At 44.8% G+C, this 54,752-nt stretch overlaps 5 protein-coding genes and 1 long non-coding RNA gene across 6 annotated transcripts in view; all 6 read right to left on the bottom strand.

The window, feature by feature from the left end:
• LOC129529769 (G antigen 2D-like) overlaps positions 1-5,718 on the bottom strand; it is a 7,350-nt gene extending 1,632 nt beyond the window's left edge. The window contains exons 1-4 of the mRNA XM_055375770.2: positions 5,583-5,718; positions 4,456-4,544; positions 3,871-3,991; positions 916-1,041 (exon numbers count right to left, since the gene is read on the bottom strand). Of these exons, the coding sequence (XP_055231745.1) occupies positions 916-1,041; positions 3,871-3,991; positions 4,456-4,536 (328 nt within the window). The 5' untranslated portion in view covers positions 4,537-4,544; positions 5,583-5,718. The remainder of the gene's footprint in view (positions 1-915; positions 1,042-3,870; positions 3,992-4,455; positions 4,545-5,582) is intronic.
• A 2,179-nt stretch (positions 5,719-7,897) lies between these two features.
• Positions 7,898-15,258, bottom strand: LOC129529768 (G antigen 2D-like). The gene is made up of 5 exons (XM_055375769.1): positions 15,118-15,258; positions 13,991-14,079; positions 13,406-13,526; positions 10,445-10,570; positions 7,898-7,997 (listed from the first exon to the last, which is right to left on the bottom strand). Exons 2-5 carry the CDS (start codon positions 14,069-14,071, stop codon positions 7,975-7,977), a joined length of 351 nt encoding a protein of 116 aa, XP_055231744.1. The 5' UTR covers positions 14,072-14,079; positions 15,118-15,258; the 3' UTR covers positions 7,898-7,974.
• A 2,174-nt stretch (positions 15,259-17,432) lies between these two features.
• LOC129529767 (G antigen 2D-like) lies at positions 17,433-24,785 on the bottom strand. Its single transcript, XM_055375768.1, has 5 exons — positions 24,645-24,785; positions 23,518-23,606; positions 22,933-23,053; positions 19,980-20,105; positions 17,433-17,532 (listed from the first exon to the last, which is right to left on the bottom strand). The coding sequence occupies exons 2-5, from the start codon at positions 23,596-23,598 to the stop codon at positions 17,510-17,512; spliced, it is 351 nt and encodes a 116-aa protein (XP_055231743.1). The 5' UTR covers positions 23,599-23,606; positions 24,645-24,785; the 3' UTR covers positions 17,433-17,509.
• A 2,174-nt stretch (positions 24,786-26,959) lies between these two features.
• Positions 26,960-34,308, bottom strand: LOC129529765 (G antigen 2D-like). Its single transcript, XM_055375767.1, has 5 exons — positions 34,168-34,308; positions 33,041-33,129; positions 32,456-32,576; positions 29,507-29,632; positions 26,960-27,059 (listed from the first exon to the last, which is right to left on the bottom strand). Exons 2-5 carry the CDS (start codon positions 33,119-33,121, stop codon positions 27,037-27,039), a joined length of 351 nt encoding a protein of 116 aa, XP_055231742.1. The 5' UTR covers positions 33,122-33,129; positions 34,168-34,308; the 3' UTR covers positions 26,960-27,036.
• Positions 34,309-36,377: 2,069 nt separating this feature from the next.
• On the bottom strand, positions 36,378-51,563 carry LOC101132076 (G antigen 10). Its single transcript, XM_055375766.2, has 4 exons — positions 51,365-51,563; positions 50,776-50,899; positions 39,021-39,146; positions 36,378-36,582 (listed from the first exon to the last, which is right to left on the bottom strand). The coding sequence occupies exons 1-4, from the start codon at positions 51,380-51,382 to the stop codon at positions 36,560-36,562; spliced, it is 291 nt and encodes a 96-aa protein (XP_055231741.1). The 5' UTR covers positions 51,383-51,563; the 3' UTR covers positions 36,378-36,559.
• Positions 40,401-48,542, bottom strand: LOC134757934 (uncharacterized). Its single transcript, XR_010132588.1, has 3 exons — positions 47,818-48,542; positions 42,317-42,614; positions 40,401-40,646 (listed from the first exon to the last, which is right to left on the bottom strand). It is a non-coding gene; the product is annotated as an uncharacterized lncRNA (long non-coding RNA).
• Positions 51,564-54,752: the final 3,189 nt, after the last annotated feature.

Raw genomic sequence — 54,752 nt, 5'->3', positions numbered from 1 at the left:
CTGACAATGAAATCTCAATTCAGAGATTTTCAGATGACTCGGGCCAGGGTTTCATGATTTGTGATTAACAAACCATGCGAAGCAGATGATCTCTGTGTCCCACGCATTCTATGCAACAGGATCAGAGTATGAAAGAACCGGAATGGAAAATGGTTTTAAAATCTCTGACTTAAACTCACTATTTTCGTAAGAACCAAAGATAGGTTTAGAAGTGAAAGGACTCACTCAGAATCTCGCCAAGGCTGTAAGAGCTGGTATTAGAACCCGCATGAGTGCTTCAGCATTTTTCACACCAAGTGATGGGTGTTACAAACGTGTTATGTATTGATTAAAAGCAGACCTTTACAAAAGCATCTGAAAATTGTGAGCTACTGGTTTAAGGATTTATACTCAAAAGTTTTAATTCAACATAGCTTTGACTCAGTTTGTTTCCCTATCTGACAGTCTATCAGTCGGGTGCTGGGGCCTGAACTACGTTTCGAATAACCTTTATATAAGAACTCTGTTACTAAAGAGGCAGTATTGTTACCTCTCTGTTATTAAAAATATAATGCTGGGTCGGGCACGGTGGCTCTCGCCTGTAATCCCGGCAATTTCCATGGTCGAGGCAGGTGGATCACCTGAGGTCAGGAGTTCGGGAACAACCTGTGCAACATAACGAAACCCTGTCTCTACTAAAAATACAAAAATTAGCTGGGCGCGGCGGAGCATGCCTGTAAGCCCGGCTCCGCCAGAGGCTCAGGCAGGAGAATCACTTGAACCCTGGAGACAGAATTTCCAGTGAGCCGAGATGGCACCACTGCACTCCAGCCTGGTCTTCAGAGCGAGACTCCGTCTCAAAAACATAGTAAGAATTACAATATGATACCGTGGAAACAGACACCCTACAGTGTGCATGCCTAATGGATTGCCTACCTTCTTCAGGCGTTTTCACCTCCTCTGGATTTGGCGGGTCCATCTCCTGCCCATCAGGACCATCTTCACACTCACCCCCAGTCTGTGGGTGACCCTGTTCCTGACTATCAGCTTCAGGCTTCGGCCCTTAAAAATAAAAAATACGTATCAATTTAAGCAGTAAAACATAAAGTATGAATAAGAAAATAATATTCATGCTCTCGGTATTATTATACAAAAGCTTTAGCTAACGTAATAATAAATGTGTTGATAAGAATCCCAGGAACATTATTTCAGGAGTCTGTTAGCAGAAAACAGGAAAACAAGGTGTTCCAAATAATACCCTCTTCCTTTCCGAAGACTGCCCTCAGACAACTTTGCTGCCTCCTTTGCACTTCTCTGTTATTCTACTTCTGATTGTCCTTCTCGTATTAAATGACTCAAGGCTCAAATCCCGTCTCTCACAGCACTTACACTCCTAGCGCTTAGACTCTTACATGGCATGAGTAGCCACCAATAAACGCTGAGTGAGAAAACTCTTTTAAAAATACATGAAAAAGCCCAAACTGCAGAATATTCTGCAAACCAACTGGTCTATCCTCTCCAAAAATGTCCGTATCGTGAATGACAAGAAAAATTAAGGAAACATTACAGGTTAAAGGAAACTAAAAACACCTGAAAAGCACATGCAAGGTGTGATTCTGAACTGGACTCTGGATCAGAAAAAGAAATCCTATCAATAAAATTAGCTGGGCCGGGCGTGGGGTCTCACGCCTGCAATCCAAACATTTTGGGATGCCAAGGTGGGCAGAGCAGGTGAGGCCAGAAGTTCAAGACCGCAGTGGCCGGCGCCTGTAGTCCCAGCTACACGGGAGGCTGAGGCATGAGAATCCCTAGAACCTGGGAGGTGTAGATTGCAGTGAGCCGAGGTCGCACTACTGCACTCCAACCTGGCCCACAGAGAGAGACTCCGTCTCAACAAAGAAAAGAAAAAGGAAAAAAGAAATTTTCTGGGGAACTGGCAAAATTTCAGTATGCACTCTGTATTAAATGACTCCGTTTTCTCATTGTTAAATTTCCTGATTTTGATCTTTGTGCAGTGATGATCCAAGAAATGACTTTCTCTTTGTTCTGACGATATACACACCCTCAAGTACATAGGGTAAAGGACCATAATACCTGAAACTTTATCGAAACAATTCAGCATTAATAACAGTAAACACATATCCGTGTGTGTGTGTGTGTGTGTGTGTGTGAGTGTGTGGGCAGCACGGTAAGAGAGGGAGGGAAGAGATGTGAAACCTATGAAGCGAAAGCTATTAACAATTGGTGAATCCAGATGAACAGTATATGAGTTCATTGTACTATTCTTGCAAATTTTCTATAAATGTTATGTCTTGGAGATACATACAGTAAAAATTTAAAAGAATATATGATAACTGCACTGAACTTCAGGAAGAAAGGAACTTTTAATTGTGGTAAAAAATACACATATCCTAAAATTTACCATCTTAACTATTTTTAAGTGGTACAGTTCACTGAGGAGTTACGTTTGCAACATTACCAGCCACTAGGCACAAAAACTTTGCATCTGTGTTTTCCTATACCTTGAAACCTTTCTTTATTTAATGAATTTATTTATGTATTTATTTATTCATTCATTTATTTATTAGCGATGAGGTCTCACTGTGTTTCCCAGGCTGGGCTTGAACTCCAGGGCTCAAGCAATCCTCTCACCTCAGCCTCCCAAGTAGCTGGGACTATGAGTGCATGGCATTCAGCCCAGCTTTACACCTTTCTCCTAAATGACAATCTAAGGATAAACCACAGGACATGTAGAATGCTTATATTCAGCCGTAGAGTACCAACAGCAGTGTGCGTCAGCTGAGAAATCTGAAGTCTACCACGTGGATAGGATTTCAGTTACAATTACAATGTCAGTTTCTGAAGGATTGATTAGCTGGATGGATTTGAGGACTATGGAAAATCTTACAGTCACGACACCCATTACCTACTGGGGTAAAGAGAAACTTCACTTTGTTCAAATAAAGTTATATTTAGGTCCGAAGGTCCTAAAGGTAATATTCCATAAATGAACCCCGTGAAGAACAAAACACCAAATACAACATTGTTTGTGAATCACAGAAAATATACTGTCCCGCACTGAGAATAAGGGAGTGGGCGGACAGCAATTAATGGGCATTGTTGTCAGTCAGATTCTAGGAACTTTTAACAGTGCATCCCTGGAATAATCCATGACCTCCGTTACATAGATGCTTCCTTTCAAAACATTTTATCTCGGAGAAATTATTTCCATCTCACGTTAATCTCAGGATAATTCCGTTTTTGCTTTTCTAACCATAAAAGGATTTAATCACCTCCTAAAAGCCGCCGAGAAAAATCACTAAACCAGCTACCTGTATGGCAGTATCCTCATTTATCCAGCTTTTATCAAACGTACCATATAAAAATATCAATCAAAGGAAACGGGGGCCAACATTCAGCGACTCGGTTTTTGGAGCTGCTCCTGCTCCTCTGAACTGGGTCTATTCTTGGGTCAGTACTAAGCTACCTTACAGTAAAGCCTTTTGAGTTTTAAGCATTTTCAGCAAAATCACTTCCTTCTTTACAGCAACATACATGATAGGAAGACACAAACCTTGGAACACAGTACAAATGTTGTATTCACCAGTCAAGGGTTCTTGGATAACACACAATCCTGGCACCTCCATTCTCTCATTCATAAAGTCGAGAACTTTTATCATAGTGAGGGATTTGCCTAAGCTAAGCTGCAAACTACATAGCCTCCTCGCTTTTCCAGTCAATTTCAGGCATTCTTTCCGTTGTTTTCTTTCCTCCTGTTCCTCCTATGTGACAATGCCTAACACACACACACACACACACACACGTGCAAACACACACACGAACACACACACACGCACACACCAGCAGACGTTCTTCTTCCCTTTCCCTCACCTTGACCTGCAGATGCTCCCTCATCCTCTCCCTCCTGAGCAGCTGCAGGATCCTGACGTTGAGTTGCTGGTTCCCCTTCTTCAGGTGTTGGTGGTTCCACTTCATCACTGAACTGCTCGGGCTGGGGAATATGTGTGGGTGTGCAAATAAAAAATAAGTTTCGTTATTGATACAAAATTTTACATATATACACAGAATACATAGCTATTTCTGGTCATAACTAAGCCTAAAGACATTTCTCCAACTCTATGCTCTATGCCCAATAAGGTTACTCCACCCACAGGGAGGTTACTGTGAGAAAAGTGACGCACGAGGACTTTGGAGGCTGTTATACTCTGTGTTGGAATACATGTGTACAATCTGTCATTAACAAACAAAGCCTGAGAAAGAAGTCATGGGCAAAAGCTGGAGAACACGAGAGGAAAAAAAAAATCCTCCAGAATCAACGTTTCCTTCATGAGATGCCATCATCATCTTTTATGAGCAGGAAAGACTTTATCAGCATTTCCACACTAATGCAACAACGCTATCACAAAAATTAATTTCTACTAATAGAAAACATCGAATTAACGTTTAAGCACTCACCCGCATAGGCCCAATCATTTCAGGAGGCTGTACATAGCGTCTTGGTCTAGGCCGATAGGTCGATCTTCCTCGCCAACTCATATTTCACACTGAAAACAGACAACCGTGATTGGGAACGTGCGCTCCAGAGGGCTGCTATATTCGATCACTTCCATGGATAAATGTTAACTTGCCGTTTTACTTTTGAAAATACTCTCAAAATGAGTCCCAGAGTTAAGCATACGTGTGTACGCTGTCTGAGTGCCTACAAAGCCACTTATGCTGGCCAGGCTGGCAGAGCAATCATCTTAAGGCGTGTGGCAAAAGGCAGAGGACATTTTTTTCTAAATTTCTTTTGGACACGCGGTCTCGCTGTGTTGCTCAGGCTGGAGTGCAGCGGCGTGATCACAGCTCACTGCAGCCTCGACCTCCCGCTCAGGGGATCCTCCCACCTCAGTGTCCCGAGTAACTGGGACTACGTAGGCGAGCGCCACTGCGCCCCGCAGACAGAGGTCATTTCTGATGAGGTTTAGTTTCACAAGTGCACTCCCCACGAAAACCCTAGTGAATCACAATTCTCGTGATTGCTGCTTTGGGCACACTCCCACTTCCTAGAGCCATTCACCCCCCCACAGCAAGTTTGGTTGGACCGCACTGCCTCGCCCACTCCTTCCCACTGTTTTCGGACCTTCCATGGCGGAGGTGAGACCTTGCAGTGCTTCTCACTCGGGCGCTCCGCACTCCACACCGCTGGGGGGGCGCTCACCAGGCCGCAGCCTTCCCAGGTGCCAGGCCCCTTCTTCACCGCCCGCCTCGCCCCCGCCGGGGGCCCCATTCAGGGAATCTGCCCTGTGTCGTCGGGGGTTCCCGGCACCTCGGGACTTCCATCCCCCCAACAGCACTCACCCCATCTTCACCTGAGCCCCTGACCGCCTCCCCTCCACGGCCCACCTTCCTCCCCGTCCAGGCCCCTTCACGACCACGAAGCCGCTGGTGGCCTCGCAGCCTGTGAAGGGAAGGAGGACGACCTCGTGGCCCTTCTCCCTCAGAGGCCACAGACCAGGAAGCGGGACCCGCCTGACCCACCCGAGGCCCTCTCCACCCTCACTCACACTTCAGTCCCCGGGATGACTGGCCTGCAGACCTACCAGATGAATCTCAGTAGAGGAAAAAGAGTCCGGACGGCAGGAACCAGACAGCACTGCCTCACAGCTCCCTGGCGTTCTTCACGCGGGCGAAGGGGCCGGGCAGAAGACGCCCAGTGAACATGCGCACTGAGGCGGGAGCCCAGGGAGCATGCGCGGCTGTGGGCTGGGGAGGGCTGCCGTTCCCAGCGCCACGCCCCAAACCCTCGATGCCCATCCTCATTGAGGATAAGGGAATCCCACCTCCCTCTGCTGTTTCCTATGCCTCTGGGACTCAAGTAGTGCTCCCCTCAAAACTCACCCCATCTTCAACTGAACCCCACCCCCAACCCAGGGCCCTCTCTTGCCCCGGCCCCACCATGGGGACAAGGACCACTGTGACCGGCTGGGAAGACAGGTAAACCACCTGCGAAAACAGAAATAGCAGCCTATCCCAAAAGGAAATTGTTCAATGTGAACAAGTCAGAGAAAGAGACTGAAAGAAAAATGAATAGAATCGCTAGGACCCGTAAGAAAATGCTAAAACGATATCTATCATTTGTAGCATCAGAATCGCAGAGGGTGAAGTGACAGTATTAGGGAAACAGGACAGCCAGAGTGACACCACGTGAAAATAAACTCCGTCTTGAAAGTAGCAAGATACATAGTCCTGCCAGTCACAACCCATGGTCCTAAGATGTTTGGAGTTGAGAAAACAGATGAAAGGTACCTCCAAGGACATGCTCCCACAGCAGCGGAAAGTGCACGGTTCCCAACACCCATTAACGATATATGCTTTCAACAGAATTATGCTTTCATGGACTTACACACTGGTAAGTCAAGGATAGTTTTCTTTAAATCAATAGAATGATAAAAGTCATCATGCTCTTAGCCCACCCGCACAAAGGCACAGATTAAGTTTAGTCTTTATATAGATAAGACCCCTATATAAGAAAAACCAGACCAGGCCAAGGCTCACGCCTGTAATCCTAGTATTTTGGGAGGCTGAGCTGGCCAGATCACCTGAGCTCAGGACTTCGAGACCAGCCTAAGCAACATCAGAAAATCTCATCGCTACAAAAAAACAAACAAAAAACCGTCGAAAAATTAGCTGGGCATGGTGGCATGTACCTATACTCACAGCTACTCAGGAGGCTGAGGTGGGAGGAGCGCTTGAGCCCAGGAGGTCAAGGCTGCAGCGAGCTCTGATAACACCACCGCACTCCAGCCTCGGTGACAGAGTGAGACCCTGTCTCAAGTTTTAATAATCGAACCTAAAAACGTACAAATTTATCAATCGAATTCACTATATCAACACATGAATGGGAAAAAATGCTGTGGTAATCGAAATAGATGCACTGTTTGATGAAAATCAACATATATTCAAATGAATACTCTCAGCAAATTTGGAACAGAATGGAATGATTCACTCTGATAAAGTCCGTCTACAAAAAAGGAGAGTAAATAGGATGGTGAAATGTTGAAATTTTTCGGTTTCTCATCAGGGATGAGACAAGGATGTCCACTGTCACCACTGTAACGGGTGGGTCTGCACAATGCCATAAAATCAGAAAAGGAAATAAAACTCTTTACAACGGCAACGACGGGCCCGCCACGGTGGCCCACGCCAGTAATCCCAGCACTGTGGGAGGTGAGATGGGTGCATCACTTGCACTCAAAAGTTCAACAACAGCCCGGGAAACATGGCAAAACCCCGTCTCTACAAAAAATACAAAAGGAAAAAGAAAAAAAAATGGCGGAAACAAAACTCCTCTTATTCAAGGATGATATGTTTCTGTATATTGAAGACGGAAAACGACCTAGAAGTAAACTTTGGAATTCACAAGCATATTTCACAAGGCCGCTGGATAGAAAACCAATATGTAAGAATTATGTCTCCACCGGGCGCGGTTCCTCATGCCTGTAATCCCAGCACTTTGGGAGGCCAAGGCAGGTGAATCATGAGGTCAGGAGTTCAAGAGCACCCCGGCCAAGATGGCGAAAGCCCATCTCTAGTAAAAACACAAAACTTAGCCAGGCGTGCCGGTGGGTGCCTATAATCCCAGCTACTCGGGAGGCTAAGGCAGACAATTGCTTGAATCCGGGAGGCAGGGTTGCAGCGAGCAGAGATCGCGCCACTGCACTCCAGCCTGGGTGACAGAGCAAGACTCCGTCTCAAAAGAGAACAAAGAAAGAAAGAAAAAAAAAAGAACGATGTCCTACATACCAGCTCAGAGAGTTACAATACACGATTTCAAAGAATGATACATATTTCACAGCATCAAAAAGCTAGAAATAAAATTCACAAAAGATGCGCAAGACTTCTTTGCAGAAGGCTGTAAAGCTTTACTGGGAGAATTTTAATGAACAAATTTCCAACATAGGAGCAGCCTGCATCATTTCAACGTGTCTTCTTTTAACACTGTGATTGCTTTTCACCTGTAACAGAAACACAACAATTGGGAACATGACTTAGCAACAGATTATTCAGATGACCCTAAAGGCATACAAAGCACACTACAGTTTGGGTTTTATTAAATGGACTAAAAACAGAACCCTATGGGTGATCCCGTGTCTTACACGCAATTGAACCTCTGCATAAACTTTGAGCGTAGACCTGCAGAATTTAAAAGTAATTTCCTCCCTGAACATCAAGCGCTTCCTTTCAAGTCACAAGCACTTACAATTAACAGTCAGCAATTTGGAAAACACATGTGTAAAGCATACTTCAGTTGATTACTCAGGAAGTACTAGAGTCATGGTCTTTCAACTTTAAATCTTATCAATTCATGTCTCTAAAGCTGAAACTTACATGTAACATTTGATATGATTAGAGATGACTATATCGTATGTGTGTCTACAGTCTTATTAGAAATAGTGGCTCATGAAGACTGACAGTGGGGCAGGGAGCATGCATAGCACAGGCATCTTACTCACACCCATGCTGAGCATCACTGACCTACATGCCACAGATGATAGGAACTAAACGGTCTCTCGCCATTTGATATTTATTTCAGTCACTCAAGGTTTCCGTGGGGAAAGATTTAAGAAGCAATTGTACCATTTGACCCAGCCATCCCATTACTGGGTATATACCCAAAGGACTATAAATCATGCTGCTATAAAGACACATGCACACGTATGTTTAGTGCGGCATTATTCACGATAGCAAAGACTTGGAACCAACCCAAATGTCCAACAACGATAGACTGGATTAAGAAAATGTGGCACATATACACCATGGAATACTATGCAGCCCTAAAAAATGATGAGTTCCTGTCCTTTGTAGGGACATGGATGAAACTGGAAATCATCATTCTCAGTAAACTATCGCAAGAACAAAAAACCAAACACCGCATATTCTCACTCATAGGTGGGAACTGAACAATGAGATCACATGGACAGAGGAAGGGGAATATCACACTCTGGGGACTGTTGTGGGGTGGGGGGAGGGGGGAGGGATAGCACTGGGAGATGTACCTAATGCTAGATGATGAGATAGTGGGTGCAGCGCACCAGCATGGCACGTGTATACATATGTAACTAACCTGCACAATGTGCACATGTACCCTAAAACTTAAAGTATAATAATAAATAAATAAATAAAAGAAAAAAAAAGAAGCAATTGTTCATTAAAAGCCAGAGAAACCCTGCCTGGGCAACACAGTGAGACCTCATCTCTACAAAAATGAAAACAAAAAAATGTAGTCAGGCACGGTGGCTTGTGCATGTAGTTCCAGCCACTCAGGAGGCTGAGGTGGGAGGACGGCTTTAGCCTGGGAGCCAGAGGTTGCAGTGAGCTGAAATTGCATCACTGCACTCCAGCCTGGGTGACACACTGAGACTCTGTCGCAAACAAACAAACAAACCAAGAAGAGGGAGAATTCACAATTTCACAAGATCTTACACTACGTATTCAGCTCTCCACACGGAAAACCTAGGATGAAGCAGAGTGCCCGCTCACTTTCTTACTGACAATGAAATCTCAATTCAGAGATTTTCAGATGACTCGGGCCAGGGTTTCATGATTTGTGATTAACAAACCATGCGAAGCAGATGATCTCTGTGTCCCACGCATTCTATGCAACAGGATCAGAGTATGAAAGAACCGGAATGGAAAATGGTTTTAAAATCTCTGACTTAAACTCACTATTTTCGTAAGAACCAAAGATAGGTTTAGAAGTGAAAGGACTCACTCAGAATCTCGCCAAGGCTGTAAGAGCTGGTATTAGAACCCGCATGAGTGCTTCAGCATTTTTCACACCAAGTGATGGGTGTTACAAACGTGTTATGTATTGATTAAAAGCAGACCTTTACAAAAGCATCTGAAAATTGTGAGCTACTGGTTTAAGGATTTATACTCAAAAGTTTTAATTCAACATAGCTTTGACTCAGTTTGTTTCCCTATCTGACAGTCTATCAGTCGGGTGCTGGGGCCTGAACTACGTTTCAAATAACCTTTATATAAGAACTCTGTTACTAAAGAGGCAGTACTGTTACCTCTCTGTTATTAAAAATATAATGCTGGGTCGGGCACGGTGGCTCTCGCCTGTAATCCCGGCAATTTCCATGGTCGAGGCAGGTGGATCACCTGAGGTCAGGAGTTCGGGAACAACCTGTGCAACATAACGAAACCCTGTCTCTACTAAAAATACAAAAATTAGCTGGGCGCGGCGGAGCATGCCTGTAAGCCCAGCTCCGCCAGAGGCTCAGGCAGGAGAATCACTTGAACCCTGGAGACAGAATTTCCAGTGAGCCGAGATGGCACCACTGCACTCCAGCCTGGTCTTCAGAGCGAGACTCCGTCTCAAAAACATAGTAAGAATTACAACATGATACCGTGGAAACAGACACCCTACAGTGTGCATGCCTAATGGATTGCCTACCTTCTTCAGGCGTTTTCACCTCCTCTGGATTTGGCGGGTCCATCTCCTGCCCATCAGGACCATCTTCACACTCACCCCCAGTCTGTGGGTGACCCTGTTCCTGACTATCAGCTTCAGGCTTCGGCCCTTAAAAATAAAAAATACGTATCAATTTAAGCAGTAAAACATAAAGTATGAATAAGAAAATAATATTCATGCTCTCGGTATTATTATATAAAAGCTTTAGCTAACGTAATAATAAATGTGTTGATAAGAATCCCAGGAACATTATTTCAGGAGTCTGTTAGCAGAAAACAGGAAAACAAGGTGTTCCAAATAATACCCTCTTCCTTTCCGAAGACTGCCCTCAGACAACTTTGCTGCCTCCTTTGCACTTCTCTGTTATTCTACTTCTGATTGTCCTTCTCGTATTAAATGACTCAAGGCTCAAATCCCGTCTCTCACAGCACTTACACTCCTAGCGCTTAGACTCTTACATGGCATGAGTAGCCACCAATAAACGCTGAGTGAGAAAACTCTTTTAAAAATACATGAAAAAGCCCAAACTGCAGAATATTCTGCAAACCAACTGGTCTATCCTCTCCAAAAATGTCCGTATCGTGAATGACAAGAAAAATTAAGGAAACATTACAGGTTAAAGGAAACTAAAAACACCTGAAAAGCACATGCAAGGTGTGATTCTGAACTGGACTCTGGATCAGAAAAAGAAATCCTATCAATAAAATTAGCTGGGCCGGGCGTGGGGTCTCACGCCTGCAATCCAAACATTTTGGGATGCCAAGGTGGGCAGAGCAGGTGAGGCCAGAAGTTCAAGACCGCAGTGGCCGGCGCCTGTAGTCCCAGCTACACGGGAGGCTGAGGCATGAGAATCCCTAGAACCTGGGAGGTGTAGATTGCAGTGAGCCGAGGTCGCACTACTGCACTCCAACCTGGCCCACAGAGAGAGACTCCGTCTCAACAAAGAAAAGAAAAAGGAAAAAAGAAATTTTCTGGGGAACTGGCAAAATTTCAGTATGCACTCTGTATTAAATGACTCCGTTTTCTCATTGTTAAATATCCTGATTTTGATCTTTGTGCAGTGATGATCCAAGAAATGACTTTCTCTTTGTTCTGACGATATACACACCCTCAAGTACATAGGGTAAAGGACCATAATACCTGAAACTTTATCGAAACAATTCAGCATTAATAACAGTAAACACATGTCCGTATGTGTGTGTGTGTGTGTGTGTGTGTGTGTGTGAGTGTGTGGGCAGCACGGTAAGAGAGGGAGGGAAGAGATGTGAAACCTATGAAGCGAAAGCTATTAACAATTGGTGAATCCAGATGAACAGTATATGAGTTCATTGTACTATTCTTGCAAATTTTCTATAAATGTTATGTCTTGGAGATACATACAGTAAAAATTTAAAAGAATATATGATAACTGCACTGAACTTCAGGAAGAAAGGAACTTTTAATTGTGGTAAAAAATACACATATCCTAAAATTTACCATCTTAACTATTTTTAAGTGGTACAGTTCACTGAGGAGTTACGTTTGCAACATTACCAGCCACTAGGCACAAAAACTTTGCATCTGTGTTTTCCTATACCTTGAAACCTTTCTTTATTTAATGAATTTATTTATGTATTTATTTATTCATTCATTTATTTATTAGCGATGAGGTCTCACTGTGTTTCCCAGGCTGGGCTTGAACTCCAGGGCTCAAGCAATCCTCTCACCTCAGCCTCCCAAGTAGCTGGGACTATGAGTGCATGGCATTCAGCCCAGCTTTAGACCTTTCTCCTAAATGACAATCTAAGGATAAACCACAGGACATGTAGAATGCTTATATTCAGCCGTAGAGTACCAACAGCAGTGTGCGTCAGCTGAGAAATCTGAAGTCTACCACGTGGATAGGATTTCAGTTACAATTACAATGTCAGTTTCTGAAGGATTGATTAGCTGGATGGATTTGAGGACTATGGAAAATCTTACAGTCACGACACCCATTACCTATTGGGGTAAAGAGAAACTTCACTTTGTTCAAATAAAGTTATATTTAGGTCCGAAGGTCCTAAAGGTAATATTCCATAAATGAACCCCGTGAAGAACAAAACACCAAATACAACATTGTTTGTGAATCACAGAAAATATACTGTCCCGCACTGAGAATAAGGGAGTGGGCGGACAGCAATTAATGGGCATTGTTGTCAGTCAGATTCTAGGAACTTTTAACAGTGCATCCCTGGAAGAATCCATGACCTCCGTTACATAGATGCTTCCTTTCAAAACATTTTATCTCGGAGAAATTATTTCCATCTCACGTTAATCTCAGGATAATTCCGTTTTTGCTTTTCTAACCATAAAAGGATTTAATCACCTCCTAAAAGCCGCCGAGAAAAATCACTAAACCAGCTACCTGTATGGCAGTATCCTCATTTATCCAGCTTTTATCAAACGTACCATATAAAAATATCAATCAAAGGAAACGGGGGCCAACATTCAGCGACTCGGTTTTTGGAGCTGCTCCTGCTCCTCTGAACTGGGTCTATTCTTGGGTCAGTACTAAGCTACCTTACAGTAAAGCCTTTTGAGTTTTAAGCATTTTCAGCAAAATCACTTCCTTCTTTACAGCAACATACATGATAGGAAGACACAAACCTTGGAACACAGTACAAATGTTGTATTCACCAGTCAAGGGTTCTTGGATAACACACAATCCTGGCACCTCCATTCTCTCATTCATAAAGTCGAGAACTTTTATCATAGTGAGGGATTTGCCTAAGCTAAGCTGCAAACTACATAGCCTCCTCGCTTTCCCAGTCAATTTCAGGCATTCTTTCCGTTGTTTTCTTTCCTCCTGTTCCTCCTATGTGACAATGCCTAACACACACACACACACACACACGTGCAAACACACACACGAACACACACACACGCACACACCAGCAGACGTTCTTCTTCCCTTTCCCTCACCTTGACCTGCAGATGCTCCCTCATCCTCTCCCTCCTGAGCAGCTGCAGGATCCTGACGTTGAGTTGCTGGTTCCCCTTCTTCAGGTGTTGGTGGTTCCACTTCATCACTGAACTGCTCGGGCTGGGGAATATGTGTGGGTGTGCAAATAAAAAATAAGTTTCGTTATTGATACAAAATTTTACATATATACACAGAATACATAGCTATTTCTGGTCATAACTAAGCCTAAAGACATTTCTCCAACTCTATGCTCTATGCCCAATAAGGTTACTCCACCCACAGGGAGGTTACTGTGAGAAAAGTGACGCACGAGGACTTTGGAGGCTGTTATACTCTGTGTTGGAATACATGTGTACAATCTGTCATTAACAAACAAAGCCTGAGAAAGAAGTCATGGGCAAAAGCTGGAGAACACGAGAGGAAAAAAAAAATCCTCCAGAATCAACGTTTCCTTCATGAGATGCCATCATCATCTTTTATGAGCAGGAAAGACTTTATCAGCATTTCCACACTAATGCAACAACGCTATCACAAAAATTAATTTCTACTAATAGAAAACATCGAATTAACGTTTAAGCACTCACCCGCATAGGCCCAATCATTTCAGGAGGCTGTACATAGCGTCTTGGTCTAGGCCGATAGGTCGATCTTCCTCGCCAACTCATATTTCACACTGAAAACAGACAACCGTGATTGGGAACGTGCGCTCCAGAGGGCTGCTATATTCGATCACTTCCATGGATAAATGTTAACTTGCCGTTTTACTTTTGAAAATACTCTCAAAATGAGTCCCAGAGTTAAGCATACGTGTGTACGCTGTCTGAGTGCCTACAAAGCCACTTATGCTGGCCAGGCTGGCAGAGCAATCATCTTAAGGCGTGTGGCAAAAGGCAGAGGACATTTTTTTCTAAATTTCTTTTGGACACGCGGTCTCGCTGTGTTGCTCAGGCTGGAGTGCAGCGGCGTGATCACAGCTCACTGCAGCCTCGACCTCCCGCTCAGGGGATCCTCCCACCTCAGTGTCCCGAGTAACTGGGACTACGTAGGCGAGCGCCACTGCGCCCCGCAGACAGAGGTCATTTCTGATGAGGTTTAGTTTCACAAGTGCACTCCCCACGAAAACCCTAGTGAATCACAATTCTCGTGATTGCTGCTTTGGGCACACTCCCACTTCCTAGAGCCATTCACCCCCCCACAGCAAGTTTGGTTGGACCGCACTGCCTCGCCCACTCCTTCCCACTGTTTTCGGACCTTCCATGGCGGAGGTGAGACCTTGCAGTGCTTCTCACTCGGGCGCTCCGCACTCCACACCGCTGGGGGGGCGCTCACCAGGCCGCAGCCTTCCCAGGTGCCAGGCCCCTTCTTCACCGCCCGCCTCGCCCCCGCCGGGGGCCCCATTCAGGGAATCTGCCCTGTGTCGTCGGGGGTTCCCGGCACCTCGGGACTTCCATCCCCCCAACAGCACTCACCCCATCTTCACCTGAGCCCCTGACCGCCTCCCCTCCACGGCCCACCTTCCTCCCCGTCCAGGCCCCTTCACGACCACGAAGCCGCTGGTGGCCTCGCAGCCTGTGAAGGGAAGGAGGACGACCTCGTGGCCCTTCTCCCTCAGAGGCCACAGACCAGGAAGCGGGACCCGCCTGACCCACCCGAGGCCCTCTCCACCCTCACTCACACTTCAGTCCCCGGGATGACTGGCCTGCAGACCTACCAGATGAATCTCAGTAGAGGAAAAAGAGTCCGGACGGCAGGAACCAGACAGCACTGCCTCACAGCTCCCTGGCGTTCTTCACGCGGGCGAAGGGGCCGGGCAGAAGACGCCCAGTGAACATGCGCACTGAGGCGGGAGCCCAGGGAGCATGCGCGGCTGTGGGCTGGGGAGGGCTGCCGTTCCCAGCGCCACGCCCCAAACCCTCGATGCCCATCCTCATTGAGGATAAGGGAATCCCACCTCCCTCTGCTGTTTCCTATGCCTCTGGGACTCAAGTAGTGCTCCCCTCAAAACTCACCCCATCTTCAACTGAACCCCACCCCCAACCCAGGGCCCTCTCTTGCCCCGGCCCCACCATGGGGACAAGGACCACTGTGACCGGCTGGGAAGACAGGTAAACCACCTGCGAAAACAGAAATAGCAGCCTATCCCAAAAGGAAATTGTTCAATGTGAACAAGTCAGAGAAAGAGACTGAAAGAAAAATGAATAGAATCGCTAGGACCCGTAAGAAAATGCTAAAACGATATCTATCATTTGTAGCATCAGAATCGCAGAGGGTGAAGTGACAGTATTAGGGAAACAGGACAGCCAGAGTGACACCACGTGAAAATAAACTCCGTCTTGAAAGTAGCAAGATACATAGTCCTGCCAGTCACAACCCATGGTCCTAAGATGTTTGGAGTTGAGAAAACAGATGAAAGGTACCTCCAAGGACATGCTCCCACAGCAGCGGAAAGTGCACGGTTCCCAACACCCATTAACGATATATGCTTTCAACAGAATTATGCTTTCATGGACTTACACACTGGTAAGTCAAGGATAGTTTTCTTTAAATCAATAGAATGATAAAAGTCATCATGCTCTTAGCCCACCCGCACAAAGGCACAGATTAAGTTTAGTCTTTATATAGATAAGACCCCTATATAAGAAAAACCAGACCAGGCCAAGGCTCACGCCTGTAATCCTAGTATTTTGGGAGGCTGAGCTGGCCAGATCACCTGAGCTCAGGACTTCGAGACCAGCCTAAGCAACATCAGAAAATCTCATCGCTACAAAAAAACAAACAAAAAACCGTCGAAAAATTAGCTGGGCATGGTGGCATGTACCTATACTCACAGCTACTCAGGAGGCTGAGGTGGGAGGAGCGCTTGAGCCCAGGAGGTCAAGGCTGCAGCGAGCTCTGATAACACCACCGCACTCCAGCCTCGGTGACAGAGTGAGACCCTGTCTCAAGTTTTAATAATCGAACCTAAAAACGTACAAATTTATCAATCGAATTCACTATATCAACACATGAATGGGAAAAAATGCTGTGGTAATCGAAATAGATGCACTGTTTGATGAAAATCAACATATATTCAAATGAATACTCTCAGCAAATTTGGAACAGAATGGAATGATTCACTCTGATAAAGTCCGTCTACAAAAAAGGAGAGTAAATAGGATGGTGAAATGTTGAAATTTTTCGGTTTCTCATCAGGGATGAGACAAGGATGTCCACTGTCACCACTGTAACGGGTGGGTCTGCACAATGCCATAAAATCAGAAAAGGAAATAAAACTCTTTACAACGGCAACGACGGGCCCGCCACGGTGGCCCACGCCAGTAATCCCAGCACTGTGGGAGGTGAGATGGGTGCATCACTTGCACTCAAAAGTTCAACAACAGCCCGGGAAACATGGCAAAACCCCGTCTCTACAAAAAATACAAAAGGAAAAAGAAAAAAAAATGGCGGAAACAAAACTCCTCTTATTCAAGGATGATATGTTTCTGTATATTGAAGACGGAAAACGACCTAGAAGTAAACTTTGGAATTCACAAGCATATTTCACAAGGCCGCTGGATAGAAAACCAATATGTAAGAATTATGTCTCCACCGGGCGCGGTTCCTCATGCCTGTAATCCCAGCACTTTGGGAGGCCAAGGCAGGTGAATCATGAGGTCAGGAGTTCAAGAGCACCCCGGCCAAGATGGCGAAAGCCCATCTCTAGTAAAAACACAAAACTTAGCCAGGCGTGCCGGTGGGTGCCTATAATCCCAGCTACTCGGGAGGCTAAGGCAGACAATTGCTTGAATCCGGGAGGCAGGGTTGCAGCGAGCAGAGATCGCGCCACTGCACTCCAGCCTGGGTGACAGAGCAAGACTCCGTCTCAAAAGAGAACAAAGAAAGAAAGAAAAAAAAAAGAACGATGTCCTACATACCAGCTCAGAGAGTTACAATACACGATTTCAAAGAATGATACATATTTCACAGCATCAAAAAGCTAGAAATAAAATTCACAAAAGATGCGCAAGACTTCTTTGCAGAAGGCTGTAAAGCTTTACTGGGAGAATTTTAATGAACAAATTTCCAACATAGGAGCAGCCTGCATCATTTCAACGTGTCTTCTTTTAACACTGTGATTGCTTTTCACCTGTAACAGAAACACAACAATTGGGAACATGACTTAGCAACAGATTATTCAGATGACCCTAAAGGCATACAAAGCACACTACAGTTTGGGTTTTATTAAATGGACTAAAAACAGAACCCTATGGGTGATCCCGTGTCTTACACGCAATTGAACCTCTGCATAAACTTTGAGCGTAGACCTGCAGAATTTAAAAGTAATTTCCTCCCTGAACATCAAGCGCTTCCTTTCAAGTCACAAGCACTTACAATTAACAGTCAGCAATTTGGAAAACACATGTGTAAAGCATACTTCAGTTGATTACTCAGGAAGTACTAGAGTCATGGTCTTTCAACTTTAAATCTTATCAATTCATGTCTCTAAAGCTGAAACTTACATGTAACATTTGATATGATTAGAGATGACTATATCGTATGTGTGTCTACAGTCTTATTAGAAATAGTGGCTCATGAAGACTGACAGTGGGGCAGGGAGCATGCATAGCACAGGCATCTTACTCACACCCATGCTGAGCATCACTGACCTACATGCCACAGATGATAGGAACTAAACGGTCTCTCGCCATTTGATATTTATTTCAGTCACTCAAGGTTTCCGTGGGGAAAGATTTAAGAAGCAATTGTACCATTTGACCCAGCCATCCCATTACTGGGTATATACCCAAAGGACTATAAATCATGCTGCTATAAAGACACATGCACACGTATGTTTAGTGCGGCATTATTCACGATAGCAAAGACTTGGAACCAACCCAAATGTCCAACAACGATAGACTGGATTAAGAAAATGTGGCACATATACACCATGGAATACTATGCAGCCCTAAAAAATGATGAGTTCCTGTCCTTTGTAGGGACATGGATGAAACTGGAAATCATCATTCTCAGTAAACTATCGCAAGAACAAAAAACCAAACACCGCATATTCTCACTCATAGGTGGGAACTGAACAATGAGATCACATGGACAGAGGAAGGGGAATATCACACTCTGGGGACTGTTGTGGGGTGGGGGGAGGGGGGAGGGATAGCACTGGGAGATGTACCTAATGCTAGATGATGAGATAGTGGGTGCAGCGCACCAGCATGGCACGTGTATACATATGTAACTAACCTGCACAATGTGCACATGTACCCTAAAACTTAAAGTATAATAATAAATAAATAAATAAAAGAAAAAAAAAGAAGCAATTGTTCATTAAAAGCCAGAGAAACCCTGCCTGGGCAACACAGTGAGACCTCATCTCTACAAAAATGAAAACAAAAAAATGTAGTCAGGCACGGTGGCTTGTGCATGTAGTTCCAGCCACTCAGGAGGCTGAGGTGGGAGGACGGCTTTAGCCTGGGAGCCAGAGGTTGCAGTGAGCTGAAATTGCATCACTGCACTCCAGCCTGGGTGACACACTGAGACTCTGTCGCAAACAAACAAACAAACCAAGAAGAGGGAGAATTCACAATTTCACAAGATCTTACACTACGTATTCAGCTCTCCACACGGAAAAACTAGGATGAAGCAGAGTGCCCGCTCACTTTCTTACTGACAATGAAATCTCAATTCAGAGATTTTCAGATGACTCGGGCCAGGGTTTCATGATTTGTGATTAACAAACCATGCGAAGCAGATGATCTCTGTGTCCCACGCATTCTATGCAACAGGATCAGAGTATGAAAGAACCGGAATGGAAAATGGTTTTAAAATCTCTGACTTAAACTCACTATTTTCGTAAGAACCAAAGATAGGTTTAGAAGTGAAAGGACTCACTCAGAATCTCGCCAAGGCTGTAAGAGCTGGTATTAGAACCCGCATGAGTGCTTCAGCATTTTTCACACCAAGTGATGGGTGTTACAAACGTGTTATGTATTGATTAAAAGCAGACCTTTACAAAAGCATCTGAAAATTGTGAGCTACTGGTTTAAGGATTTATACTCAAAAGTTTTAATTCAACATAGCTTTGACTCAGTTTGTTTCCCTATCTGACAGTCTATCAGTCGGGTGCTGGGGCCTGAACTACGTTTCAAATAACCTTTATATAAGAACTCTGTTACTAAAGAGGCAGTACTGTTACCTCTCTGTTATTAAAAATATAATGCTGGGTCGGGCACGGTGGCTCTCGCCTGTAATCCCGGCAATTTCCATGGTCGAGGCAGGTGGATCACCTGAGGTCAGGAGTTCGGGAACAACCTGTGCAACATAACGAAACCCTGTCTCTACTAAAAATACAAAAATTAGCTGGGCGCGGCGGAGCATGCCTGTAAGCCCGGCTCCGCCAGAGGCTCAGGCAGGAGAATCACTTGAACCCTGGAGACAGAATTTCCAGTGAGCCGAGATGGCACCACTGCACTCCAGCCTGGTCTTCAGAGCGAGACTCCGTCTCAAAAACATAGTAAGAATTACAACATGATACCGTGGAAACAGACACCCTACAGTGTGCATGCCTAATGGATTGCCTACCTTCTTCAGGCGTTTTCACCTCCTCTGGATTTGGCGGGTCCATCTCCTGCCCATCAGGACCATCTTCACACTCACCCCCAGTCTGTGGGTGACCCTGTTCCTGACTATCAGCTTCAGGCTTCGGCCCTTAAAAATAAAAAATACGTATCAATTTAAGCAGTAAAACATAAAGTATGAATAAGAAAATAATATTCATGCTCTCGGTATTATTATATAAAAGCTTTAGCTAACGTAATAATAAATGTGTTGATAAGAATCCCAGGAACATTATTTCAGGAGTCTGTTAGCAGAAAACAGGAAAACAAGGTGTTCCAAATAATACCCTCTTCCTTTCCGAAGACTGCCCTCAGACAACTTTGCTGCCTCCTTTGCACTTCTCTGTTATTCTACTTCTGATTGTCCTTCTCGTATTAAATGACTCAAGGCTCAAATCCCGTCTCTCACAGCACTTACACTCCTAGCGCTTAGACTCTTACATGGCATGAGTAGCCACCAATAAACGCTGAGTGAGAAAACTCTTTTAAAAATACATGAAAAAGCCCAAACTGCAGAATATTCTGCAAACCAACTGGTCTATCCTCTCCAAAAATGTCCGTATCGTGAATGACAAGAAAAATTAAGGAAACATTACAGGTTAAAGGAAACTAAAAACACCTGAAAAGCACATGCAAGGTGTGATTCTGAACTGGACTCTGGATCAGAAAAAGAAATCCTATCAATAAAATTAGCTGGGCCGGGCGTGGGGTCTCACGCCTGCAATCCAAACATTTTGGGATGCCAAGGTGGGCAGAGCAGGTGAGGCCAGAAGTTCAAGACCGCAGTGGCCGGCGCCTGTAGTCCCAGCTACACGGGAGGCTGAGGCATGAGAATCCCTAGAACCTGGGAGGTGTAGATTGCAGTGAGCCGAGGTCGCACTTCTGCACTCCAACCTGGCCCACAGAGAGAGACTCCGTCTCAACAAAGAAAAGAAAAAGGAAAAAAGAAATTTTCTGGGGAACTGGCAAAATTTGAGTATGCACTCTGTATTAAATGACTCCGTTTTCTCATTGTTAAATTTCCTGATTTTGATCTTTGTGCAGTGATGATCCAAGAAATGACTTTCTCTTTGTTCTGACGATATACACACCCTCAAGTACATACGGTAAAGGACCATAATACCTGAAACTTTATCGAAACAATTCAGCATTAATAACAGTAAACACATATCCGTGTGTGTGTGTGTGTGTGTGTGTGTGAGTGTCTGGGCAGCACGGTAAGAGAGGGAGGGAAGAGATGTGAAACCTATGAAGCGAAAGCTATTAACAATTGGTGAATCCAGATGAACAGTATATGAGTTCATTATACTATTCTTGCAAATTTTCTATAAATGTTATGTCTTGGAGATACATACAGTAAAAATTTAAAAGAATATATGATAACTGCACTGAACTTCAGGAAGAAAGGAACTTTTAATTGTGGTAAAAAATACACATATCCTAAAATTTACCATCTTAACTATTTTTAAGTGGTACAGTTCACTGAGGAGTTACGTTTGCAACATTACCAGCCACTAGGCACAAAAACTTTGCATCTGTGTTTTCCTATACCTTGAAACCTTTCTTTATTTAATGAATTTATTTATGTATTTATTTATTCATTCATTTATTTATTAGCGATGAGGTCTCACTGTGTTTCCCAGGCTGGGCTTGAACTCCAGGGCTCAAGCAATCCTCTCACCTCAGCCTCCCAAGTAGCTGGGACTATGAGTGCATGGCATTCAGCCCAGCTTTAGACCTTTCTCCTAAATGACAATCTAAGGATAAACCACAGGACATGTAGAATGCTTATATTCAGCCGTAGAGTACCAACAGCAGTGTGCGTCAGCTGAGAAATCTGAAGTCTACCACGTGGATAGGATTTCAGTTACAATTACAATGTCAGTTTCTGAAGGATTGATTAGCTGGATGGATTTGAGGACTATGGAAAATCTTACAGTCACGACACCCATTACCTATTGGGGTAAAGAGAAACTTCACTTTGTTCAAATAAAGTTATATTTAGGTCCGAAGGTCCTAAAGGTAATATTCCATAAATGAACCCCGTGAAGAACAAAACACCAAATACAACATTGTTTGTGAATCACAGAAAATATACTGTCCCGCACTGAGAATAAGGGAGTGGGCGGACAGCAATTAATGGGCATTGTTGTCAGTCAGATTCTAGGAACTTTTAACAGTGCATCCCTGGAAGAATCCATGACCTCCGTTACATAGATGCTTCCTTTCAAAACATTTTATCTCGGAGAAATTATTTCCATCTCACGTTAATCTCAGGATAATTCCGTTTTTGCTTTTCTAACCATAAAAGGATTTAATCACCTCCTAAAAGCCGCCGAGAAAAATCACTAAACCAGCTACCTGTATGGCAGTATCCTCATTTATCCAGCTTTTATCAAACGTACCATATAAAAATATCAATCAAAGGAAACGGGGGCCAACATTCAGCGACTCGGTTTTTGGAGCTGCTCCTGCTCCTCTGAACTGGGTCTATTCTTGGGTCAGTACTAAGCTACCTTACAGTAAAGCCTTTTGAGTTTTAAGCATTTTCAGCAAAATCACTTCCTTCTTTACAGCAACATACATGATAGGAAGACACAAACCTTGGAACACAGTACAAATGTTGTATTCACCAGTCAAGGGTTCTTGGATAACACACAATCCTGGCACCTCCATTCTCTCATTCATAAAGTCGAGAACTTTTATCATAGTGAGGGATTTGCCTAAGCTAAGCTGCAAACTACATAGCCTCCTCGCTTTCCCAGTCAATTTCAGGCATTCTTTCCGTTGTTTTCTTTCCTCCTGTTCCTCCTATGTGACAATGCCTAACACACACACACACACACACACGTGCAAACACACACACGAACACACACACACGCACACACCAGCAGACGTTCTTCTTCCCTTTCCCTCACCTTGACCTGCAGATGCTCCCTCATCCTCTCCCTCCTGAGCAGCTGCAGGATCCTGACGTTGAGTTGCTGGTTCCCCTTCTTCAGGTGTTGGTGGTTCCACTTCATCACTGAACTGCTCGGGCTGGGGAATATGTGTGGGTGTGCAAATAAAAAATAAGTTTCGTTATTGATACAAAATTTTACATATATACACAGAATACATAGCTATTTCTGGTCATAACTAAGCCTAAAGACATTTCTCCAACTCTATGCTCTATGCCCAATAAGGTTACTCCACCCACAGGGAGGTTACTGTGAGAAAAGTGACGCACGAGGACTTTGGAGGCTGTTATACTCTGTGTTGGAATACATGTGTACAATCTGTCATTAACAAACAAAGCCTGAGAAAGAAGTCATGGGCAAAAGCTGGAGAACACGAGAGGAAAAAAAAAATCCTCCAGAATCAACGTTTCCTTCATGAGATGCCATCATCATCTTTTATGAGCAGGAAAGACTTTATCAGCATTTCCACACTAATGCAACAACGCTATCACAAAAATTAATTTCTACTAATAGAAAACATCGAATTAACGTTTAAGCACTCACCCGCATAGGCCCAATCATTTCAGGAGGCTGTACATAGCGTCTTGGTCTAGGCCGATAGGTCGATCTTCCTCGCCAACTCATATTTCACACTGAAAACAGACAACCGTGATTGGGAACGTGCGCTCCAGAGGGCTGCTATATTCGATCACTTCCATGGATAAATGTTAACTTGCCGTTTTACTTTTGAAAATACTCTCAAAATGAGTCCCAGAGTTAAGCATACGTGTGTACGCTGTCTGAGTGCCTACAAAGCCACTTATGCTGGCCAGGCTGGCAGAGCAATCATCTTAAGGCGTGTGGCAAAAGGCAGAGGACATTTTTTTCTAAATTTCTTTTGGACACGCGGTCTCGCTGTGTTGCTCAGGCTGGAGTGCAGCGGCGTGATCACAGCTCACTGCAGCCTCGACCTCCCGCTCAGGGGATCCTCCCACCTCAGTGTCCCGAGTAACTGGGACTACGTAGGCGAGCGCCACTGCGCCCCGCAGACAGAGGTCATTTCTGATGAGGTTTAGTTTCACAAGTGCACTCCCCACGAAAACCCTAGTGAATCACAATTCTCGTGATTGCTGCTTTGGGCACACTCCCACTTCCTAGAGCCATTCACCCCCCCACAGCAAGTTTGGTTGGACCGCACTGCCTCGCCCACTCCTTCCCACTGTTTTCGGACCTTCCATGGCGGAGGTGAGACCTTGCAGTGCTTCTCACTCGGGCGCTCCGCACTCCACACCGCTGGGGGGGCGCTCACCAGGCCGCAGCCTTCCCAGGTGCCAGGCCCCTTCTTCACCGCCCGCCTCGCCCCCGCCGGGGGCCCCATTCAGGGAATCTGCCCTGTGTCGTCGGGGGTTCCCGGCACCTCGGGACTTCCATCCCCCCAACAGCACTCACCCCATCTTCACCTGAGCCCCTGACCGCCTCCCCTCCACGGCCCACCTTCCTCCCCGTCCAGGCCCCTTCACGACCACGAAGCCGCTGGTGGCCTCGCAGCCTGTGAAGGGAAGGAGGACGACCTCGTGGCCCTTCTCCCTCAGAGGCCACAGACCAGGAAGCGGGACCCGCCTGACCCACCCGAGGCCCTCTCCACCCTCACTCACACTTCAGTCCCCGGGATGACTGGCCTGCAGACCTACCAGATGAATCTCAGTAGAGGAAAAAGAGTCCGGACGGCAGGAACCAGACAGCACTGCCTCACAGCTCCCTGGCGTTCTTCACGCGGGCGAAGGGGCCGGGCAGAAGACGCCCAGTGAACATGCGCACTGAGGCGGGAGCCCAGGGAGCATGCGCGGCTGTGGGCTGGGGAGGGCTGCCGTTCCCAGCGCCACGCCCCAAACCCTCGATGCCCATCCTCATTGAGGATAAGGGAATCCCACCTCCCTCTGCTGTTTCCTATGCCTCTGGGACTCAAGTAGTGCTCCCCTCAAAACTCACCCCATCTTCAACTGAACCCCACCCCCAACCCAGGGCCCTCTCTTGCCCCGGCCCCACCATGGGGACAAGGACCACTGTGACCGGCTGGGAAGACAGGTAAACCACCTGCGAAAACAGAAATAGCAGCCTATCCCAAAAGGAAATTGTTCAATGTGAACAAGTCAGAGAAAGAGACTGAAAGAAAAATGAATAGAATCGCTAGGACCCGTAAGAAAATGCTAAAACGATATCTATCATTTGTAGCATCAGAATCGCAGAGGGTGAAGTGACAGTATTAGGGAAACAGGACAGCCAGAGTGACACCACGTGAAAATAAACTCCGTCTTGAAAGTAGCAAGATACATAGTCCTGCCAGTCACAACCCATGGTCCTAAGATGTTTGGAGTTGAGAAAACAGATGAAAGGTACCTCCAAGGACATGCTCCCACAGCAGCGGAAAGTGCACGGTTCCCAACACCCATTAACGATATATGCTTTCAACAGAATTATGCTTTCATGGACTTACACACTGGTAAGTCAAGGATAGTTTTCTTTAAATCAATAGAATGATAAAAGTCATCATGCTCTTAGCCCACCCGCACAAAGGCACAGATTAAGTTTAGTCTTTATATAGATAAGACCCCTATATAAGAAAAACCAGACCAGGCCAAGGCTCACGCCTGTAATCCTAGTATTTTGGGAGGCTGAGCTGGCCAGATCACCTGAGCTCAGGACTTCGAGACCAGCCTAAGCAACATCAGAAAATCTCATCGCTACAAAAAAACAAACAAAAAACCGTCGAAAAATTAGCTGGGCATGGTGGCATGTACCTATACTCACAGCTACTCAGGAGGCTGAGGTGGGAGGAGCGCTTGAGCCCAGGAGGTCAAGGCTGCAGCGAGCTCTGATAACACCACCGCACTCCAGCCTCGGTGACAGAGTGAGACCCTGTCTCAAGTTTTAATAATCGAACCTAAAAACGTACAAATTTATCAATCGAATTCACTATATCAACACATGAATGGGAAAAAATGCTGTGGTAATCGAAATAGATGCACTGTTTGATGAAAATCAACATATATTCAAATGAATACTCTCAGCAAATTTGGAACAGAATGGAATGATTCACTCTGATAAAGTCCGTCTACAAAAAAGGAGAGTAAATAGGATGGTGAAATGTTGAAATTTTTCGGTTTCTCATCAGGGATGAGACAAGGATGTCCACTGTCACCACTGTAACGGGTGGGTCTGCACAATGCCATAAAATCAGAAAAGGAAATAAAACTCTTTACAACGGCAACGACGGGCCCGCCACGGTGGCCCACGCCAGTAATCCCAGCACTGTGGGAGGTGAGATGGGTGCATCACTTGCACTCAAAAGTTCAACAACAGCCCGGGAAACATGGCAAAACCCCGTCTCTACAAAAAATACAAAAGGAAAAAGAAAAAAAAATGGCGGAAACAAAACTCCTCTTATTCAAGGATGATATGTTTCTGTATATTGAAGACGGAAAACGACCTAGAAGTAAACTTTGGAATTCACAAGCATATTTCACAAGGCCGCTGGATAGAAAACCAATATGTAAGAATTATGTCTCCACCGGGCGCGGTTCCTCATGCCTGTAATCCCAGCACTTTGGGAGGCCAAGGCAGGTGAATCATGAGGTCAGGAGTTCAAGAGCACCCCGGCCAAGATGGCGAAAGCCCATCTCTAGTAAAAACACAAAACTTAGCCAGGCGTGCCGGTGGGTGCCTATAATCCCAGCTACTCGGGAGGCTAAGGCAGACAATTGCTTGAATCCGGGAGGCAGGGTTGCAGCGAGCAGAGATCGCGCCACTGCACTCCAGCCTGGGTGACAGAGCAAGACTCCGTCTCAAAAGAGAACAAAGAAAGAAAGAAAAAAAAAAGAACGATGTCCTACATACCAGCTCAGAGAGTTACAATACACGATTTCAAAGAATGATACATATTTCACAGCATCAAAAAGCTAGAAATAAAATTCACAAAAGATGCGCAAGACTTCTTTGCAGAAGGCTGTAAAGCTTTACTGGGAGAATTTTAATGAACAAATTTCCAACATAGGAGCAGCCTGCATCATTTCAACGTGTCTTCTTTTAACACTGTGATTGCTTTTCACCTGTAACAGAAACACAACAATTGGGAACATGACTTAGCAACAGATTATTCAGATGACCCTAAAGGCATACAAAGCACACTACAGTTTGGGTTTTATTAAATGGACTAAAAACAGAACCCTATGGGTGATCCCGTGTCTTACACGCAATTGAACCTCTGCATAAACTTTGAGCGTAGACCTGCAGAATTTAAAAGTAATTTCCTCCCTGAACATCAAGCGCTTCCTTTCAAGTCACAAGCACTTACAATTAACAGTCAGCAATTTGGAAAACACATGTGTAAAGCATACTTCAGTTGATTACTCAGGAAGTACTAGAGTCATGGTCTTTCAACTTTAAATCTTATCAATTCATGTCTCTAAAGCTGAAACTTACATGTAACATTTGATATGATTAGAGATGACTATATCGTATGTGTGTCTACAGTCTTATTAGAAATAGTGGCTCATGAAGACTGACAGTGGGGCAGGGAGCATGCATAGCACAGGCATCTTACTCACACCCATGCTGAGCATCACTGACCTACATGCCACAGATGATAGGAACTAAACGGTCTCTCGCCATTTGATATTTATTTCAGTCACTCAAGGTTTCCGTGGGGAAAGATTTAAGAAGCAATTGTACCATTTGACCCAGCCATCCCATTACTGGGTATATACCCAAAGGACTATAAATCATGCTGCTATAAAGACACATGCACACGTATGTTTAGTGCGGCATTATTCACGATAGCAAAGACTTGGAACCAACCCAAATGTCCAACAACGATAGACTGGATTAAGAAAATGTGGCACATATACACCATGGAATACTATGCAGCCCTAAAAAATGATGAGTTCCTGTCCTTTGTAGGGACATGGATGAAACTGGAAATCATCATTCTCAGTAAACTATCGCAAGAACAAAAAACCAAACACCGCATATTCTCACTCATAGGTGGGAACTGAACAATGAGATCACATGGACAGAGGAAGGGGAATATCACACTCTGGGGACTGTTGTGGGGTGGGGGGAGGGGGGAGGGATAGCACTGGGAGATGTACCTAATGCTAGATGATGAGATAGTGGGTGCAGCGCACCAGCATGGCACGTGTATACATATGTAACTAACCTGCACAATGTGCACATGTACCCTAAAACTTAAAGTATAATAATAAATAAATAAATAAAAGAAAAAAAAAGAAGCAATTGTTCATTAAAAGCCAGAGAAACCCTGCCCGGGCAACACAGTGAGACCTCATCTCTACAAAAATGAAAACAAAAAAATGTAGTCAGGCACGGTGGCTTGTGCATGTAGTTCCAGCCACTCAGGAGGCTGAGGTGGGAGGACGGCTTTAGCCTGGGAGCCAGAGGTTGCAGTGAGCTGAAATTGCATCACTGCACTCCAGCCTGGGTGACACACTGAGACTCTGTCGCAAACAAACAAACAAACCAAGAAGAGGGAGAATTCACAATTTCACAAGATCTTACACTACGTATTCAGCTCTCCACACGGAAAAACTAGGATGAAGCAGAGTGCCCGCTCACTTTCTTACTGACAATGAAATCTCAATTCAGAGATTTTCAGATGACTCGGGCCAGGGTTTCATGATTTGTGATTAACAAACCATGCGAAGCAGATGATCTCTGTGTCCCACGCATTCTATGCAACAGGATCAGAGTATGAAAGAACCGGAATGGAAAATGGTTTTAAAATCTCTGACTTAAACTCACTATTTTCGTAAGAACCAAAGATAGGTTTAGAAGTGAAAGGACTCACTCAGAATCTCGCCAAGGCTGTAAGAGCTGGTATTAGAACCCGCATGAGTGCTTCAGCATTTTTCACACCAAGTGATGGGTGTTACAAACGTGTTATGTATTGATTAAAAGCAGACCTTTACAAAAGCATCTGAAAATTGTGAGCTACTGGTTTAAGGATTTATACTCAAAAGTTTTAATTCAACATAGCTTTGACTCAGTTTGTTTCCCTATCTGACAGTCTATCAGTCGGGTGCTGGGGCCTGAACTACGTTTCGAATAACCTTTATATAAGAACTCTGTTACTAAAGAGGCAGTATTGTTACCTCTCTGTTATTAAAAATATAATGCTGGGTCGGGCACGGTGGCTCTCGCCTGTAATCCCGGCAATTTCCATGGTCGAGGCAGGTGGATCACCTGAGGTCAGGAGTTCGGGAACAACCTGTGCAACATAACGAAACCCTGTCTCTACTAAAAATACAAAAATTAGCTGGGCGCGGCGGAGCATGCCTGTAAGCCCGGCTCCGCCAGAGGCTCAGGCAGGAGAATCACTTGAACCCTGGAGACAGAATTTCCAGTGAGCCGAGATGGCACCACTGCACTCCAGCCTGGTCTTCAGAGCGAGACTCCGTCTCAGAAACATAGTAAGAATTACAATATGATATCGTGGAAACAGACACCCTACAGTGTGCATGCCTAATGGATTGCCTACCTTCTTCAGGCGTTTTCACCTCCTCTGGATTTGGCGGGTCCATCTCCTGCCCATCAGGACCATCTTCACACTCACCCCCAGTCTGTGGGTGACCCTGTTCCTGACTATCAGCTTCAGGCTTCGGCCCTTAAAAATAAAAAATACGTATCAATTTAAGCAGTAAAACATAAAGTATGAATAAGAAAATAATATTCATGCTCTCGGTATTATTATATAAAAGCTTTAGCTAACGTAATAATAAATGTGTTGATAAGAATCCCAGGAACATTATTTCAGGAGTCTGTTAGCAGAAAACAGGAAAACAAGGTGTTCCAAATAATACCCTCTTCCTTTCCGAAGACTGCCCTCAGACAACTTTGCTGCCTCCTTTGCACTTCTCTGTTATTCTACTTCTGATTGTCCTTCTCGTATTAAATGACTCAAGGCTCAAATCCCGTCTCTCACAGCACTTACACTCCTAGCGCTTAGACTCTTACATGGCATGAGTAGCCACCAATAAACGCTGAGTGAGAAAACTCTTTTAAAAATACATGAAAAAGCCCAAACTGCAGAATATTCTGCAAACCAACTGGTCTATCCTCTCCAAAAATGTCCGTATCGTGAATGACAAGAAAAATTAAGGAAACATTACAGGTTAAAGGAAACTAAAAACACCTGAAAAGCACATGCAAGGTGTGATTCTGAACTGGACTCTGGATCAGAAAAAGAAATCCTATCAATAAAATTAGCTGGGCCGGGCGTGGGGTCTCACGCCTGCAATCCAAACATTTTGGGATGCCAAGGTGGGCAGAGCAGGTGAGGCCAGAAGTTCAAGACCGCAGTGGCCGGCGCCTGTAGTCCCAGCTACACGGGAGGCTGAGGCATGAGAATCCCTAGAACCTGGGAGGTGTAGATTGCAGTGAGCCGAGGTCGCACTTCTGCACTCCAACCTGGCCCACAGAGAGAGACTCCGTCTCAACAAAGAAAAGAAAAAGGAAAAAAGAAATTTTCTGGGGAACTGGCAAAATTTGAGTATGCACTCTGTATTAAATGACTCCGTTTTCTCATTGTTAAATTTCCTGATTTTGATCTTTGTGCAGTGATGATCCAAGAAATGACTTTCTCTTTGTTCTGACGATATACACACCCTCAAGTACATAGGATAAAGGACCATAATACCTGAAACTTTATCGAAACAATTCAGCATTAATAACAGTAAACACATATCCGTGTGTGTGTGTGTGTGTGTGTGTGTGAGTGTGTGGGCAGCACGGTAAGAGAGGGAGGGAAGAGATGTGAAACCTATGAAGCGAAAGCTATTAACAATTGGTGAATCCAGATGAACAGTATATGAGTTCATTGTACTATTCTTGCAAATTTTCTATAAATGTTATGTCTTGGAGATACATACAGTAAAAATTTAAAAGAATATATGATAACTGCACTGAACTTCAGGAAGAAAGGAATTTTTAATTGTGGTAAAAAATACACATATCCTAAAATTTACCATCTTAACTATTTTTAAGTGGTACAGTTCACTGAGGAGTTACGTTTGCAACATTACCAGCCACTAGGCACAAAAACTTTGCATCTGTGTTTTCCTATACCTTGAAACCTTTCTTTATTTAATGAATTTATTTATGTATTTAATTATTCATTCATTTATTAGCGATGAGGTCTCACTGTGTTTCCCAGGCTGTGCTTGAACTCCAGGGCTCAAGCAATCCTCTCACCTCAGCCTCCCAAGTAGCTGGGACTATGAGTGCATGGCATTCAGCCCAGCTTTAGACCTTTCTCCTAAATGACAATCTAAGGATAAACCACAGGACATGTAGAATGCTTATATTCAGCCGTAGAGTACCAACAGCAGTGTGCGTCAGCTGAGAAATCTGAAGTCTACCACGTGGATAGGATTTCAGTTACAATTACAATGTCAGTTTCTGAAGGATTGATTAGCTGGATGGATTTGAGGACTATGGAAAATCTTACAGTCACGACACCCATTACCTATTGGGGTAAAGAGAAACTTCACTTTGTTCAAATAAAGTTATATTTAGGTCCGAAGGTCCTAAAGGTAATATTCCATAAATGAACCCCGTGAAGAACAAAACACCAAATACAACATTGTTTGTGAATCACAGAAAATATACTGTCCCGCACTGAGAATAAGGGAGTGGGCGGACAGCAATTAATGGGCATTGTTGTCAGTCAGATTCTAGGAACTTTTAACAGTGCATCCCTGGAAGAATCCATGACCTCCGTTACATAGATGCTTCCTTTCAAAACATTTTATCTCGGAGAAATTATTTCCATCTCACGTTAATCTCAGGATAATTCCGTTTTTGCTTTTCTAACCATAAAAGGATTTAATCACCTCCTAAAAGCCGCCGAGAAAAATCACTAAACCAGCTACCTGTATGGCAGTATCCTCATTTATCCAGCTTTTATCAAACGTACCATATAAAAATATCAATCAAAGGAAACGGGGGCCAACATTCAGCGACTCGGTTTTTGGAGCTGCTCCTGCTCCTCTGAACTGGGTCTATTCTTGGGTCAGTACTAAGCTACCTTACAGTAAAGCCTTTTGAGTTTTAAGCATTTTCAGCAAAATCACTTCCTTCTTTACAGCAACATACATGATAGGAAGACACAAACCTTGGAACACAGTACAAATGTTGTATTCACCAGTCAAGGGTTCTTGGATAACACACAATCCTGGCACCTCCATTCTCTCATTCATAAAGTCGAGAACTTTTATCATAGTGAGGGATTTGCCTAAGCTAAGCTGCAAACTACATAGCCTCCTCGCTTTTCCAGTCAATTTCAGGCATTCTTTCCGTTGTTTTCTTTCCTCCTGTTCCTCCTATGTGACAATGCCTAACACACACACACACACACACACGTGCAAACACACACACGAACACACACACACGCACACACCAGCAGACGTTCTTCTTCCCTTTCCCTCACCTTGACCTGCAGATGCTCCCTCATCCTCTCCCTCCTGAGCAGCTGCAGGATCCTGACGTTGAGTTGCTGGTTCCCCTTCTTCAGGTGTTGGTGGTTCCACTTCATCACTGAACTGCTCGGGCTGGGGAATATGTGTGGGTGTGCAAATAAAAAATAAGTTTCGTTATTGATACAAAATTTTACATATATACACAGAATACATAGCTATTTCTGGTCATAACTAAGCCTAAAGACATTTCTCCAACTCTATGCTCTATGCCCAATAAGGTTACTCCACCCACAGGGAGGTTACTGTGAGAAAAGTGACGCACGAGGACTTTGGAGGCTGTTATACTCTGTGTTGGAATACATGTGTACAATCTGTCATTAACAAACAAAGCCTGAGAAAGAAGTCATGGGCAAAAGCTGGAGAACACGAGAGGAAAAAAAAAATCCTCCAGAATCAACGTTTCCTTCATGAGATGCCATCATCATCTTTTATGAGCAGGAAAGACTTTATCAGCATTTCCACACTAATGCAACAACGCTATCACAAAAATTAATTTCTACTAATAGAAAACATCGAATTAACGTTTAAGCACTCACCCGCATAGGCCCAATCATTTCAGGAGGCTGTACATAGCGTCTTGGTCTAGGCCGATAGGTCGATCTTCCTCGCCAACTCATATTTCACACTGAAAACAGACAACCGTGATTGGGAACGTGCGCTCCAGAGGGCTGCTATATTCGATCACTTCCATGGATAAATGTTAACTTGCCGTTTTACTTTTGAAAATACTCTCAAAATGAGTCCCAGAGTTAAGCATACGTGTGTACGCTGTCTGAGTGCCTACAAAGCCACTTATGCTGGCCAGGCTGGCAGAGCAATCATCTTAAGGCGTGTGGCAAAAGGCAGAGGACATTTTTTTCTAAATTTCTTTTGGACACGCGGTCTCGCTGTGTTGCTCAGGCTGGAGTGCAGCGGCGTGATCACAGCTCACTGCAGCCTCGACCTCCCGCTCAGGGGATCCTCCCACCTCAGTGTCCCGAGTAACTGGGACTACGTAGGCGAGCGCCACTGCGCCCCGCAGACAGAGGTCATTTCTGATGAGGTTTAGTTTCACAAGTGCACTCCCCACGAAAACCCTAGTGAATCACAATTCTCGTGATTGCTGCTTTGGGCACACTCCCACTTCCTAGAGCCATTCACCCCCCCACAGCAAGTTTGGTTGGACCGCACTGCCTCGCCCACTCCTTCCCACTGTTTTCGGACCTTCCATGGCGGAGGTGAGACCTTGCAGTGCTTCTCACTCGGGCGCTCCGCACTCCACACCGCTGGGGGGGCGCTCACCAGGCCGCAGCCTTCCCAGGTGCCAGGCCCCTTCTTCACCGCCCGCCTCGCCCCCGCCGGGGGCCCCATTCAGGGAATCTGCCCTGTGTCGTCGGGGGTTCCCGGCACCTCGGGACTTCCATCCCCCCAACAGCACTCACCCCATCTTCACCTGAGCCCCTGACCGCCTCCCCTCCACGGCCCACCTTCCTCCCCGTCCAGGCCCCTTCACGACCACGAAGCCGCTGGTGGCCTCGCAGCCTGTGAAGGGAAGGAGGACGACCTCGTGGCCCTTCTCCCTCAGAGGCCACAGACCAGGAAGCGGGACCCGCCTGACCCACCCGAGGCCCTCTCCACCCTCACTCACACTTCAGTCCCCGGGATGACTGGCCTGCAGACCTACCAGATGAATCTCAGTAGAGGAAAAAGAGTCCGGACGGCAGGAACCAGACAGCACTGCCTCACAGCTCCCTGGCGTTCTTCACGCGGGCGAAGGGGCCGGGCAGAAGACGCCCAGTGAACATGCGCACTGAGGCGGGAGCCCAGGGAGCATGCGCGGCTGTGGGCTGGGGAGGGCTGCCGTTCCCAGCGCCACGCCCCAAACCCTCGATGCCCATCCTCATTGAGGATAAGGGAATCCCACCTCCCTCTGCTGTTTCCTATGCCTCTGGGACTCAAGTAGTGCTCCCCTCAAAACTCACCCCATCTTCAACTGAACCCCACCCCCAACCCAGGGCCCTCTCTTGCCCCGGCCCCACCATGGGGACAAGGACCACTGTGACCGGCTGGGAAGACAGGTAAACCACCTGCGAAAACAGAAATAGCAGCCTATCCCAAAAGGAAATTGTTCAATGTGAACAAGTCAGAGAAAGAGACTGAAAGAAAAATGAATAGAATCGCTAGGACCCGTAAGAAAATGCTAAAACGATATCTATCATTTGTAGCATCAGAATCGCAGAGGGTGAAGTGACAGTATTAGGGAAACAGGACAGCCAGAGTGACACCACGTGAAAATAAACTCCGTCTTGAAAGTAGCAAGATACATAGTCCTGCCAGTCACAACCCATGGTCCTAAGATGTTTGGAGTTGAGAAAACAGATGAAAGGTACCTCCAAGGACATGCTCCCACAGCAGCGGAAAGTGCACGGTTCCCAACACCCATTAACGATATATGCTTTCAACAGAATTATGCTTTCATGGACTTACACACTGGTAAGTCAAGGATAGTTTTCTTTAAATCAATAGAATGATAAAAGTCATCATGCTCTTAGCCCACCCGCACAAAGGCACAGATTAAGTTTAGTCTTTATATAGATAAGACCCCTATATAAGAAAAACCAGACCAGGCCAAGGCTCACGCCTGTAATCCTAGTATTTTGGGAGGCTGAGCTGGCCAGATCACCTGAGCTCAGGACTTCGAGACCAGCCTAAGCAACATCAGAAAATCTCATCGCTACAAAAAAACAAACAAAAAACCGTCGAAAAATTAGCTGGGCATGGTGGCATGTACCTATACTCACAGCTACTCAGGAGGCTGAGGTGGGAGGAGCGCTTGAGCCCAGGAGGTCAAGGCTGCAGCGAGCTCTGATAACACCACCGCACTCCAGCCTCGGTGACAGAGTGAGACCCTGTCTCAAGTTTTAATAATCGAACCTAAAAACGTACAAATTTATCAATCGAATTCACTATATCAACACATGAATGGGAAAAAATGCTGTGGTAATCGAAATAGATGCACTGTTTGATGAAAATCAACATATATTCAAATGAATACTCTCAGCAAATTTGGAACAGAATGGAATGATTCACTCTGATAAAGTCCGTCTACAAAAAAGGAGAGTAAATAGGATGGTGAAATGTTGAAATTTTTCGGTTTCTCATCAGGGATGAGACAAGGATGTCCACTGTCACCACTGTAACGGGTGGGTCTGCACAATGCCATAAAATCAGAAAAGGAAATAAAACTCTTTACAACGGCAACGACGGGCCCGCCACGGTGGCCCACGCCAGTAATCCCAGCACTGTGGGAGGTGAGATGGGTGCATCACTTGCACTCAAAAGTTCAACAACAGCCCGGGAAACATGGCAAAACCCCGTCTCTACAAAAAATACAAAAGGAAAAAGAAAAAAAAATGGCGGAAACAAAACTCCTCTTATTCAAGGATGATATGTTTCTGTATATTGAAGACGGAAAACGACCTAGAAGTAAACTTTGGAATTCACAAGCATATTTCACAAGGCCGCTGGATAGAAAACCAATATGTAAGAATTATGTCTCCACCGGGCGCGGTTCCTCATGCCTGTAATCCCAGCACTTTGGGAGGCCAAGGCAGGTGAATCATGAGGTCAGGAGTTCAAGAGCACCCCGGCCAAGATGGCGAAAGCCCATCTCTAGTAAAAACACAAAACTTAGCCAGGCGTGCCGGTGGGTGCCTATAATCCCAGCTACTCGGGAGGCTAAGGCAGACAATTGCTTGAATCCGGGAGGCAGGGTTGCAGCGAGCAGAGATCGCGCCACTGCACTCCAGCCTGGGTGACAGAGCAAGACTCCGTCTCAAAAGAGAACAAAGAAAGAAAGAAAAAAAAAAGAACGATGTCCTACATACCAGCTCAGAGAGTTACAATACACGATTTCAAAGAATGATACATATTTCACAGCATCAAAAAGCTAGAAATAAAATTCACAAAAGATGCGCAAGACTTCTTTGCAGAAGGCTGTAAAGCTTTACTGGGAGAATTTTAATGAACAAATTTCCAACATAGGAGCAGCCTGCATCATTTCAACGTGTCTTCTTTTAACACTGTGATTGCTTTTCACCTGTAACAGAAACACAACAATTGGGAACATGACTTAGCAACAGATTATTCAGATGACCCTAAAGGCATACAAAGCACACTACAGTTTGGGTTTTATTAAATGGACTAAAAACAGAACCCTATGGGTGATCCCGTGTCTTACACGCAATTGAACCTCTGCATAAACTTTGAGCGTAGACCTGCAGAATTTAAAAGTAATTTCCTCCCTGAACATCAAGCGCTTCCTTTCAAGTCACAAGCACTTACAATTAACAGTCAGCAATTTGGAAAACACATGTGTAAAGCATACTTCAGTTGATTACTCAGGAAGTACTAGAGTCATGGTCTTTCAACTTTAAATCTTATCAATTCATGTCTCTAAAGCTGAAACTTACATGTAACATTTGATATGATTAGAGATGACTATATCGTATGTGTGTCTACAGTCTTATTAGAAATAGTGGCTCATGAAGACTGACAGTGGGGCAGGGAGCATGCATAGCACAGGCATCTTACTCACACCCATGCTGAGCATCACTGACCTACATGCCACAGATGATAGGAACTAAACGGTCTCTCGCCATTTGATATTTATTTCAGTCACTCAAGGTTTCCGTGGGGAAAGATTTAAGAAGCAATTGTACCATTTGACCCAGCCATCCCATTACTGGGTATATACCCAAAGGACTATAAATCATGCTGCTATAAAGACACATGCACACGTATGTTTAGTGCGGCATTATTCACGATAGCAAAGACTTGGAACCAACCCAAATGTCCAACAACGATAGACTGGATTAAGAAAATGTGGCACATATACACCATGGAATACTATGCAGCCCTAAAAAATGATGAGTTCCTGTCCTTTGTAGGGACATGGATGAAACTGGAAATCATCATTCTCAGTAAACTATCGCAAGAACAAAAAACCAAACACCGCATATTCTCACTCATAGGTGGGAACTGAACAATGAGATCACATGGACAGAGGAAGGGGAATATCACACTCTGGGGACTGTTGTGGGGTGGGGGGAGGGGGGAGGGATAGCACTGGGAGATGTACCTAATGCTAGATGATGAGATAGTGGGTGCAGGCACCAGCATGGCACGTGTATACATATGTAACTAACCTGCACAATGTGCACATGTACCCTAAAACTTAAAGTATAATAATAAATAAATAAATAACAGAAAAAAAAAGAAGCAATTGTTCATTAAAAGCCAGAGAAACCCTGCCCGGGCAACACAGTGAGACCTCATCTCTACAAAAATGAAAACAAAAAAATGTAGTCAGGCACGGTGGCTTGTGCATGTAGTTCCAGCCACTCAGGAGGCTGAGGTGGGAGGACGGCTTTAGCCTGGGAGCCAGAGGTTGCAGTGAGCTGAAATTGCATCACTGCACTCCAGCCTGGGTGACACACTGAGACTCTGTCGCAAACAAACAAACCAAGAAGAGGGAGAATTCACAATTTCACAAGATCTTACACTACGTATTCAGCTCTCCACACGGAAAACCTAGGATGAAGCAGAGTGCCCGCTCACTTTCTTACTGATAATGAAATCTCAATTCAGAGATTTTTCAGATGACTCAGGCCAGGGTTTCATGATTTGTGATTAACAAATCATGAGCAGATGATCTCTGTGTCCCATGCATTCTATGCAACAGGATCAGAGTATGAAAGAACCGGAATGGAAAATGGTTTTAAAATCTCTGACTTAAACTCACTATTTTCATAAGAACCAAAGATAGGTTTAGAAGTGAAAGGACTCACTCAGAATCTCGCCAAGGCTGTAAGAGCTGGTATTAGAACCCGCATGAGTGCTTCAGCATTTTTCACACCAAGTGATGGGTGTTACAAACGTATTATGTATTGATTAAAAGCAGACCTTTACAAAAGCATCTGAAAATTGTGAGCTACTGTTTTAAGGATTTATACTCAAAACTTTTAATTCAACATAGCTTTGACTCAGTTTGTTTCTGTATCTGACAGTCTATCAGTCGGGTGCTGGGGCCTGAACTACATTTCAAATAACCTTCATATAAGAACTCTCTTACTAAAGAGGCAGTATTGTTACCTGTGTTATTAAAAATATAATGCTTGGTCGCGTATGGTGGCTCTCGCATGTAATCCCGGCAATTTCAAAGGTTAAGTTAAGTGGATCACCTGAGGTCAGGAGTTCGGGAACAACCTGTGCAACATAATGAAACCCTGTCTCTACTAAAAATACAAAAATTAGCTGGGCACAGTGGTGTATGTTCATAAGCCCAGCTCTGCAAGAGGCTCATACAGGAGAATCACTTGAACCCAGAAGGCGGAATTTCCAGTGAGCCGAGATGCCACCACTGCACTCCAGCCTGGTGGACAGAGCAAGACTCCATCTCAAAAATGTAATAATAATTATAATACGATACTGTGGAAACAGACACCCTACAATTTTCATGCCTAATGGATTGCCTACCTTCTTCAGGCGTTTTCACCTCCTCTGGATTTGGCAGGCCCATCTCCTGGCCATCAGGACCATCTCCACACTCACACCCAGTCTTTGGGTGAACCTGTTCCTGACTATCAGCTTCAGGCTTCGGCCCTTAAAAATAAAAATTACATATCAATTTAAGCAGTAAAACATGAAATATGAATAAGAAAATAATATTCATGCTCTTGGTGTTATTATATAAAAGCTTTAGCTAGTATAATAATATGTTGATAAGAATCCCAGGAACATTATTTCATGAGTCTGTTAGCAGAAAACAGGAAAACAAGGTGTTCCAAATATTACCCTCTTCCTTTCCAGAGACCGCCCTCAGACAACTCTGCTGCCTCCTTTGCACTTTGTTATTCTACCTCTGATTGTCCTTCTCATATTAAATGACTCAAGGCTGAAATCCTGTCTCTCACAGCACTTACACTCCTAGCACTTAGACTCTTATATGGCATGACTAGCCAGCAATAAATGCTGAGTTTAAAAAAGGTCTTTAAAAAAGACAGGAAAAAGCCCAAACTGCAGAACATTCTGGAAACCAACTGGTCTATCCTCTTCAAAAATGTCTGTATCATGAATGACAAAGACAAATTAAGGAAACATTCCAGATTAAAGGAAACTAAAAACACCTGAAAAGCACATGCAAGATGTGATCCTGAACTGGACTCTGGATCAGAAAAAGGAATTCTATCAACAAAATTATCTGCGTTGGGCGTGGGGTCTCACTTCTGCGGGATAATTAAGGAATCAGAGAGACCAAGGGGTTGAGGAGGAATTATTTAATTGTTTAGGTGCACCGACCCAGTCGGATTACATCCAAAGGACTGAGCCCCAAACAAAGAGTGAAGCTACCTTTTAAGCATTTCGTGGGGCGGGTGAGATCTGTGCAGGGGGAAGCGTATTACAGAAGCGACAAACAAAGACAGTTATTCAATTAAAACATGCATTACATCATTTCTTACTTTTCAAGGAACAACATGTTTTGCGACTTGAGATTATCTGTCTAGTGACCTTACTGCTGCACAGCTAGAGAAACAGTCTTCACAATGCCTGGGAAAGGGGGAGATAAGGCTCACTAGCCACAGAAGGAAAAACAGGCAGTTAATTTTAAAGGACTCCAGCTCTTTCTCTTCCTCAGGGGGAGTTGGGTTTTCTTACAAACAGCTGAGTTTTTGCTTACACATTCTTTAATTTCTTCTAATTCCTGTTTCATTTCCCCCCTTTGGTGCTTTTCATAACAAAGGTGTTCATAGCAAGCACCATTATTTGCCACCTCTTCGCGGAGCTGGGCTTCTTCTTCTTCTACTGGCAGCAGCTGATGTTTGGTTAATGCCATTAACTGTGAGGTAGTGTGTCGGGTTACTATTGCCTTTATAGTTGACTGAATACTCCTAATAAGCAGGGGTAAAATAAAAGGGAGGATGAGGCAGATGCCAAGAGTAAACAAAAACCCACCAATGAGAGTTTTGAATCCTCCAAAGGTTGAGAACCATCCTCCAAACAACAAATCCAAGGACCATCCGGACCAAGTCTGAACTGGAACATGGGCCAACTTGCGCATTCTAGCTGTGATTTCCATGACAGCTCAGCCATTATCATCGATTTCTAGGCAACAGTTGGTTAAATTAAATTTTCCACATACGCCTCCTTCTGAGGCTAAGAGGTAATCTAAAGCCAATCTATTTTGATGTATAGCATTTCTCATTTGTGTTGCTTGTATTGCCAATAAATCTAGTGCCCTTGACGCTTCATTGGTTATAATTTCAAGGACTGCCTGCAACCTTATGACGCAGTTGAGCATATAGATTGAGGTGCGATATCCCCATGACCCATCCTGTGCCCAGGTAGTTGGCCCATAATATTTAGTGATTGTTTCATGAGGCCATTCATTATCCTTCCAGTCTCCTATGTCTACATCCTTTTTGACATTTGTGTCTATTTTTGTGATTATGCTTCTTCTAGTTCTTCTTTTATTTTCCTCATAAACTGGATACCCTAAGAGTTCCCTTTGCTTTAGAGGAATTAGAAAGAAGGATGGCTTGATTGTTCCTAACACACACACCCCTGTCCATTTAGCCAGCAGTTGCCAATATGCCTATGTGCCACAGATCCAATATAGGCCAGAGGGTGCTTTCCAAGCATTTGGAGCCTCTAGAGATGCCAAGAGTGGCTTAGAGTAGAGAATCGAGAGAAAGGGTTTGGATCTGGTATGTAGGAGTCATTCTGGGCATTTCTCCATAGAGTTTTGTTTTCAGTCTTATCATAATACTGTTGCCCTAGGCAGGTTGTTTCTCCTACTCTCTCTGTGAAAGCCTTTCCCCAACGGGCAATACAGTATTTTCCAATTATGGAGGTTTTTAACAACCAAACACTGGCTGAGGCTGTTGGTTCACTGGCAGGGTTAGGCAAAGTGAAGTTATCTTGTGGCATTAATTCCTTTGCCTCCCATGGCCACTGGTCCCCCATATTATTTCCTCCACATACATAGCATGAGGAAATTCCTAAGCTGCCAGCTATGTTTGCAGCTGCTTGGGCAAATAAGTTTTTGGTTGGTGGGGGAAGCTCACGCACTGACTGATCAAAATGCTTATAGAATGACTTACAGACCCGAAATTGCGGGGTTGGACGCATTTGAGTCCTTCTAGTCTTTTTGACAATTAGTAGTGGAACTCCAAGGCCTGCTCCCTGTCTGTTTACCTGTAATAGTGCTGTCTGTCCTGTAGACGAGAAAGGTAGCTCTGGCTTTAAGATAGTAAAATTTAAAGGATTGCATGTCCTTGTCTTACAATTTGGTTTGGTTGACATACTCCTTAGCAGAGCAGTCCTTCCTGAATATAAGTGTTGGAGCTGTGTTAGTGTAGACCACTGAACGTTACAGTCAGGGCATCTGATTTGTGGTTCTCCATACAGATGTTTAGGGCTGGTCCTGCCAAGCCTCTCTTGTGTTAAACCATTGCAGACTGTTTCTGGTTGTATGTGTAGGTTCTTAAATTGATTCCTGTACATTTATAGTAGGTATGGTACAGTAGAATTTTAACTATGGTATTTTTTAACCAGGTAGTGTGTACACAATGTGGGCATCCTTCTCAAGATTTCTCCCCTTTTAGTATAGGCAGAAATGGTAACAACATCAGTGTACATAATAGAAACATGCTTACACTACACATGGGCATGGCAAACCTTCTTCTGAGCATAGACATTTGCAGCATTTGCAGTAATAACAACAGAACAATCAGTATTGACAGAATTATAACTAGGCTTATAATTGTATTTACATTTAATTATCCGGAGATGGTCCTCTTAGCTTCGGCCGTGCATAGACTAGTCAGCTTCCAGGATGTGACTAGAGCAGAGCTTGTAGGATCCTCAAGCTTCAGCCGTATGTAGACTGACCAGCCTCTGGTGTGGTCAGAGCAGGGCAGTCGTCCTTCTTACCGGTGGTTGGGTTTTGCCGTAGGAGCATTCGGGTGGGACAATCTGGGTCTTGTTGGCTAATCCACTGGTCATCGTCGGGAGTCACTGCTGCCACTGGTTTCAGGCGGCTATGGTGAATCCAAGGTGTGACACCTGCAACTTTAACAGCAGTGGAAGTAGACATGATCACAATATGGGGCCCATCCCATAAGGGCCCCAAGGTTGTTGGATTCCACCTTTTAACCCAGACAGAGTCCCCTGGCTTATGTGGATGCACTGGGTCTGTTAGACTTATAGGTATCCTTTCCCTTACCCAGCTTTGCACCTCCTACATTCCCACTCCTAAAGCCTGCATCTGTCTCCTAAGGGTTAACTCTCCTAACTCCTTTAAATCCCCTCTAATTTGATTAATAATTGGGGGTGGCCTTCCGAACAATATTTCATAGGGCGAATACACAGTTTGTTTTGTAGGTGTACACCTGACCTGGAGGAGGACCATGGGCAAGACCTGATCCCATCGTAAGTGAGTTTCCTGGCTAAACTTTTTTAGTAGCTGTTTGAGTGTCCGGTTCATCCGTTCCACCTTCCCTGAACTCTGTGGTGAGTAGGCTGTGTGCAGTTTCCATTTGATCTTTAAAAGTTGAGTCAGCTGTTGTACTACTTCTGCCACAAATGCAGGACCACTGTCTGATCCTAGGGTTAAAGGCAACCCAAATCTTGGTATGATGTCTTTTAGTAGCACCTTTGTCACCTCTTGTGCCTTTTCAGTTCTGGTGGGGAAGGCCTCAGCCTACCCTGAGAAGGTGTAAACAAACACTAGCATATACCAGTAACCTCCTGCTAGAGGTAACTCAGTGAAGTCTACAAGCAGGTTCTCACAAGGAACAGTTCCTGCTTCCTGAATTCCGGGAGGTCGAGTAGGTCCTTCTTTTGGATTATTCCGAGCACAGGATAGACATTGTTCAAAAACAGCACGGGTGATGGCAGAGAGCCGTGGCACATAGAAATGCCGACCTATCAAAGTTTCTAGTCGTCCTTCCAATGTGTGTTCCTTGATGGATCTGCTTCACAAACCTTGGGGCTTTTGTTTCTGGGACAGCTAGCCTCCCGTCAGAGAACAGCCACCATCCATTTTTAATATATTTTCCTGTTTCCTGACCAAACCAAGCTTTTTCCCTTGAAGAGTAATTGGTTACCTCCAATAAAGGGGGCTCTATAAGGAGAGGCATTGCTAGAGTTCTTTCTTCAGGTAAAGCCTTTCTCATTGCTGCCTGCCTAGCCTCTTTGTCTGCCTTTCTGTTGCTCTGCACCTCATAGCTCTTCCCGATTTGGTGTCCTTTGCAGTGAATAACAGCCACCTTCTCTGGAGCCCATATGGCTTCTAATAATTGCAAAATTTCCTCTTTATTTTTTATTTCTTTTCCTTCAGTAGCCAATAGTCCTCTCTCTTTGTGTATTGCCCCATGGGCATGCAGGGTTGCAAAAGCATATCTTGAATCATTATATATGTTTACTTTCTTCCCCTTGGCCAATAACAGTGCTCTGGTTAATGCTATTAATTCAGCCTTCTGAGCAGAAGTCCCAGAAGGTAAGGCTTGAGCCTCAACCACCGAGTATTGGGTCACTACTGCATACCCTGCATATCACACCTCATCTGTTATGAAACTGCTACTATCAGTGAAGTATTCAACATCTGGGCTCTCCAAGGCGGTATCTCTGAGATCTTCCCGGCTCGTTCACTGTATTTATGCAACAGTGGGGAAGGTCCTGCCAGCAGTGAGGCAACCCACCATCATTCCAATTGGGGTCCTCCACAGGCCGTATTTACAGTTTCCAGTGTTATCTGGGGATTTTCACACAGAAGCCCTTGATACTTTAGCATTCTAGAGTTGGACAGCCAACGATGTCCTCTTTGCTCCATTAAGGTGACTACAGCGTGTGGCACCCAGACTATTGTCTTCTGACCTAGGGCTAGCTTGTTGGCATCTTCTATAAGGATTGCAGTAGCTGCCAGAGCCCTGAGGCAGTGGGGCCAACCTAAGGCCACCAAGTCCAGTCGCTTGGATAAGTATGCTACCGGCCAATGTCAAGAGCCCAACAACTGAGTGAAGACTCCAGCTGCCATTCCCTTCCGTTCATCCACATACCAAAAGAAGGGCTTTTTACATCTGGCAACCCTAGCGCCAGGGCTTGGATGAGAGCTTCCTTTATATCTTTGAAGGCCTTTTGCTGTTCCTTTTCCTATACGAGGGGCTCTCTTTCTTTTCCTTTGGTAGCCTCATATAAGGGCCTTGCTGTAAGGGAGAAGTTTGGAATCCAGATTCGGCAGAATCCCACTGCACCCAGAAATTTCTTGACCTGCTGCCTTGAAACTGGGGTGGGCAATGCACATACAGCCTCCTTGCATGCACTTCCAAGCCTGCGCTGGCCTTGGGATACCATGAATCCTAGATATCCAACCTCCCGAAAACAGACTTTTGCCTTGTCCCTGGACACTTTGTAAACTGGCCTGTATTCACCATTTAGCTTGCGCACAGGCAGCAGAGGAGTATTCCAGAAGGACTTGCATTTCACTATAATCCTATGTTCATACAGCCAATTTAAATGTTTTGTTATGCCATCAGTTGCCTCTCTGGGTAGGGATATTGACGGACTCGTACCAGGGCAGCATGAGGGTTAAGCTCTACTACCACCAGGGGTCTGTTTGCAGCAAGTCCAGGGGGGTTGTCCTCAGCCTATACACCTGGTTCCTTGAAAAGCATTCCCCACTTATTGTGTAGGTCCGGCTCCGGTAGCCTTCTGGCACACAGTTCACAGAGCCGCCATTCCTCAGCCTTTGTGACAGTTAGAGTCAATACCATTGCCTTAGACTTTCCAAACTCCAGTGTCATATTCCCTTTAGGTGTAAAGGAAATTTGTGCCTGCAGTTTCTGGAGTAAGTCTCTTCCTAACAAGGGCACTCGACAATTTGGCATATATAGAAACTCATGCTGCACTTCTTGTCCCCTAATAATACATCTCCTGGATTTGCAAAAGGGTCTCTTTTCTTTGGCCCCTGTACCCCCTACGATAGTAGCACAGTTCTTTGTGGGGGGGGCTAATTGGGTGGGTTACCACAGAGAAATCAGCACCAATATCGACCAAAAAAATCCATTGATCGGCCCCCTACTTCCATAGAGACCATAGGCTCCCGGGGCCTAAAAGGATGGAGCCCGGTCTGTCTCAGTCTGCTAAATTCTCGGCCCCCCGCTAAGCCGATCAGATCAGGATCTGCCTTGGAAGCACCACAACTAGCAACTGAACGCCGCTCTTGGGTGTTAGACCATTGACCATTCTCCTTATTCTTTTGACATTTATCCTTCTAGTGTCCTTTCCTTTTGCACCGTGCACATTAATCTCTCTCTAGCCTCGGCCGGCTTTCAAACTCCTGTCCAGACTAGCCTTTTCCATGACTGCGTTCACACCCGCGTCCATGTCTCCTTGCAAAGAGCCAGCTTCTCTTCCTGTAAGGGCTGCTGCTAGTAAATTAGCCTTTCTTAAGCCTCCGATCAGCTTTCTTCTTTGCCTCCTGATCTCAGTTAATGTACACCTTGGTAGCCACTTTAATAAGCTGAGTAGCATTCACACCTACAGAGCTTCTAACTTCTGCAATTTATGCCTAATATCTCCTTGGCCCTGACTTACAAATGTTGTATTCACCATGCACTGATTTTCAGCAGCCTTGGGGTTAAACGGAGTGTACACCCAAAATGCCTCACAAAGTCTTTCTTAAAACTGGCTGGTGCTTTTATCTGCACCCTGGAGCACCTCTGAGATTTTTTATATTGGTTGTCTTTTTCTTTTACTATCCTTTAGCTTTTGCAGAAGTGTTTCTCGGCACCTTCGTAGGTGTTGAAGCCAGACTGCATCATCTGGGTCCTAATGGGGGTCCTTTTGTCCTCGTAAGAGGCGTAAGCATAACTTCGGCATGGCCAGACCTGAGACGGCCTACCTGACTTTTCTAGCTTTTCACTTTAACTTCCTGGAGCTCTGATTTCTCCTCCTCCTGTGAGACTGGGAGCCTGTATCTCTTTGAACTTAACTCCTTAGGAGCAGTTAGCCTTAGTAAAGGGGGGTAGATTGGAATGTAGGGAGGAGGGGTCTCTATTCCCTCCTGTGGTTCTTGCAAAACCAGTTTTCTCCTTCCTCAGACTTTTCTTTTGTTTCCATAGCTGCCAGGGCAGCTGATTTTTACTTTCACTTTTGGCTTTTACTTTTCACTTTTTACTTTTGGAGTTACAAGCCTCTGTGACTTTCCCTTTAACTCTGTAGCCGTCAGAGCAGCTGGTTTCTCTTGGCGTGAGCTGCGAGCATTCTACAATAAACTGCTAGGCAGGGCTGCATTCATTTAGTCATCAATGTAAAGACTAGGTCTGAATGCCCTGGCTGTCCTCTGACCCTAGTCACCACCTTAAAACACATGGCCAATTTCTCTGTAGTGCCTTCGGCCCGCCATCCGACACTAAAAGAGGGCTATTCTAATTCACAGTATGTCCTTAACTTTTGAGCATCCAGTTTCATCCCATAATCACCTCTAAATCCTTTTTTAAATTTTTTCATCATGCACTCCAAAGGAGTTGGTTTCAACTCTTTTCCTCCCATTTCCTCCCTTGTAGCGCACTTTCACTCTCACTTTCACTCTCGTGTCCACTAGACTGGGTCCTATTACAGGAGTTTCAGAGGCTGCTTAGCCAGGAACGTGCCTTCCCCTCTCACAGCCTGCTGTGGCCGTGGAGCTGGTCCTATCAGCTGTACACAACGTCCTAGGTCTGATTTCCCCTGCACTTGCCTCAAAGCACACAGCCCACGCTAAGGGATCTGTGCTTCCCCACGTCACTCCCCGCATTGGCCTCTCCCGAGACCGTCTCTTTCACACACTTTCACACATGTCCCCTGCCCCAGGACTCCTCATCGGACGAAACGGGCCTCTCCCGTGTCCTGGGTGAGCCTAGTTAGGCTCCCACATTCACACACCTACACACCACTCCTACCCCAGGACTCCTCATCAGACGAAACGAGCCTCTCTCATGTCCTGGGTAGGTCCACACACACACCCACACACTTCCAGTTGGGCTGGCAAGCCACTCTTGCACCCTGCCAGCAAGCTCTTCCTTGCTGCACTTGCCACTCTATTGGCCCATTTTCTCCACCACTGAGCCACTTTCACTTTATTAGAGGGACATGAGGTTCATCCAAATTGGCAGGCCACTCCTGCTGCCCCCAGCCACTCTGGGTTGGATTAGTGGTCGGTCCCCGGGAGGTGATCAAGCTCCCCTTCATCCCTATGGGATGGGCTTTCCTGCCTTGGGCCCTTTCTCCTTACTGTGGTTCCTGAAGTGCTGGTATCATGCTGCAGCGCCGTCTCCAGTTCCATTGTGCAGCCAGCTAGGCCACTGGGATGCGGGGAGAGCCAGTCTCCATCCAGGTGAAGCTCCCCTACGGCACGCCTTGGATACCAGGTCTCCCCTGGCCCTGGGGCTCTAGTCCCACAGGCAAAGGAGACAGTAAATCTGCCATCTCCAATCCCTGTCTGGGTCACCAGAAATGCTGCAGGATAATTAAGGAATCAGAGAGACCGAGGGGTTGAGGAGGAATTATTTAATTATTTAGATGCACCGACCTAGTCAGATTAACATCCAAAGGACTGAGCCCCAAACAAAGAGTCAAGCTATCTTTTAAGCGTTTCGTGGGGCAGGGGGAGATCTGTTCAGGGGAAGCATATTACAGAAGTGGGAAACAAATACAGTTACTCAATTGAAACATGCATTACATTATTTCTTACTTTTCAAGGAACAACATGTTTTACCACTTGAGATTATCTGTCTAGTGACCTTGCAGCTGCACAACTAGCGAAACAGGGTCTTCACAATGCCTCGGAAAGGGAGAGATAAGACTCACTAGCCACAGAAGGAAAAACAGGCAGTTAATTTTAAAGGACTCCAGCTCTTTCTCTTCCTCAGGGGAAATTGGGTTTTCTTACATACAACTGAGTTTTTGCTTACACATTCTTTAATTTCTTTTAATTCCTGTTCCATCACACCTGTAATCCAAACATTTTGGGATGCCAAGATGGGCAGATCAGGTGAGGTCAGAAGTTCAAGACCAGCCTGGACAACAGGGCGAACCCTATCTCTACTAAAAATACAAACAAACAAAAAAAAAGAAACATTACTCAGGCACGGTGGCCAGGCCCTGTAGTCCCAGCTACATGGTAGGCTGAGGCATGAGAATCCCTTCAACCTGGGAGGTGTAGGTTGCAGTGAGCCAAGATTGCACTACTGCACTCCAACCTGGGCAACAGAGAGAGACTCCGTCTCAACAAAGGAAAAAAAAAACAGGAAAAAAGAAATTGTCTGGAGAACTGGCGAAATTTGAGTATACACTGTGTAATAAATGACTGCATTTTCTCATTGTTAAATTTCCTGATTTTGATTTTTCTGCAGTGATGATCCAAGGAATTACTTTTTCTTTGTTCTGATGATGTACACACCCTCAAGTACTTGGTGTAAAAGGTCATAACACCTGAAAATTTATCGAAACAATTCAGCATTAATAACAGTAAACATATATCTGTATGTGTGTGTGTGTGAGTGTGTGGGAAGCAGGGTAAGAGAGGGAGGGAAGAGATATGAAACCTATGAAGCGAAAGCTATTAACAATTGGTGAATCTAGGTGAAAAGTAGAGGAGTTCATTGTACTATTCTTGCAAATTTTCCATAATGTTATGCCTTGAAAATAGATACAGTAAAAATTTAAAAGAATATATGACAATTACACTGAACTTTAGGAAGACAGGAGGTTTTTTTTAATTATGGCAAAAATTACACATATTCTAAAATTTACCATCTTAACTATTTTTAAGTGGTACAGTTCACTAAGGAGTTATGTTTGCAACATTACCAGCAACTAGGCACAAACTTTGCATCTGTGTTTTCCTATACCATGAAACCTTTAGTTATCTGTTTGTTTGTTTGTTTATTTATTTATTTATTAGTGATAAGGTCTTGCTATGTTTCCCAGGCTGGGCTTCAACTCCAGCGCTCAAGCAATCCTCTCACCTCAGCCTCCCAAGTAGCTGGGACTATGCGTGCACAGCATTCAGCCCAGCTTGAGACCTTTCTCCTAAATGACAATCTAAGGATAAACCACAGGACATGTAGAATGCTTATATTCAGCCATAGAGTACCAAGAGCAGTGTGCATCAGCTAAGAAATCTGAAGTCTACCACATGGATAGGATTTCGGTTACAATTACAATGTCAATTTCTGAAGGATCGATTAGCTGAATGGATTTGAGGACTATGGAAAATCTTACAGTCATGACACCCATTACTTACTGAGGTAAATAGAAACTTCATTTTGTTCAAATAAAGTTATATTTAGGTCCAAAGGTCCTAAATGTAATATTCCATAAATGAACCCCGTGAAGAACAAAGCACCAAATATAACATTGTTTGTGAATCACAGAAAATATACTGTCCCGCACTGAGAATAAGGGAGTGGGAGGACAGCAATTAATGGGCGTTGTTGTCAGTCAGATTCTAGAAACTTTTAACAGTGCATCCCTGGAATAATCCATGACCTCAGTTACATAAATGTTTTGTTTGAAAATATTTTATCTAGGAGAAATTATTTCTATCTCAATGTTAATCTCAGGATAATTCCTTTTTTGCTTTTTCTAACCATAAAAGGATTTAATCACCTCCTAAAAGCCACTTAGAAAATCACTAAACCAGCTACCTGTATGGCAGTATCCTCATTTATCGAGCTTTTATCAAATGTACCATATAAAAATATCAATCAAAGGAAACAGTGGCTGACATTCAGTGACTCGGTTTTTGGAGCTGCTCCTGCTCCTCTGAACTGGGTCTATTCTTGGGTCAGTACTAAGCTACCTTACAGTAAAGCCTTTGAGTTTTAAGCATTTTCAGCAAAATCATTTCCGTTTTTACAGCAACATAGATGGTAGGAAGACACAAACCTTGGAACAAAATACAAATTTTGTATTCACCAGTCAAGAGCTCTTGGATAAAACACAATCCCAGCGCCTCCATTCTCTCATTCATAAAGATGAGAACTTTTATCATAGTGAGGGATTTGCCTAAGCTAAGCTGCAAACTACATAGCCTCCTCGCTTTTCCAGTCAATTTCAGGCATTCTTTCCGTTGTTTTCTTTCCTCCTGTTCCTGCTATGTAACAATGCATAACACACACACACACATGCACGCGCACACACACACACACATGCACACCAGCAGACATTCTTCTTCCCTTTCCCTCACCTTGACCTGCAGATGCTCCCTCATCCTCTTCCTCCTGAGCAGCTGCAGGATCCTGACTTTGAGTTGCTGGTTCCCCTTCTTCAGGTTTTGGTGGTTCCACTTCTTCTTCACTGAACTGCTCGGGCTGGGGAATATGTGTGGGTGTGCAAATAAAAAAAGTTTTGTTACTAATACATGATTTTATATATATATATGCACAGAATACATAGCTATTTCTGATCATAACTAAGCCTAAAGACATTTCTCCAACTCTATTTTCTATGCCCAATAAGGTTACTCGACCCACAGGAAGGTTACTATGAGAAAAGTGACGCACGAGGACTTTGGAAGCTATTATACTCAGTGTTGGAATAGATGTGTACAATCTGTCATCAGCAAACAAAGCCTGAGAAAGAAGTCATGGGCAAAAGCTGAAGAACACTAGAGGAAAAAAAATCCTCCAGAATCAACGTTTCCTTCATGAGATGCCATCATCATTTTTTATGAGCAGGAAAGACCTTTATCAGCATTTCCACACTAATGCAACAACGCTATCACAAAAATTAATTTCTGCTAATAGAAAACAACGAATTAACGTTTAAGCACTCACCAGCATAGGCCCAATCATTTCAGGAGGCTGTACATAGCGTCTTGGTCTAGACCGATAGGTCGATCTTCCTCGCCAACTCACATTTCACACTGAAAACAGACAACCGCGATTGGGAGCATGCCCTCGAAAGGGCTGCTATATTCCATCACCTCCATGGATAAATGTTAACTTGTCGTTTTAATTTTGAAAATACTTTCAAAATAAGTCCCAGAGTTAAGCATATGTGTGTACCTTTTCTGAGTGCCTACAAAGCCACTTATGCTGGCCAAGCTGGCAGAGCAATCATCTTAAGGCGTGTGACAAAACGCAGAGGACATTTTTTTTCTAAATTTCTTTTGGTCCCGCAGTCTCCCTGTGTTGCTCAGGCTGGAGTGCAGCGGCGCGATCACAGCTCACTGCAGCCTCGACCTCCTGCTCAAGGGATCCTCCCACCTCAGCGTCCCGTCCCGAGTAACTGGGACTACAGGCGCAGGCCATGGCGCCCCGCTGACAGAGGTCATTTCTGATGAGGTTTAGTTTCACAAGTGGACTCCACATGAAAACATTAGTGAATCATAATTCTCGTGATTGCTACTTTGGGCACACTCCCACTTACTAGAGCCATTCACTTCTCTCAAATCAAGTTTGATTGGACCGCACAGCCTCTCCCAGTCCTTCCCACTGTTGCCAGACCTTCCATGGCGGAGTTGAGATCTTGCGATGCTTCTCACTCGGGGCTCCCCACTCCACAAAGCTCGGGGGCACTCACCAGCCCGCAGTCTTCCCAGGTGCCAGGTCCCTTCTTTACCGCCCTCCTCGCACCTGTCCGGGACCTCATTCAGGGATCTCCCCTGTATCGGGTATTCCTGGCACCTCCAGACTTCCATCCCTCTGACAGCACACCCAGCAATCGCCCCTTCTTCACCTGAGCCCCTGACCGCCTCCCCTCCATGGCCCACCTTCCTCCTTGTCCTGGCCCCTTCACGACCACAAAGCAGATGGTGGCCTCACAGCCTCTGAGAGAAGGAGGACGACCTCAAGGCCCTTCTCTTTCAGAGGCCAGGAGCCCCTTCCCTTTCAGAAGCCTCGAGGCCCTTCTCCCTCAGAGGCCACAGACCACGAAGCAGGACCCAACGGACTCACCCGAAGCACACTGCCTGCTCTTCACCCTCACTCACACTTCAGACCCCGGGAGGACTGGCCTGCAGACCTACCAGATGAATCTCAGTAGAGGAAAAAGATTCCAGACGACAGGAACGAAACCACACACCCTCACAGCTCCCTGGCGTTCTCCACGTGGGTAAAGCGGCTGAGCAGAAGACGCCCAGTGGACATGCGCACTGAGGCGGGAGCCAAGGAGCATGTACGGCTGCGGGCTGGGGAGGGCTGCCGTTCCCAGCCCCATGCCCCCAACCCTCGATTCCCATCCCCACTGAGGATAATGGAATCCGACCTCCCTCTGCTGTTTCCTATGCCTCTGGGACTCAAATACCTCAAATAGTGCTCCCCTCAAAACTCACTCCATCTTCAACTAAACCCCCCTCCCCTCCAGGGCCCTTTCTTGCCCTGGCCCCACCATGGGGACAAGGACCACGGTGACTGCCTGAGAAGACAGGTAAACCACCTGCGAAAACAGAAATAGCAACCTACCCCAAAAAGAAATTGTTCAATGTGAACAAGTCAGAGAAAGAGACTGAAAGAAAAATGAATACAATCTCTAGGACCCATAAGAAAATACTAAAACGATATCTATCATTTGTAGCATCAGAATCACAGGAAGAGAAGTGCCAGTATTAGAGAAACAGGAGAGCCAGAGTGACACCACGTGAAAATCAACTCCATCTTGAAACTCGCAAGACACATTCCTTACCAGTCACAACCCATGGTCCTAAGATGTTTGGAGTTGAGAAAACAGACGAAAGGTACCTCCAAGGACATGCTCCCACAGCAGCAGAAAGTGCAGGGTTCCCAACACCCATAACAATATATGCTTTCAACATAATTATGCTTTCATGGACTTACACACTAGAAAGTCAAGGATAGTTTTCTTTAAATCAATAGAATGATGAATTTCATCATGCCCTTAGCACACCCTCACAAAGGTACAGATAAGTTTAGTCTTTACATAGAGAAGACCCTTGTATAAGAAAAACTGGCCAGGCCAAGACTCATGCCTGTAGTACTAGTATTTTTGGAGGCTGAGCTGGGCAGATTGCCTGAGCTCAGGTGTTCGAGACCAGCCTAAGCAACATGAGAAAATCTCATCACTACAAAAAAAAAAAGAAGAAAAATTAGCTGGGAATGGTTACATGTACCTATAGTCACAGCTACTTAGAAGCCTGAGGTGGGAGGATCGCTTGAGCCAAGAAGGTCAAGGATGCAGTGAGCTCTGATAACACCACTGCACTCCAGCCTGGGTGATAGAATGAGACCCTGTCTCAATTTTTAAAAATAGAAGATAAAAATGTACAAAGTTATCAATCTAATTCACTACATTAACAGATGAATGGGAAAAAAATGCTGTTATAAACAAAATAGATGCACTGATGAAACTCAACATATATTCAAATGAATACTCTCAGCAAATTTAGAACAGAATGGAATGACTTACTCTGATAAAGTCCGTCTACAAAAAAGGGACAGTAAATAGGATGGTGAAATGTTGAAATTTTTCGGTTTCTCATCAGGGATAAGACAAGGATGTTGACTGTCACCATTTTAACAGATGGGTCTGCACAATGCCATAAAATCAGAAAAGGAAATAAAACTCTTTACAATGGCAACAACAGGCCCGGCACGGTGGCCCATGTCAGTAATCTCAGCACTGTGGGAGGTGAGGCGGGTGCATCACTTGCACTCAAAAGTTCAAGAACAGCCCGGGAAACATGGCAAAACCCCGTCTCTACAAAAAATACAAAAGGAAAAAGAAAAAAAAATGGCAGAAACAAAATTGTTCTTATTCAAGGATGGTATGATTCTGTATGTTGAAGACTGAAAACCATCTAGAAGTAAACTTTTAGAATTCATAAGCATATTTCACAAGGCTGCTGGATAGAAAATCAATATATAAGAATTATGTCTCGTCCAGGCACGGTGGCTCACGCCTGTAATCCCAACACTTTGGGAGGCCGAGGTGGGTGGATCACGAGGTCAGGAGTTCAAGAGCACCCCGGCCAAGATGGCGAAACCCCATCTCTACTAAAAATACAAAATCTGGCTGGGTAGGTGGTGGGCTCCTGTAATCCCAGCTACTTGGGAGGCTGAGGCAGAAATTGCTTGCATCCAGGAGGCGGGGGTTGCAGTGAGCAGAGATCACACCACTGCACTCTAGCCTAAGCAACAGAGTGAGACTCAGTCTCGAAAGAGAAAAAAAGAAAAAAAAAAAAAAGAATGATGTCTCTACATACCA

This window comes from Gorilla gorilla, chromosome X (assembly GCF_029281585.2).
Source record: "Gorilla gorilla gorilla isolate KB3781 chromosome X, NHGRI_mGorGor1-v2.1_pri, whole genome shotgun sequence".
NCBI lineage: Eukaryota > Metazoa > Chordata > Mammalia > Primates > Hominidae > Gorilla > Gorilla gorilla.
Note: the sequence above shows the minus strand (reverse complement) of the source record. Positions and strands in the feature narration are given on the sequence as shown.

What these genes read in the sequence shown, in the direction of transcription:
- LOC129529765 (XM_055375767.1), bottom strand. Translation starts at nt 33,121, where the DNA reads ATGAGTTGGCGAGGAAGATCGACCTATCGGCCTAGACCAAGACGCTAT. An exon ending in GGGAGCATCTGCAGGTCAAG is followed by an intron (nt 29,633 to 32,455) that starts GTGAGGGAAAGG and finishes TTTATTTTTAAG; the next exon opens with GGCCGAAGCCTGAAGCTGAT. An exon ending in GGTGAAAACGCCTGAAGAAG is followed by an intron (nt 27,060 to 29,506) that starts GTAGGCAATCCA and finishes TTTCTGTTACAG; the next exon opens with GTGAAAAGCAATCACAGTGT.
- LOC129529767 (XM_055375768.1), bottom strand. Translation starts at nt 23,598, where the DNA reads ATGAGTTGGCGAGGAAGATCGACCTATCGGCCTAGACCAAGACGCTAT. An exon ending in AAATGATTGGGCCTATGCGG is followed by an intron (nt 23,054 to 23,517) that starts GTGAGTGCTTAA and finishes CATATTCCCCAG; the next exon opens with CCCGAGCAGTTCAGTGATGA. An exon ending in GGTGAAAACGCCTGAAGAAG is followed by an intron (nt 17,533 to 19,979) that starts GTAGGCAATCCA and finishes TTTCTGTTACAG; the next exon opens with GTGAAAAGCAATCACAGTGT.
- LOC129529768 (XM_055375769.1), bottom strand. Translation starts at nt 14,071, where the DNA reads ATGAGTTGGCGAGGAAGATCGACCTATCGGCCTAGACCAAGACGCTAT. An exon ending in AAATGATTGGGCCTATGCGG is followed by an intron (nt 13,527 to 13,990) that starts GTGAGTGCTTAA and finishes CATATTCCCCAG; the next exon opens with CCCGAGCAGTTCAGTGATGA. An exon ending in GGTGAAAACGCCTGAAGAAG is followed by an intron (nt 7,998 to 10,444) that starts GTAGGCAATCCA and finishes TTTCTGTTACAG; the next exon opens with GTGAAAAGCAATCACAGTGT.
- LOC101132076 (XM_055375766.2), bottom strand. An exon ending in GGGAGCATCTGCAGGTCAAG is followed by an intron (nt 39,147 to 50,775) that starts GTGAGGGAAAGG and finishes TTTATTTTTAAG; the next exon opens with GGCCGAAGCCTGAAGCTGAT. An exon ending in GGTGAAAACGCCTGAAGAAG is followed by an intron (nt 36,583 to 39,020) that starts GTAGGCAATCCA and finishes TTTCTGTTACAG; the next exon opens with GTGAAAAGCAATCACAGTGT.